Source organism: Oryza glaberrima, chromosome 11, assembly GCF_000147395.1.
Source record: "Oryza glaberrima chromosome 11, OglaRS2, whole genome shotgun sequence".
NCBI classification, from domain to species: Eukaryota; Viridiplantae; Streptophyta; class Magnoliopsida; order Poales; family Poaceae; genus Oryza; species Oryza glaberrima.
The window spans coordinates 2809791-2879170 of record NC_068336.1 but is presented as its reverse complement, the minus strand read 5'-3'; the positions used below and the strand labels follow the sequence as shown (position 1 = coordinate 2879170).

The 69380-nt window shown below is 42.7% G+C and overlaps 9 protein-coding genes and 1 long non-coding RNA gene across 18 annotated transcripts; 3 read left to right on the top strand and 7 right to left on the bottom strand.

The window, feature by feature from the left end:
• Positions 1-15431: 15431 nt before the first annotated feature.
• Positions 15432-17660, bottom strand: LOC127753763 (uncharacterized). The gene is made up of 3 exons (XR_008012694.1): positions 17491-17660; positions 16311-16395; positions 15432-15494 (listed from the first exon to the last, which is right to left on the bottom strand). It is a non-coding gene; the product is annotated as an uncharacterized LOC127753763 (long non-coding RNA).
• Positions 17661-17874: 214 nt separating this feature from the next.
• On the top strand, positions 17875-20100 carry LOC127755582 (uncharacterized). 2 transcript variants are annotated; one of them, XM_052281261.1, is made up of 2 exons: positions 17875-19020; positions 19824-20100. In XM_052281261.1, the coding sequence occupies exons 1-2, from the start codon at positions 17978-17980 to the stop codon at positions 19843-19845; spliced, it is 1065 nt and encodes a 354-aa protein (XP_052137221.1). In that variant the 5' UTR covers positions 17875-17977; the 3' UTR covers positions 19846-20100. The 2 variants fall into 2 exon arrangements, with proteins under 2 accessions (XP_052137221.1, XP_052137222.1); XM_052281262.1 differs by lacking the exon at positions 19824-20100 and having other exon boundaries at positions 17875-19024.
• A 3150-nt stretch (positions 20101-23250) lies between these two features.
• LOC127754392 (autophagy-related protein 13b) lies at positions 23251-27534 on the top strand. 3 transcript variants are annotated; one of them, XM_052279899.1, is made up of 4 exons: positions 23251-23711; positions 23842-25152; positions 25296-25447; positions 26795-27534. In XM_052279899.1, exons 2-4 carry the CDS (start codon positions 23854-23856, stop codon positions 27147-27149), a joined length of 1806 nt encoding a protein of 601 aa, XP_052135859.1. In that variant the 5' UTR covers positions 23251-23711; positions 23842-23853; the 3' UTR covers positions 27150-27534. The 3 variants fall into 3 exon arrangements, with proteins under 3 accessions (XP_052135859.1, XP_052135861.1, XP_052135860.1); XM_052279901.1 differs by having other exon boundaries at positions 23827-25152; XM_052279900.1 differs by having other exon boundaries at positions 23804-25152.
• A 223-nt stretch (positions 27535-27757) lies between these two features.
• Positions 27758-28408, bottom strand: LOC127754625 (vacuolar iron transporter homolog 4). The gene has a single exon (XM_052280199.1). It carries the CDS (start codon positions 28406-28408, stop codon positions 27758-27760), a length of 651 nt encoding a protein of 216 aa, XP_052136159.1.
• A 711-nt stretch (positions 28409-29119) lies between these two features.
• Positions 29120-35545, bottom strand: LOC127754394 (uncharacterized). 5 transcript variants are annotated; one of them, XR_008012819.1, is made up of 3 exons: positions 32938-35259; positions 32295-32478; positions 31271-31398 (listed from the first exon to the last, which is right to left on the bottom strand). XR_008012819.1 is itself a non-coding variant. In XM_052279903.1 (2 exons), exons 1-2 carry the CDS (start codon positions 32340-32342, stop codon positions 29993-29995), a joined length of 1458 nt encoding a protein of 485 aa, XP_052135863.1. In that variant the 5' UTR covers positions 32343-32478; the 3' UTR covers positions 29120-29992. The 5 variants fall into 5 exon arrangements, 2 of the variants coding, with proteins under 2 accessions (XP_052135863.1, XP_052135864.1); XR_008012817.1 differs by having other exon boundaries at positions 31276-31398; positions 32291-32478; XR_008012818.1 differs by having other exon boundaries at positions 31316-31433; positions 32291-32478.
• Positions 35546-37406: 1861 nt separating this feature from the next.
• Positions 37407-38856, top strand: LOC127754589 (uncharacterized). Its single transcript, XM_052280165.1, has 3 exons — positions 37407-37549; positions 38278-38376; positions 38455-38856. The coding sequence occupies exons 2-3, from the start codon at positions 38283-38285 to the stop codon at positions 38595-38597; spliced, it is 237 nt and encodes a 78-aa protein (XP_052136125.1). The 5' UTR covers positions 37407-37549; positions 38278-38282; the 3' UTR covers positions 38598-38856.
• Positions 38857-40306: 1450 nt separating this feature from the next.
• Positions 40307-57812, bottom strand: LOC127754588 (disease resistance protein RGA2-like). Of its 2 annotated transcripts, none has more exons than XM_052280164.1 (2): positions 57501-57812; positions 40307-42219 (listed from the first exon to the last, which is right to left on the bottom strand). In XM_052280164.1, the coding sequence occupies exon 2, from the start codon at positions 42204-42206 to the stop codon at positions 40746-40748; it is 1461 nt and encodes a 486-aa protein (XP_052136124.1). In that variant the 5' UTR covers positions 42207-42219; positions 57501-57812; the 3' UTR covers positions 40307-40745. The 2 variants fall into 2 exon arrangements, with proteins under 2 accessions (XP_052136124.1, XP_052136123.1); XM_052280163.1 differs by lacking the exon at positions 57501-57812 and adding an exon at positions 46686-47100 and having other exon boundaries at positions 40307-43675.
• LOC127754587 (uncharacterized) lies at positions 43691-46692 on the bottom strand. The gene has a single exon (XM_052280162.1). It carries the CDS (start codon positions 45722-45724, stop codon positions 44249-44251), a length of 1476 nt encoding a protein of 491 aa, XP_052136122.1. The 5' UTR covers positions 45725-46692; the 3' UTR covers positions 43691-44248.
• LOC127754586 (uncharacterized) lies at positions 52846-57507 on the bottom strand. Its single transcript, XM_052280161.1, has 3 exons — positions 56067-57507; positions 54258-54401; positions 52846-53456 (listed from the first exon to the last, which is right to left on the bottom strand). The coding sequence occupies exons 1-3, from the start codon at positions 56349-56351 to the stop codon at positions 53376-53378; spliced, it is 510 nt and encodes a 169-aa protein (XP_052136121.1). The 5' UTR covers positions 56352-57507; the 3' UTR covers positions 52846-53375.
• Positions 57813-66132: 8320 nt separating the features above from the next.
• LOC127754332 (disease resistance protein RGA2-like) lies at positions 66133-67886 on the bottom strand. The gene has a single exon (XM_052279819.1). The coding sequence runs from the start codon at positions 67813-67815 to the stop codon at positions 66334-66336; it is 1482 nt and encodes a 493-aa protein (XP_052135779.1). The 5' UTR covers positions 67816-67886; the 3' UTR covers positions 66133-66333.
• Positions 67887-69380: the final 1494 nt, after the last annotated feature.

The following is a 69380-nucleotide window of genomic DNA, read 5'->3' as shown; positions in this document are numbered from 1 at the left end:
GCACCGTATGCACAGCAAGAAAATTAGATGGATCAACTGAACTAGGCCCACCTGCTGACTCCAGCCTCTAAACGGGTTTTGGGTTTTGAGGGAAAAAAAAAAAGGTTAATTGGATTCATGCTATCGTAAATATGCATACTTAGATAAATGCCATTACAATTCACCTATTCGTAGCTATACTATTGAAATTTTATAAAATTAGGATACAAGCCACTGCCCGTCATGTTTCCATCCATCTCCTTCTTTTTTTCCGTTTTCTCCCGGCCGGCGACACGAGTTGAGCTGTCCCCCGGCGTGCATTAGCCGGCGACGCGCCATGGTCGCGAGCCCGCGCATGCGACACCACGGACGAGAGTCCACGCTGGTAACGCATAAGTCACGCCACACCGAGCGCCGACAAGGCTGCAGCGCCAAGGTGCCGCCCGCCGTGCCTGCGTCACGCTGTCGCACGGCCTCGCCGAGCAGCGCCATCGTTGCAGAGCTGCTGCGGCTGCCAAGCCACTGGGTTGCGGCGCACCGCCCCACGGCGACTGGCACCATCAAAGAAGAAAAGAAAACGAAAAAAGAAAAAGAAAAAAAAACTGAGAGCAGCACCGGATGACCGAGCTACTAGCCTGGTGCGCGTCGCCGTTGCTCGCGTTGTGCCCCGGCCGCCGCAGCCGCACAGCCACGCCAGCGCCGTCGATCCGGGCGTTCCCCGGCCGCTGCAGATGGCAGAGTCATCAGGGGAGAAGAAGGAAAAGGAAAGAGAAGGGGAACGCGGGAGGCAGTGTCGATGGCGACGCCGTTCACCGTCGCCCACGCTGCGCCAGCACGGAGGCCACTGCACCCGCGCCGAGGCCGCCGCCCCCCGAGCTCGCGCTGAAACGTAGGCATCGATGCAGGCGTACTCGACCTTCGCCGCGTCGAGATCCCGTTTCTCCTAGTTGCTTATGGTGACGCTTGGCTTCTCCGTGAGTCCGTGTCGAGGCCGAGCCAGTGGTTGCAGGCATCCTCCAGGTCCACCGGCCGGCGCGGCGCACGAGACACCGTAGTCGGCGTCCAGCTTCGCCGCGTCCTCTCCAACGCCAATGCTTGCGTCGGGGCGCTGCACGCCATGCTTTCTTGTGCCATGCCATTGTAAATCGGTAGCTCAGGAAGAAGACGGGAGAAAAAAAATGGAAGAAAACGGAAGAAGATGGTTGGAACAAGACGGAAGTGGTATGATTCTAATTTTGTAAAATTTCAATGGCACGGTTATAAATAGACAAATTGTAATGACATTTATCTAAATACGCATATTTACAATGGCATGGATCCAATTAACAAAAAAAAAGAAAAAAAGAGGTCCAACGTACAGGGTCCCTACTACTAGAGCCCTAGGAATATATAGGAAGGCCCTCAAGTCATACTCCCGCCGCATCCCCTAATCCCCATCAACGGTTTGTATGCGCAGAAGGGAAAAATTCTGGTCCCATGCTCCTTCGAGCCTGCCGCACACACGAGCTTACTGGATCCCTAGCTACGGCATCTAGGGGCTGTTTTGTTTGGTGCCACACATTGCCACACCACATGTTAGGCATGCCACAGATTGTTAGCTTAGCGTTTGGTTGCTTGTTTCAGTTGTGGCAAGCCACACTTTCTTGTTTCATGAGCCTATATGTCATATACTCATTTTCTAGCTAAATATTACCACACTTGTGGCCACACTTTGTTTGTCATGCCACATCTATGGCAAATTGAGTTATGGCAATGTTAGATAACAACCAAACAGACCCCTAGTTTCGCCGTTTGTGGTTGTTGGATCCACCTGCATCTAGTTTCGCCGTTTGTGGTTGTTGGATACAGTGGTGAATCCAGAAAGAAATAGGTTGGTTCTTAGCAAACTAGATAGTGTTACATTCCCCCTCCTATCTACATATGGTAAAAAAAATTAGTGGGCTCTTCGTGGGGCTCTCATAGTCTTCACGGCAGTAGTGGGGGCTCGAGAGTCGAGACCCCGCCGCCCCCATGCTGGATCCGCCCCTGGTTGGATCCTCGCCTGCTCTGGCCACTGCCCTCCCTCGCGACAAGCTATCGATGAATGACAAGGTCTACTTCAGGAGCTTCTGCAACTACCGGACTGTTTAGTTGGCAAAAAATTTTGCCACACATATTACATCAGATATACTGACATACATTTAAAGTAACCGTAGTATAATAACAAAACAAATTATAGATTTCGCCAAGAAACTGCACTACACCAGATTCTCACACCTGTGACGGTATATCTGTGACGGACATAAGTGTTGGTCAGTGATAAGGGTCACCTTTGACGGGTCCTACGGAATGCCGTCATCGATGAGCCATCCGGCGGCAACCCGTCACAGGTAACTAGTCACCTGTGACGGTCCAAAAATAGAACCCGTCAAAGGTGAGGTAAAGTCACCTGTGACGGGCCAAAAATATTTAGCCCGTCACAAGTAACTAGTCACCTGTGACGGTCTAAAAATTAAACCCGTCAAAGGTGAGGTAAAGTCACCTGTGACGGGTCAAATTTTTTGTGTCGGTCAAAGATGATAAAAAAAAAAGCTCTCATAACCCTGCCCTCTTCCCGTGCAACTGTATCGATCCATCCTTATCCTCTCCCAAACACACACAGCCACACAGGGATCCTTATCCTCTTCTCTTTCAATTACTCCCCCTCTCTCTCCCTCTCTCATCATCCTCCCTCTCTCTCTTATCCTCTTACCCTTTCTCTCTTCATCGGCGCCGGTGGGTGCGCGGGCCGGAGGGGAAGGTGGCACCGGCGGGTGCGAGGGCCAGAGGGGGAGGCGGCACGGGCAGGTGCGCGGGCGGGAGGGGGAGGCAGCACCGACGGGTGCTGGGCCGGAGGGGGAGGCGGCACGGGCGGGTGCAAGGGCGGAGGCAGCACCGGCGTCGGCGCCAGTTGGAGGCCAGGAGCTCGGGGTCGCCGCCTCCATCGCCCACCGCCCAAAGTCGCCTCCTTCACAGCCATCGGCCTCCAGGAGCTTGGGGTCGCCGGCGCCTTCCCCCGCTTTCCGGCCGCTGACGCCGTCGCTTCGACCGCCGCCTTCATCACCGACGCTACCGCCGTCTCCCGACCACCGGTCGCTAGATCTGGCCGCCGGGAAGCCGGATCTGGCCGCCGGTGCCTTCCCCCGCCTCCCGACCGCCGACGCCGCCAAGTCTAGCCTCCGAGACGCGGATCTGGCCGCTAGCCGCCGGATCTGGCCTCCGGGATGCGAATCCGGCCGTCGACGCCTCCCCTACCTCCCGACCGTCGTACGTGATCGCTGCGGCCTCTCCATCGATTGCCGGACGTTGCTTCCTCTTCCACCGACAGCTGACCGCCTCCTCCTCCCGACTGTCCTCCTCCACCGACGCCTCCTCCTCCGCCACCGACCGTCGGCCACCGGATTTGTTTGTGCTTGATTTCGTTTGTGCTTGATTTTGTATGTTCATTGCCAAATTTCAAATTGGGGCTTTTGTTGCTTGTGTGGAGATCGATACTTGTGTGATGTATATTGTTAGATGTATCCTGCATTTTTTTGCTTCATGTGTAATTGTTTGTTGGATGTTGGATGCTATCAGATATTTAATTAAAATGCAAAGTTGTTGTATCGTGTGGATATTGAGATATATTTGGTTTTTCTTCATTTCGTACGTTCGGGGCTGAGGCATTTCTTTTTTGTTTGGGACAGCTTATTATCTGTGACGGGCCGAATGTAAGGTACCCGTCAAAGGTAAGTCACCTGTGACGGGTTGTAACCACGTGACTGACCTGTGGAGACCTCACCTGTGACGGGCTGGAAAATACAGGCTCGTCACAGGTGACTGTCACCTATGACGGGTGACCAGGTGACTGGGACTCAATAGTGACCACTAATCTGTGACCATGCCCAAATCCGTCAAAGGTGATAGTTAGGGCCCGTCACAGGTGATGTGATCCGGTGTAGTGCTGCTAGACGAATTTATTAAGCCTAATTAATCTGTCATTAGCAAATATTTACTGTAGCACTATATTATCAAATCATGGCGGCTTAAAAGATTCATCTCGCAATTTCCTGGTGAACTGTGTAATTGGTTTTTTCTACATTTACTACTCCATACATGTGCCTAAATATTTGATGTGACAGCGTGAAAAATTTTAAACAGGCCCTATGTCCTTTCGTCATAAGGTCGTCATAAAACACGGCTTATTATGATGTTATCTCATTGGTTCTTGATGAAAGTGCCTCGTCAATAAAGGTTAGAACTACTCTCTCCATCTACTTTTGATAGTCATATTTCATCTTGGCACACAGACCAAGGATAAGTAATTCTATTTATCATCTATTTAAACATGGTACTAGTCATTCCTCGTAAACAAGCGATTCATTAATATTTACTTTTCTCGATGCACATGTAGCCAATCTTGTGTGGAAGAATGGAGAGTCACGCATTAAATCTGAGTAAGTCATTAAGATGATAGGTTGTTGATTGAAATATGCCTATTAAAAATAAAATTTTTAGATATGAAAATATGACTATCAAAATTAGATGAAGGGAGTATTACGGTGCACCTACCTACCCGCCAAGGGAGCGAGCAGACTGACCCCTTCCCGGATGCAATGAGTGTGGTGGGCACATCCATCGACATCCCCAACAGCGTCGATGGCGGTGACAACAAGGCAATTAGCGCGAAATCCACACCGCGGAGATTGTTAGAGATGAGGAGGACATCGCCAGAGAGAAGGAGAAGAATCCTCCGCTCACTCCCTCAGTGAGTATATTGCATATACACGTAACATCAGATAATTTTAATCCATCTCCAGGTTGAGTCTGCACTAATTCCGCACCATTTCCGACATCCGAAACAATCCACTCTACATTCGCACATGCTCCAAATCCATTATGGTGTAGGATATGGTATGACCACTATCCATTTGAACACTCGATGTTTTCACCTCTAGATGTGTGACATCTCAAACGAGTACAAAGTTAATCTTGCAAACATCAATTAATCCTCAGCGCTTTTGTGAATTTCAAGTGATTCTCCAACCATGGATATTGTAACAAAGTTATGTTGCTTTGTTCCGGTGAAATACTCGTGCGTTAGAACACAGACTCATTAAATAAAGTTATTATTATTTAAACTTAGTAGTATGTCCAAAAGAATTTTATTTTGAGTTGGTATATATAATAAAATTATACTCCCTCCCTCCCATAATATAATGGATTTTGGAGGGATGTGCCACTTCCTAATACTATATGTCTAGATCAATTTGTAGTACTAGGAAGTGGCACATCCCCTCCACAATCCCTTAGGCAATGTTTGGCTAATGGGAAATGGAAATGATTTCCAACCCACCAAAAGGTATCTTTAAATCCTAACCATTCATTCTCCCTCTTCCATTTAATCATAACCCTTCATTCATTTCCCAATCCCAATCCCACCCCCCATTTCCCATTATCCAAACACACCCTTATATTATGGGAACGAAAGGAGTAGTTATCAATCGTTAAGTTTTTCTTCACATGTTACAAAGCACAACCATTTTGCTAGAAAGAAAAAGTTAGACAACGCAACTTGAGCCTGATGTGGTTTTGTGCATTAGATTGCATTCGAGATTCATGCAAAGAGAGAAGCTAGCGGGACAGTTCATCTTCCTGCATCGGATCACAGCCAAGTCACCGGCAACTCTATTTTTTATAGTGATTTTAACATATTGTTTCTTTACTTAAATAAGATGTATTTCACATGAAATATGGTGTTTATATCAATAGCCAGTAAAATAATACATTATTTCTTCATTTAATTTTACTATAGGCATTTAAATTTTAAATACGCCCGTATTTGGACATACATGTATGCCGGTGCGCGTATGCGCGAGGGCAAAAAGGCTGAAGCTTTCCACTGATGCATACTGGTCAAGATCATCTCCCATAGGAGTCAGCAGAGGTATGGGGAACAAGTCTCTCACTTCCTTTCGCAAAGGGTGCACCGTGCACAACAGCAGAGGGTGAAACAAGTTTCGATTCAAGGGAACAACACAAGTGTGTCCTCCCTCCATCCCAAAATAAACGTAGTCATGAGCCAATTCCGTGTCCAACTTTGATTATTCGTTTTTTTAGAAAGCTAAAAAAACATAAGTCACGCATAAAATACTATTCATGTTTTATAATCTAATAACAATAGAAATACTAATTATAAAAAAATTAAATAAGACGAACGATTAAAGTTGGACACGGAAATTTAGGTTGTATTTATTTTGGGACGGAGAGAGTACAAAGGAAGCTATACTGCATGTCTAACTTCCTTTCGCACCAGCAAAAGTTGTGTGTTTTGCAAAGTTGGCTGTGTAGCCTCTCAGCATGCAAGTTGTTTCTTTTAATTTGTGTCACTATAAGTAGTCCATGCCCCCAGCCCAGAACTATTTTTGTACTGTACATAAGTAGTGTATTTTGGTAAGTTTGTTTCATATGTAGTGAACTTTCATCGATGGGATTAAGCCTGTCGTTTTATTTTATCTAAATCGTCGTCTTTATAAATTGTTGTCTCTGAAACGTTAGATTTATTTAATTAAGTATTTAACTAATTTGCCTCTCAGAAAATCTGACATATTATAACATGTGAATAATACAGATAAAGTTAGTCGACACAACCAAACCAGCCAGTATATTCGTTTGAAAATCGATCGTTAGCACATAATTAATTGAGTTTTAATTATTTTAAAATTAGAAAAAATGGATTTATCTAATATTTTAAAGCAACTTATATATAAAAAATCTACGTCTAATAAAATCAGAAACTAACGAAACTAAGGGCCTGTTTGCATTGGTTGGTAACTAAATTTGCTACATCTAACCTTAGGCAAGCCACAATTTTAGTAGACAGTGTTTGGTTCTTGCCACAAGTTTATTTTTTCCTAACTCTTAGCCACCTGGTCCACACACCGGTGGAGAAACCCTTTTTACTCCCGGTTGGTAACCCTCCCCGGTTTTCCAACCGGGAGTAAGAATCCGGGACTAAAGACCGCTATATTTATTCCCGGTTCAAATACCCACCAACTTCTAGTCCCGGTTGGTACACCAATCGGGACTAAAGATCTAAATTTTTTTTTAACCAGAACTAAAAATGATCTTTAGTCTTGGTTTTTATTGCGACCGGGACTACTGTGGAATTTGGTTGATCGACTAAAGATGATTTCTCCAGTAGTGACATGTCATACACTCCATTTTCTTGCCAAACATTATCCAAGTTTAGTTTGTCATTTTACAAAAAGTGTGGCAAGATTAAGATTAGCTACCTTAGTAAAAAAAAAAATGACAATATTAGTCCCCAACCAAACAGGTGACTCTAAGATTCACAATGTCAACCACCTGCTGCTAGCTAGGTATGCAGACGATGAGCCCATGCTCTCCCCGTGCAGGCCGGGTGCAGCCTCGTTGGACTCCTGCAGATCATAGATCGAGGCTGCCTGCAGCATGCGTATACGCTGGTTAGTTCATTTTGGCCAATGGTCCATACAGCGTGCCTCTCCCTCATTGCTTCGTCGCATGATCAGCTAGCTACTGTCCGTTGGTCGTCCTAGCCTAGCTCGCCATACATGGACGACGATGGTCGGTCGACATCTCTAATCGGAGAGGGGCAATCGTACTGTCCATGAGTACTACTCCTGTTTTACACACTGTATATACAATGTACGTTTGACCATAAATCTTATTCAACGATTTTGATGTAAATATGCAAAAATGTACTCCCACGTTAAAAGATGTTTTCACTTTAGTCAAAGTCAAACTGCTTCAAGTTTGACCAAATTTATAGAAAAAACATAGTAATACTTTCGATCCAAGATAAATTTATTATAAAAATACATTTAATTGTTAATTTAATAAAACTAATTTGGTAATGTGAATATTACTATATATCTATAAGCTTAGTCAAACTTGAAGCAGTTTGACTTTAACCAAAGTCGAAACATTTTTTAACTTGAAACGGAGGGAGTTCACTAAGCCATGCGTGTTTAAAGTACTTCTGAGATGGTAAAACATCTCACAATAAAATGATAAATGGTACTCTCCGGTTTTATGTTCGACTTGGCTGGTTTTTTAAATATATTTATCATTCGTTTTATTAAAATAAATACACAATTAATTATCATTTGTATATATTGTTGTTATCTGTTTTATTAATAAAGGTAATTTGAGCATGATTTTTTGCTTCTTGTTGTTATATTTGCGCAAAGTTTTTAAATATGATGAATGGGCAAACATATGTAATTATGTACAACATTAAAGACTAAAGGAGTAATTATGTAATTTATTCCGAATGAGACGAATGGTTAAGTTGTATATTCAAAAGTCAAAGACGTTGAGCTGAATATATACGTGCATAACTGGGTATCCACAAGGTTATTTGTTAAAAAAATGCATGTGCAAAAGAGAGGCAGACATCGCAAGTATGTATATATGTCTTGTGCCGTAGTTGTAGGATGGTAACGCTGTCAAACTCTAACATTTCTGATGTCTTCTTCCTTTTTCAGGAAAAAAAAAGCATGTGCACTTAATTTGGAGTGGCATTTAGTAAGGAAAAACTTAATTTATACCGGCAGATTTCTAATTAAAGCAAATCTCTCACAATCATATTACTACTAATATATGGAAGGAAATCAAGGAAGTTCGATTGAAGACATTAATTAATTATTGCCCGATGCATGCATGCATGCTCCTGCATGCGTACGTACGTGCATGCGTGCGTGACGGTCACATGTAATAACGGGATCAAATCTTAATTTCTTAGTTCTAAAAAAAAAATCTTAATTTCTTTGTTGTATATAATGGCTGATCAGACGAATTACTAGATGCATCGTAAAGTTTATTAAGATGTACACATGCCTATCCTTAATTATGAATGGTTAATTTGGAAGTGCACCTAGGTATCTAGCTCCTTAATTCGATTGATCGATCGATTGTGTCCATAGCTAGCTGCGCATGTGATTGATGCAAAGGAGGAACGGCTGGTCCAATGCTGCCTGCCTCTGAACTCTCTGGTAGCCATGGTGACAACATCAATCGACTGATCAGCAAGCACAGGCATACTCCTGCATACACCCCCTCCTCCTCTCACATACACTGATACACACACATACACGAAAAAGAGTAGCCGCTAGCCTGCAATCCCCGAAAGGTGCACACCTTTTGCCAAAGAACCACTACTACCTTTTGCCCAAGAACAAACAAGACTAGTATTGCTCTAGCTAGCTGCTCAGATGAATAAATTAATATATACTGTACTACTATGTAATATGTACCTAGCTAGGCGTATATATGTATAGATATAGCGTATATAATACGTTAATGTTACACTAATAATACAGTTAATATAGGCAAAAATTAACTAAAAATTCAAATTCGTTGATCCCAGGTAGTATAATTATCTTGAATACTTGATTTTAATATTTTATGGACATGCATTTTAATTTCAGGAATGACGGAACACCACCTCGCCCACCCTCCGGTATATATTGAAACTATTTCACCGAACAAACAAAAAATCAAATTCGGTCAAACTTTGTTTACATTTCAAATAACTTGGTTTCGAGCAGCGAATGGCCAAAGCTAAGCGAGAGCAGGTGAGAGATGGCTAAAGCGAGCAGGTGATGGCTTTGGCGTACTAGACGACAAAACACGAAGGCCAGCAGCTAAACCCTTCTTGCGCCCTCCTCCTCCTCCTCCTCCTTCTCCTCTTCCTCTCCCGCAGCGGCGTGCGAGGCGGCGGCGGCGGGCGGGTGGAGGCCGGCGGCCGGCGGCGCGGAGGTGCTAGAGGCGATGGGGATCCTAGCATATCTGTTCCTACTGGTGGTCGCCATCATCGGTGTGTTCGCCGTTCTCGCGTCCCTGCTCGACCCCATCCACGGCTTCTACCTGCGATCGATCAAGGAAGCACTCGAGTGGGCCGAGTTCATATTCACTTGGACAAGCTCGCTGTACTTTATACTGCCCATGTATGTAGTACTATATATTATCCTTCTCTGATATATATCGATCGATCCAGATGCACTGGGATGGGATGGTTTAAATATATTCCTGATAAAGCTTTGGCCTTGCATGATGCACTGGGATGGTTTAAATTCCTGATAAAGTTTTGGCCTTGCATGATTGAATGTTCAAAACCCCAATCCCTAGCTAGTTGCATGGCTGATATGTATCTTGTGTTGTTTTCCCCTGCCTCAAGAACACGCGCGCGCGTTGTTGGTTTGTTGTTATTATTGCTCCTGTTTGATTGATTTATAGCGGGTTCAAACTAGGAGTGCAGAGTAGTACGGTTATATATAATCAGCGGGCCCATACGGAAAGAAAATAGGTAGAGAAATGGGGAGGGAGAAATAGAACTGTATAACAAACCATCTAAAGTTGATAGGAAATTCGATTCTTTTTTCGCTCTTAGATCATTTCGCAACATAATATGATGCTAGCCCGTGTAATACACACACCTTGTTTGAAGTGAGAGTAACATTAATTATATTGTGTTTTTATTTGATATGGACTTCTGGACTACATTCTTTTTCTTACATGATTGTTTGATTATATTTTTACACATGTCATGCCATTTTTTTCTTGTGAGACCTCTATCCAAATCTGATGTAGTACGACTTGTTGTTTACTTTCCACTGATTTCTTCTCTGGATTACCTATTTTATTCTTCGTGTGTGTTTAGTTCACGCCAAAATTTGAAGTTTAGTTGAAATTGGAACGATGTGATGGAAAAGTTGTAAGTTTGTGTGTGTAGGAAAGTTTTGATGTGATGGAAAAGTTGGAAGTCTGAAGAAAAAGTTTGGAACTAAACTCGGCCTTCATTCTTTCATTACTAACTTAGTCATGCACGTGCAATACACGTTTTCCACAAAATATATCAGTGCATTGAAATTTTGAAAATTATTATCTGCTAAAATTAACCTCTTTAACCCAAATTTATAAAATATATACCCCTATGTAACTGGAAAAACAAAATTAACCAACATTATCGGTACTTGGTATTCACTTAGGACTTCATCAACATAAACTTCCATGTACTGATCTTAGGCATATTACTAGTATACGAACCACAGCCAATTGAAGTAAAATATTCACATTTGCTGGACCTTGAAATGGGAGAAGCACATAGATTATACATACTTCAAATTTTTTTGTGTGGTTGTATATGCCATCCTAACAAATTCAGGTTTGAATCAATTAAATAGCATGATATCTTTGCTTCTTATTGTTGCATAGCTTGAATAGATTAAATAACACAATATCTTTGCTGAGAGACATTCTATAACTAAACTAAAAAACAATCTCTGCTTTTTTTTCCGTGCTACAAATAACGTGCAAAATAAAGCCCTATGAATAAACAATGTGCAATTATTGGAGCGGAGAACAGTGAGGATGGATGGCCTAGGCGGCGAGTAGGGCAACAGCGGGCAACGAGGAGGATAGTTGTGTGGGCTGGCGGACGGGGTTGCATGGCGACGATCTCTTGGTCGTCAAGAGAGCGTGTCGAGGGAGCCAAGGGAACTTGGAGGAGGAGGGAGCTTGGAGGGCGTGATGATGGCGGGGTAAAACAGTCTTAGGGTCTGTTTGGTAGAACTCCAACGCCTGGATCCTAACTCCTAACTCCAACTCTAGTAGGAGCTAACTCCTATAGGATCTGAGAATGATCTAAAAGTGTTTGGTTAGATTGATCAGTTCCAAAACTCTTAAAAGAGATAAGGGAGGAAAGATGGACAATACTGCCCATGGCTTCTTATATCTGATAATTTCATGTTTATTTATATATGATAATTCATGTTTGTGATAGAATCACCCACATGTATGCAAAATCACTATTTCTCTTCCAGATCTGAAATTGAAAAAAAAAGGAAAAAATGCAAAAACACCGGCCGTGCGCCGCCCGCGCTTCGCCCACTCGTGTCGAAGGGCCGCCGTCTGCTCGTTCCAGAGGTTCACGGCCTGCACGCCACCCGCCTGCGTGTCGTCAGCCCACTCGCGCCGGAGGTCCTGTTGTCTGCCCGTGTGCGCCGGAGGGCCGCCGCCGTCGCCCTCGTGCCGCCTACCCGCACCGGATTTGGGAGAGGTGAGGGTTACAGGAAAGAGAGAGAGGGGTAAGGAGGTGGGTTTGAGGTCGTTCAATGACATTTTTTTGCGTAAATACCTTAAAAATTAAAGGGTAATGTGTGTTTTGGGGTGGAGTGGAGAGATGGAGCAGCAAAAACCCAGCTCCACCCCCATAGTACAATTTTGTGGAGCAACTCTGCTAGCTCCGCTCCAAAAAATGAAGGATCTAGACCGTTTGACACGGCTTCTTCTCTAGGTAAGTTGGAGTTGGGAGCTAGAGCTGTGCCAAACAGGTCCTTATAATGTGTTTGCGAGGGTCCAGGGGATAGGATCGGATCGAGTGAGTTCACTTGTTGGATTGCATGGCACATGGTGGAGCTTGAAATCTGGACCATTGGATGACATGGTTGAAAATGACTAAGGATAGCATGTATACACTTCTCCTGGGTGAAGCTAGCAAAGAGTATGACTGGTGCTTTTCATATTGGAATAGAAATAGAAAAATACAAATAAATAGCTGGTTTTTAATGTTTGACTTATTTTGTATCTCAATGTTATATACTTATATCTACCATTAGTTCCTTAAAATTGTTTGGTTAGGCAGTTAAGGCTTGTTACGCTACCTTTTCAATCTACCATACTCTGTTTATTGATGGACTAAACTGCTATTTATATGTGCATCATCAATTAGGAACTCTTTTAATTGCCATTTTTAAATTTTTATGTTTAACTATTTGCCATCCATATGTCAATTACATGTGGGCCCTCGTATATCTGACACGTGGGTCTAGCTAGTGGCTAATAGTTAAATATCTCTAGTATGATGTACTCTGTGATGCATGCCCCTTTTTTTACTTCTTTTGTATCCATTCATGTATAATTGGTGAATTTGTGAATACAGGGTCTTCTTCTCGAATGCCACAAATTGGGCTTCAACTTTCTATGATTGCTTTACCCCGCTAACACTGTGGTTAGAGGGGATTTACTCTGGAATCGTTCTGCTCCTCTTCGTGCTCTTTATTGGAAATCTGGATGAAAACTGGGGCCGCATAATGATAGAGTTTTCTGGGGTGGCCATACAGATGGCTGGAATATTTTGCTTTGTGATGATAAAGGTGTCACGTGATGACAATTACACGATGAAAGAAGCTCAAAAACAGGTATGGATAAGGGTTCAAGAATTCTGTTATTTCACACTTATAAGAAACATGAGATTCATTGAAAAAAAATCTCCTATGCAGAGTATCATGGCCCTTGTCATCTTCAAGATTTTCTCTTTTATTATCCTTACGTTCATCAAGGCTAAGTTGGTGCCCACAGAAGATAACGTCGTGATCCCAAGAGCATTTGCTGCCATAGGTTGTCTGATCCAATTTGTGCTAATGTTGAGTTCGCCTATCGGCCGTTGGGTAGGTGATGGCTTTCTCTCATTTAAACTCTATATGTGGTTGTTGAATAAGCTTTGTTCTTATTTAGTCTTTCTTCCTTTTCAGTTGGACAACAATTTTAATGATGATGAGCCTACCACCCGCAAGATCAAGTTGTCGGCAGCTCTGATCAGGCTAATCACGCTATCATTCGACTGCTGGCTTTTCACTGTAAGAGGATACTGGAGCTCGCCACTGAAGAAGCCATTGGCGGTAAGTGATTCAAGGTTTTAACCCCTCTAGATTCTGCCAAGAATGGTTCAAGTTATTATTTGTTCAAGTTTAAAAGTTAGGGTGAAAAACAATTAGTTTTGTCGTTGAGGGTGAAAATGGACTTCCAGCAATTCAAGGGAGATAATGGAATCTACTAAAAGAATGGATAAGTCCTTTTTTTACTAGTTCTATTGTTACCACTTCAACTTTACTCGATGTCTATTTGTCACCTACACTTATAAAACTAGACAAACTTCATCTTAATTATGATTGTTTCTATTGTTAGCTTTTGCCCTATAAAGAATCACACTATTATTTTTATGCTATATATGTTGCTAACTTGCATTTTTCCCGCACATCATGTGCTTAACATATCTTTACTCCTCACATCCCTTCACTGTATTATGCGATAGAATGATGGGAGAAATGTGTGGCATGTAGAGTCACTGCCATTTTTCTAATGTTTGGGGTGAAAATTTTACTTGGAACAAAATTAAGGGTCATATATAAATGTATTTATCCTAGTATTTCTAATGTGTGCATGCAGGAAATGACAGCAACCAACTTGGTCTTTACCAGCATTGTGGTGGTCTGTCGTTACATAGGCCCCAACAAGCTCAGGAACTTTTGTGTTGATATTTGGAATTGGCTTCGGGCTGTCCCGGAAAAGCTTCAAGGCAAGTGGAATAGCTTCATACAGTGGAAGACCGACAACTGGACTCCATTCACAAATACAGTGAAGGTAGCATTACAGAGTTTCTGCACTGGCTGTTGCACTATGTTTCAAACTGGGTGGAATGCATTGAAGAACAGGGTGAGTCAATGCATTGAGGACATGTGGAATATACTGGCTGGTCCGGGTGGAATGCATTGAACATCAAGATGAGTCAATGGGTTGAGCTGTGTTACTTGAGCAGTAAAGCAGAGTACAATATGCACGATTTTGTTAATTGATCTTTACTTATACAAAGTTTGTTGATCTTTACTTACTAGCTGGGTTACTTCAGCAGCCGGAGGCTGTGTTCGGACTTTTTTTTGTTGAGTGATTAGATTTTGTTGAATGTATTCTCTTCCACTATGACTTCCCCGGCTGTATTCATATAGCGTTTATGCCAACTGTATATAGTCACTAGGTCAGATATATTAATATATAGTGACACGTTTGAGTGGGGACGTATCTAATGTAATTTCTGTTTCCATTTTCCCGAACTATAGAAAGCATGTTTCTACTTACTACTTCCAATATTCTGATATTGTTCTTGTTTCCGGCATCAGAATGATTCTGGTTTGAAAAGGTTTAAGAAATGCTTGGAACAGTTTTCTTTCTTTTATCGATGCTGGTCGATTACATGCCAAAACAGAAATGACGATCCATGTCCACAATGCTCAGACCGAATAAATCCACATGCTTTGATATGGGAAATGGTGGCTTTTATTACAAGTCATGAAACCCAAACAGTCACAATAGACACAATTAACTCATTCAGTTTCAAGTGCGAACAAGGTTACGCAAATAGAACAAGTCACTGATCCAAAAGTAGCAGCCGGTCATCATTTGAGCTTCTCAAGGAGTTTCGGTGCTACCTGCAGATGCACCCCACAGAAAATATGTTATTAACCTAGCTTATATATGCAGAGCTTCTCCATAAATCATTTGTTTGGTTCCAGATATGCGATATTGCACACACACATGCAGATACTTACACATTTGTCAATGCATGACCAATAGTCGAAATATTGCCCAGTGCAGTGTTTATGCCCAGTATCATCCTTCTCCACTCTCTTGACGCACTTCTGCAAACCATACAAACACCATTAGGATTTAAGCGTTGAATTCATCATAGCGCATATCATTGCTAAGTCGTCGCGAAATTATGAGCCTAGGGTGAAAGGGAACATCATGATGGCTGGCAACTCGAAATTTAGCATAGAAGATTACTACAACACAATATCAAAGAAAATTGAACATATATCTGGTTTTAAGCTTGTACATCATAAGGGTATTTGTGAATCGTGACATTCAGTTAAACCTATAAGAGTTATGTTTGGACATCACTAATGTCGAAATCGCAAAAAAAAAATATTGTAAATTTTAAGAACCTACAGTCTACTTATTAAACTTACATAAATATTAGAACATTTGACCAGAAAATGGTATGCGGATCAATGTAAAGAACAGTAAAGCCTCCTCGGCTGTTCCCACCAAGGATAAGTCTAATGTTACTATGTTATCCAATGTGGTGTTGCATATATGGGGGAAACCTTTGAATTGTCTTAGAAGTCATGTGTTCCCAATTCCCATTGAGAAGTGATGAAAAACATTTTTGTCCCCATAGCTTGGGTATTTTTTTAAGATAAATGGAAGCAAAGAAGTAATCCATGTTTAAGCTTGGTCAGTTACACTATCACAATGTCATTACTGTTGAGCATTGCATCAGATAAAAGCTTTTCTATAGTCCTGCCAACTTACATGAGCTAAACTTAATCAACCATACAGCAAATAGTGATGCCATAATGAACACTTCCATCAAGTGAAGCATGTGCCCACTGCCCAAAAGAAACTCATGATAATAAAGCCCCAAAGAAGAAAATTAGCAAGCACAGACGCACCTCATACTCATAGAGTGGCTTTACACACTGGGGCTTGCAGCGCTCCTCAAGGTACTTCTTTGGATCAACAGGTTCTTCATCCGCCCTAAGGTAAAACAACATTAGAAAACCATAGAAGTTGAGAACTTAAGGTTAAAAACAGACATTTGCATAACATTTTGAGAACATTAGATCTTTCTGGTATAAATAGCATTTCAATTCAGACTTTGTAATTTCAGAGAATTCCACATTAGCTGGTAAGCAGGTTGATACTCCAAACTGGAGGATCTCTACGGGGCATGCCAAAAGCAAACAGGAGATGCAGATTTAAAATGAACCCCCCAGCTACCAATTAAAGCTAATCTGAACTTTACAAATAATGCCTCACAATGAGATGCAGATGGATATAATACAGTGCCATCTCAGAGTCAGATGGCTAGTAAACGGAGTGTTGCATTTTGTCTCATTCCAGATTAGTTCTTATCTCCTGACTATCTCTAGAACTTTGGAACAGCATTCTTCGATCAGTCTCCAAGGATTGAACGCACAGCAGGTGTTATGCGGTTGAAAGAAAAGAAACTAAGACCCTCCCAACTAAATATAAGATGAAGTTTAAGACAAAAGCTTCTTAATCCTTTAGTCAAATAGAGCGCCTCGCATCAAGATTTCACACAAGCATACAGGGTATGCATCGCAATGCATCATCGTTAAGCAAATGTGATTGGAGCATGCCACTCTGTAAATGTGATCGGAGCAAGTTGAACAGCACATCTACACTAGCAAAATACCAGCTTCCAATTTCCAAAGAGAAACTAAGCATCATTGCGTCTACCATAAACCAAGAACTGGAAATCTATATGCTCCGCAATCTCATTCATGTCTAACCAAGCAAGAACATGACCCATTCTACCATAACCAAGCAACGCATTTTTCCCTCTTGCCATTTCTCGATTTAAGGCGTAGCCAACCAGCTCCACAGACCAAATAGGCCATGCCCGACCTCGCTAAAATCCTAGTAAGAAACCCAGATCTACAGCTATCTCAGTGTAGCTCGTACCAACAAGCAAAAATCGAACCTACCCCGAGATAGACAACACAGACAGATATACATTCACACGGATGGCAAGAAACAGCGCGCAACGAGATCGAGAAGCTGCTCGAGCGAAGAGGAGGCAGAGAAGAAGGCGCGGAGGAGGAGTACCCACATGGCGATCGACGGATCCGGGGTGGCTGGCGGGCGGGGTCTCCTCCTCCTCGCGATCGAGAATGGGAGGAGGAATGGATCTGACTCCGATGGTAGCAGAGTCCGTGTGGGAATTGGATGATTAGGGTTGCGAGTTGCGACTTTTGCGAGTGGAAATTTGGGGGAAGACGAGGACTTTAGGCACGTGGTGTTTCTAGATGGGCTGAATTGGGCTCCACGTTTTTTGGGCTTTTGGCCCATGAGAATGTGAACTCGGGAGGCTGGGCCGCTCGGCCTTTTTTTTTTTTTTACTTAAAATCTGCCTAATAATGGCAATTAGCAAAATCGATTAAACACCGTCGATGAAACAGCGCCGCCCCCAGCTACTTCCTTCCCGTCGCCGCCGCCTCCGCCGCCGCCGCCGCATATCGCCATCCAAACCCTAATCCAAGCTCGCCTCTCGATCGTCAGTGGGAGCGAGCAGGGCAGGCCGACCCCCGCCGACATGGGAATCGACGACGAGATGAGCCTAGCGGATGACACACCCACCGACATGGACATCGACGGCGTCGAAGAAGACGTCGTCCGCAAGACAGTTGACGCTGACATCCCCGCCATGGAGATCCTCGGAGACACCGCCGGAGAGGTGAAGGAGAAGGTCCTATCAACCGAGAGCGAGAAACCAGCTCCCCCTCTCTCTCGGAGGGAGCGGATAGCCCTCCTCCCTCCCAACCACCCCTACCACTACACCTGCGGCCTTCCAAACTTCGTCTTCTTCGCCATGGCCATGGTTTCTTTCCTCTACGCGGTGATCGTCCCATTTCTGCTGTGGCGTGCCGCCGCCGACAAGCCAACATCGCTCATCTGGACATGGTCGATTCTCGCGTGCTCGTACGGGATATTCTGGATCATCTCCCTGTCAGAGGTTCTAGGTGTAATTGTTGTCTTCTTCCGCGTTTCCTATGTCGCCTTGGTGGCCGCCGCCTCCACCCAGCTGGTTGGTTCCATCACCGGCGTCTCGATCGTGTACCTCGACACCTTCTACGTCGCCGGGATGGTCGGCTACGCCGTCGCGGAGTACCGGATGCGCCGTGGCATCGAGGAGTGTCCCAGTGCTGTTGCTGCGATGCCTCCGTTGATCAGCCAAGAGCAGGAGCGCAACCGCGAGGTCAATGTGTTCTACGCCGCGTTCATGTTCGGCTTGGTGTCTCTGGTCACCGTCGGGCGGATGGCGTGGCTCGTCTTCTTCTCCAACGCCGGCGGCGGCGGCGGCGGAAGGATCTCCTCCGTGCTCGAGGAGCTCTCGGTGGAGACATGCTTCGTCTCCTTCCAGTGGACTGCATTCGTGGCGCTCCCTCTGTCGCTGGTGTCCTTCAACGCCTTGTTCTGCTGGGTGCCCATTTGCTATGTCGCATGGCATGTTCTGGGCGCGATTCTTGGCGCGCTCGTGGGATCAGTCGACATTGAGGTGCTCTTCTTCTGGCTCGCTGCTGTCGCCATGGCTGGATTCTTCGGCTACTGTCTCGCTGTCCACGCACGCTGCAAAAGGTAATTAACACTCGTAATTTGTTCATCGCTTGCAAGATGATTTTGATTTCTATACACGCTCAACCTGTTCTTGGCAAGATGAATTTTACTTTCATGTACGTTCACAAAGTTCACTAGTATGTACGGGCTGTTTCTGGCAAGCCCAATGTATTAAGTGCCATTTTGGTTTTTAGTAGCGTAGAGTTGTTCATATATTTGGTTATTACAAGCTATCAATTAGGTGCCAAATTCATGTAGGGTAATAGAAATGTTTTGGATGGTTACAAAATTTAACTTGGACATATATAGCCAATGATTTGGCTGGAACAAAAACATGTATATATAGTTTATCTGGAAACCGATGCGGCAATGGTAAAATTAACAAGCAGCGATTTCTATAGATTATGATCTCTTCATCTGTGGCTGCTTAGCACTGGAACTGAAACATTTGTTGGCGTCGAACTTTATCAATTTTCAGGTTATTAGCCATATGCCTAGAGAATGTAATAGAGTTGCTCATGTGTTAGCTCAGCTTAATTGGGTCTGTTTGCTCGGTGCAGTCTGAACCTGTACTACTGGTTGATAGTCCAGTTTGTATCAATCGTTTCGAATATCTTGGATCATGAGTAATTAATTTTCCGGTTTAAAAGAAAGTCATTTGGCAGCTCACATTTTGATATAAAATCAAAACGCCCCTAATTTAAGCATTAAACCAATCTAGTTGTGATCTCCTATGGAGTTAATTACTATGTGAATAAATATTGTAGATTGCATTCTTTTTGTTCTTTGAAACATTGATATAATGCTCTCTACCATCAAAACAGGAATCAGAAGACACCAGCCTAGAGCATGTCGCCGTGGGAGCATGAGAGGAGACAGGCCAGGCTTACAACACTAGTACCAGTACTCTTCTTCGGAGTTCAGACTTCATCCTGATGAGTTGGCATATGTCCCAAACTTAGCGATATCTTCTGTTCTACTTATGATTATTATAGCCTTAAATTCCAGTACCTGTCATATTCTGCAAGTAAGATCTGAAGTTTGTCCATGCCTGCCTCAACAATACCTTTCAAATTCCTTGATAAGTGACTCGATTTGTGATCTGGCATCCCTCTTCTTCCTCAACGGTATGGTGCATTAATTCTTGTGAACTGGTGATAGAATTGAGGAGCTGTGATGTCTAATGGACTCCTTGTGAACTGGTGATAGAATGCTGATGTTTAGTGGTTTCCTTTTAAACTAGTTAATTTTTGATCAACTGGTTCTAGAATGCTGGTATGACTAATTAAGTAGCTGGGCCTTATGTGTTAGTGTGTGTATTTATGCTTCCTTGCGTATGACATTGAAGTGACTGGATCATGTTATTACACGGGAAGTTATGCTTGAATATACTTATGTTAATGAAATATGGCGCCCCGTTCCTACATGGAGCTACCCGGTGCACCGGACACCATGTAGCTTGTCCATTTCTACATGTATTGGGCTATGTTAATTATGGTTTTACTCATTAGTTAGCTTATTAAGTACGTAATGGAACCTTGGTAATTAATACTCCCTCCGTTTCAAAATGTTTGACACCGTTGACTTTTTAGCACATGTTTGACCGTTCGTCTTATTCAAAAAATTTGTGAAATATGTAAAACTATATGTGTACATGAACAATGAATCAAATGATATGAAAAAAAATAAATAATTACTTAAATTTTTTTAAATAAAACGAATGGTCAAACACGTACTAAAAAGTCAACGGTGTCAAACATTTTGAAACAGAGGGAGTATTTGTTTTGGGTTCGCTATCGAAGAGGATATTGACTTGTATCGGGTGGATCAATATGAATTTGTGTTGCTCTGTTTCTTGATGTTTAGTGGCTACCGTGATCGAGGCATCAACCTTTATTTTAGAATTTTCAAGAACTGAAAAACATGAGATATCATTGCATTATGAAGGAATGTGTTTACTAAGCATGTGCACGACCACAGTTTTTACCATGGATTTTTACCCTTTTTGTCTATCATGCATATTGTGTGATGTCTTGATGTAAACTCGAGAAGCACCCGTCTGTCTCACATCAATTTGGATAATTTTCATTCATGTTCTGTACAAATTGTGTTATATATGCTCGTGTTGCGAGTCATTGTTAACCAATGTGCTCGCTTCCGTGAAATTCAAAGTTGTATCCATCAGATTCAGAAAATAATCAACTCGGTCGCTGTTGCCAATGACCAGAACAACTTTCAGAATCTGGCTTGAACTCGGATCAGAATTGTAACATGTATTTCTCTTGTTTTTTAGATAATGGACATAAATCCGGCTTCTATATCTATGAATGGATATACACAGCAACGTATTTCTCTTGTTATACTCGTAACTCGTTGAATATATTGGCATATATATGGTAACCTTTGATGGCATGCACTGAAGGTACATGCATCTTGATAGGATCAGTGTTTAGTGGTAGCAAAGGTAAACACGCACCTAACAAAAGGGCTTGTGCAGATGCAAGTACAAGTGAAATCACAAAACCAACACAACTTATTCTCATATATCATTAGCCACCGACAATAATAAACAGGGCTGTAAAGTAACCCGGTAACAATCTACGAGGAAACATCAAACATATGTATATATACTCCATTTGTACCAAATTATAAGCATTTTTAGATTCTGATATGTCTCCGAAATGCTACTTTAACCAACAATATCTATAAAATAAGATTTTTAAATAAAATGAGTTACATATTATGATAGGTTGTTTAATGTTAAATATCAATTTTACATGATTTATATTTTTTCTATTAATAGTTAAAGTTGAAAATATTTAACTTGTCATTATGCTAAAAATGTTTATATTTTGGAACGGAGGGGGAGTACTGAATATTATCGTGGTATCTACTCCGCTAGGATGATCCTTGGCAACACGTCATGCTTTGTTCAAGTCCCTGCCAGGGAACCATTGGTTAGTGGTACCTGCACCAGCAAATGAACAAGCTAAACGCAAGAAGACTATATATATTTTTAGCTCAGTATTGACGATAAAAATTGGCACGAGATTAAATTCAAAATAAATTTATTTTGAACTTAGGAAAGATCGTAGCCGCTGTGTAAAGATCGGCAAGACCACTATTCATGTTACGGTCCTATTGGATATTAGATGATCTAATTGTGCTTTATTGGCCGGTCTGATCAGAGACAAATGTTAATTTGGCCGACGACTATCGAAAATTGGTTATATTTTCTCTTGCTTGGGCCAGGTTTCTAAGTCTAATAGAATATGAAAAAGGCTCTATTTCTGTAAGACTAGCTCCTCATTCCTTCGTACTCCCTGAACTTGCATGAATGTGTCATTTATATTCCTAAACTCTTAAAAATTTTTGGGTCCTCAAACTTGTCATGTGTATCATATAGGACAAACGGATTCCAACCTGCTCCATAAGATAACGTGGCATGCCACGATAACGCTTACATGTCAGCGAGATTCACATGTCAGTCATATAGGAGATAATTAAATTTAAAAAGAGAGGGGAGCGGGGGGAGGGGAGAAAATGATGTTTTTAATTTTGAAAAAATAAATGAAAAAAGAGAGGAGAAAAATTATATTCTTAATTTTTTTCTATATGTGCAGGCATATGTGTTCTACTGACACGTAGGCGCCATCATGACATGCCACGTCAGCACATGGAGCGGGTTGAAACCTGTTTGGATCTATATGACACCCGAGACAAGTTGAGGGATCCAAAAATTCATTTCGAAAGTTAAAAGGACCTCGGTGACACACCCACACAATTTTAGAGACCACCTCGTGCACTTTCCTCTTGATTTAATTGAGACATGACATATCAACATTGATCAATCTATCATTACCTTCTGTTTAGATGTAGTCCAATAATGTACTAGATCTTTCATCAGTTTTGTCAGTTTACGCTGTATTTTGTATATCCATACTACAAGACTTGGTCAAAAATTGAAACCTTAACCGGATTTTATCCTAAACATCAAAAATCAAGTTTAGTTTTTCCCTCTAGTTCAAATGGGCTTACTTATAATCAAAGGTTTTACGCTTCAAGAAAAAAATAATCGAGGGTTTATAGTGGTTTAGGCGGTTTGAACTCCAAGATCAAATCAGTGTAAAAACCCGAGAAAAAGTCAGACGTGTGCACCACCCATCTATCCACCGTCCAAGCCAGATCCAACGGCCCACATCCGATCCCCTCCTCCTCCTCCTCCTCCCCCCCCCACCGTGTGCGCGCAACTGCGCAAGGGCGCACAAGCCCCTCTCCTTCCTTCCTCCTCCCCCCCTCTCGCCGGAGCTCCTCCGCCGTCTCCGCCGCCCCGCCCTCCTCCTCGCCGGCGGCGCTGCTCCCGCGCCCGTTCCAGCTCGCCCGCTCTAGCTTCGCGACCTAGGGCTTGCCTCCCCCAAGTGAAGGGCAGCATCGCCGCGGCCGCGTGGAGGGAGGGAGGAGGGGGGCGCGCGGAGGCGGAGGGGATCTTCGGGGGGTGGGGGAGGGGCGGCGTTGGTGTTGGGTTGGGGTGGAGCGGAATCCTGTGCTGAGTGGATTGATGGAGGAGAGGAGGAGATTGGGAGGGGGACGAGCGGTGCGAACTAGATAAGTGGTTCGGAATCGGATCCTCCTCCTCGCTGAGTGTGGGCGCAAGTCTACGAGTTCCCCGATCTCACCACGCGACGGCAACCGCGAGATTGGCTCCGGATAAGGTATTACTCGTTCTTCTTCTCCCTCCGCCACCGGCGTGGCGAAGATTGGAGACGCAGCTCGAATTAATAGCATAGTTTTTTTTTTCCCAAAGAAAGCAAAATTAGCTGAACCCAGATGCACCCACACTAGGTGTTTGATACCATGGCTGCTGCCGCGGAGCCACCCATGGTGGAGCAAGTGATCACCGAGTTTTTCGCCAAGAGCCTCCACATCATACTGGAGTCGCGCTCTCCGTACGAGTCGTCGCGCAACTTCACGCTGCCCTCGCCACCGTCCTCGCCGCTGTCCGGGAGCCAGCCACGCGACCGGTGGTTCAACCTTGCGCTCCGGGACTGCCCGGCTGCGCTCGAGAACTTTGACCTGTGGCGGCAGAGCAACCTTGAGCCGTTGGTCATTGACATTGTCCTCTTATGCCGGGACAGCACCAGCAACACAGCTGCTGGGAGTGGGAAGATAATAGAGAGGTGGGTGATACAGTATGAAGCTCGCAAGTCTGGCGGTGGCAATGGTAATGGCAGCAAGAACAATGGCAGGAAGTCTAGGAACAGCTCGGCTGAGGATCATAGCTTGTACAGGGCTACCTACCAGGGATCGACAGTGTTACTCCGGTCATTGCATCTGCTCGTCAGGCTCTTGCCAGCATACAGTCTCTTCAGGGAACTGAACTCATCTGGGAGAATCCGTCCTCTCAACCTGTCACACAAGATATCTTCATTTGTTGAGCCATTCACCCGGGCAGAGGATGCAGAGATGAAACACTATGCATTTGCTCCAATTGAAACTCTGTTTGGCCGATTGAGCTTGTCAGTTTCTTATGTGCCAGTGTTGGAGGTGGTGGCAGCTTCAGAACCTACATCACCAATGCCACCAGAGATCATAACGGATTACGTTGGGAGCCCCACAACTGACTTTCTAAAGAAATTCAATTCCCTCCCTTCAGCTGGCATTGCACCTGCATGTGCTGCAATGACCAGGAGGCACAGTTGGAGTATTGAGCATGGAGCTGGAACGTCAGCGTCGCCATCTCCTTCTCCCACTAAGGCACAATCCCGTGGAAGCCCACAGCTAGGCGTTCCTCTGCATGTTTCTCTAAAAACATGCTCACATCCACAAAATGCATCATCCTCTGGGCAGAAGAAATATACACCATTTGAAGAATGCTATCCATCACCACCATTGTCACCATCACCATCCCAATCCCCTTCAGCTAACTACCCTAAAAACCCTTTGTTCCGATATGAGAGCGCACCAGTTACTATTCCCACATTGAAGTCAGGCGGAGGAGGAGGTAGCGGGTTGCCTCCTTCTCCATGTTCGAAGGGTAAGCACCAGTTCTCATCTCACAATGACAACCTGGCACATTCCCCTGATCATAACTCAAATGTAAGGAAGGATCTAGTCAGGTTGGGTGAATTTGAAAAGGACATGGCCTTGCAAAAGGTAATTGATATCTGTTATTTGTTCAAGCAACATGTGAAATTTGCAATGAGCCAATAACAATAATTTTATTATGAGATTCCTACCCTAGGATAATTGGATCTGATTTTTGGCTGATGATTTTCTTGTTCTGCTTTCTGCCCTAGGTATTATCTTACAGTAAATATGATTTGGGATACTTTCATGGACTGAAATTGACTCGGACATCAAGTAAACTTTTTATTATGGATGAACTGGATGAACATGAATTGGTTTTTGCATGGGAAGATAGAGACACCATAATTGATCAGCTTAACAGGTATTCTTTCCTAGTCACCTAATTGAAATAGTATGTAGTTTGTGAGACTATGCCTGACACCTGAGTATTTCCAGAATGATGCCCTTAATATGCACATGCTCCAAGAAAGGGTTATTTAATTTCAGGCAATGCAGAAATGTGTTCTATGTAGTTTTCTTCAAATTAAAGACGGTTATGCTATATTTTTGTAATGCTCATTAAGGCCTGTGAACCTTATTGTTGCATTTGATTATAGTTAAAAATTTGTTCATTAATTCAAAGTGGGCTCTTCTTAATGAGAACTGAAGAGGCACTATGCTTGCTTCAAGATTCTAGATTAGATGCTCAATAGTCACATAATTTCTTGTCTCAATGTTACCTGAACCAGAAAAAAAAAATCTATTTCTCGTACTAATTGGCAATATAATGTTTCTTCCTTTATTGTACTCTTGAACTACTATTCATTAATTTATGTTATTCCTTAGTTTCTTATTTCCGACATTTGCTTAATTTTATATTTTTCCTGTTCACGTGTATGTTCTGGTGACTAATGAGAATAGTAATTTACATTGAAAAATTAATATAAGAATATGAATTGCATTACAGGCTAGATTTCAATGTACAGTGCAAACTATGAACTGGAACCCAAACCAGAGTGGTTTTTTTAGGAAAGATAATTGATAGAAATATACATCAATTTTAATATTTAGGCATGGAACTGAGATGATTTTGTAGATATAAATCAAATATTCAAAATGAAGGTCAGTTGTCTTAAAATCCTCTACTTGTTTCCTGCACCTAACTTATTTGCAGCTTACGGTCTTAATTCTACTAAACTGATATAGCTTCAACTGAGGAGCTGACAATCTCTAGCCTGTTACTTTATAATGTCACTGCACAAATTATCCTTTTATCATGTAATAATTATCTTAGCCCACCCTCCATTTACCCTGTACAGGACAATCTGTGTCTATTAACTACTTTTAGCTTTTTTTTATAACTATTTATCTACAATGTTCCAGAAATTGCAACTTATTCTAACTGAACAATCTAAAACAGGTCATCATAGCTTACCTCTTGAACCAGATACTTCAATATTCCTGTGCTAGCCTACTAATGTTAGGAATAAATTTATCAAATTACATATTTGATTGTATCCCATTATATCCAGCTATTATAAGGCTTAGCAATGAGCAAGATGGTGTTATCTTTTTTAAAGAAGAGCATAATGGCCAGTACATGCTCAAAGAAATTTGGTAGTGAAAGAGTCTATATTGTGGATTTACTGCTTGTCTGATTTTTCAATTACCTTTTGGGGTCTATATAAGTCTTCGTATAAGCAAAACTGGAACCTCCTCAATTTTCCAGGGCTGATATCTCAGACAGGGAGGAACAGAAGAACCAAGATGCTGGTGGCTCGTCCACAAGGTCTCCAGCTGCAGCCATTGGTGCTCTTGTGCATCTGCTGAAGACTGCACCAAGCCTCAGAGAAGGCCTACAGTCAGATGCAGCTGCTGTGGTTCCTCAAGAACCTTCGTCAGTTCAGAAGGTCGTGACTGAGGAACATGGCAGCATCGCATCAAGTTCTACACCGGTGACGGCAACTGACGCCCTTGAGGAGCTGAAGAAATACAGGGAGGTTAAAGAATCGATACTGAATCGCGGCAAAACACAGGTCAGCGGCACCAATCTAGGAGAGAAGCTCACAGATGGAGAACCTTAGCATATATAGTATGATGACGAAAGTTTTCGTTTTGTATATATTATATATGTAGCGCGCGTTAGCTGACTATCTATACCTTAAGCAAGCTAGTAGCTACTAGGATGTTACCAACTCTATATATATTTACGGGATGACATATATATCCATCCATGCAGCTGCTCTGAGATGATCTGAGGCTGTGGGATTTTGTAAAGCTGAAATGATTATCTGCAGCGCATGCAGGCAGTGAGATGCAATCAAATGGTTCAGTTCAACCATGTTGGTTCAGTAGAATTTCGTTGTTTCCATTCTGGTACAGTCTGACGTTTCCTTTTTTTCTGGCAAGAAATGAGATTATGGTGTGGAACAGTGGAAAATGTATGAATTTGCAATCTTCCTCTGTTTATTGGGGAGCATTCAGATCCATGGACAAACTTGGTAACCAGTTCATATCTGGTCTTCTTATGCAGAAGCAATTTTTACCTGTGAAATGCAAGAACGCATGTTGCATCACTAATCGGTAAGTCTCACCATGTTTAGCCGAAGCTTTTTTTTTTAAAAAAAAAAACCGTGTCTCTATGCATTTGGATAATTTTACATCATGTCAACTTAATCATGATTCAGCTTCATCAAACGCCATGTGTTCTGAAGAGCTTCATGACGCCATAGGTGGCGGCCATAGCCAGCAACCCTCCGACCACGGCCCTAAGCCCGGCCCGGCCACCGGGAGCCCGGCCCAGCCGCGCCCCTGCCGCGCCGAACGCCGCCAGCGCGAGGCTCGCCGTCGCGACGACCACCACCACCCTCACCCTGTAGGCGCCGGCGACGAACCACGCCGCGAGCAGCGGGAGCGCGGCGCCGGCGGCGAAGGACAGCGCCGAGGCGGCCGCGGCCTGGCCGGGGCGCGACACCGCCGCCGCCGCCGCGTGCAGTCCCAGGCCAGCCGGAGCCGGGCCGCCGCGGCGGCGCCGGCGTTCGAGGTCGGCGAGCTCGACGTCGAGTTGCACGTGGACGGAGACGTACTCGCCGATGGCCATGCTGCAGGCGCCGGCGACGAGGCCGGCCAGCCCGGACAGGAGGACGGCGCGCGCGTCGGCGGGGCGCGCCGCGCCGATGCCGAGCATGAGCGCCGCGGTGGAGACGAGGCCGTCGCTGGCGCCCAGCACCGCGGCGCGCAGCCACTGGGAGCTCACTCCGCCGCTGCCGTCGTCGGTGGCTTCCTCCTCCTCCTTTGCCTCCTCCGCCACGGTGAGCTCGGCATCGCCGTTGGTGGCAGCCATGCTCGTGCTCGTCGAGGCGCCAAGTCGAGGAGCGCGTGGAGAACACGAGGCCTACACATCTCAGGTGATTTCTGCGGCTATTTTTATATATGGAGTACAAACAAAGATGAAGCTTAACAAGTTGGATACCTTTTGTCGTTGTTTCTTACTCCCTCTCTTCTGAATTAAACAAATCTAATATGTGGTGTAATATGTGAGGTAACATTTGATATATGATATATCCAGCGAAGTGACCGTAACTCAACAAGTTAGATTCTTATTGGTGGAACTAGCATTTATGGCTAATTATTCTTTCAATGTTAGAACAATGAGGTGTCCGTGGTGACTTCGTTAACCTCAATATACGTTGGTCTAGTCTTTCGGAGGTGCTCATAGAAGTAGGGTGTGCGTGTGTTTATAGGAATGAGAGTGCACGTGTTGTGAGCGTCTGCATTTGTACTGTGTTACTATAAAAAAAAATATGTTCTATCCAGATTTGTAGATTTGTAATACTAAGATATATGTTATGTTCTATATTAGGTTTGTTTATTTTGTAGCGAGAAGTCATCAGAAGGGTGTGATTTGTCAATGATGCTCCCTAGGAAGCTGAGAAGAGGGCACAGGCTGCTAGTGCTTGCAACCAGGTTGGTAAGAACATCTCTATTATTATGTTTAAAAAGATAATAATAATAATAATAATAATAATAATAATAATAATAATCAACATTTGTGTGTTGTACACTTCTGTGGCTTTCCTTTTTTACACATCGAGATAGCCAATCGACAGTCATTATCAAAACTACAGCGATGTGAACACCTATGTAGGGTGCAGTAATGTGGTTAGTCGATTAAGAATTTTTAAGATGATCCCAAATGTAGAGCATTTTACAAGTACAACAGATTAAGTAGCAGGTTTACAGGTCAGCTACAAGCATATTAATCTATTTCACGGCCCTCAAATTTCGCAGAATTAGCATCGTATTCGAGTTCACAACAATATGAAACACGACACCAATGAATATATGCTAACTGTAATAATATGAATGACGCTTACTCACTAAATTACTCTATAATATTATATGCTCCGTTCTGAGCAAGACGACGGCGAATTCTCATTCAAAATTTTCACAAATCCAACAGCAACCCGCAAGCTAAACATGCAGCCATGCAGGTCATTCCAATTTCCTCCATGTAAGAAAATAAGGCTAAGAAGTTAACAAGAAAGAGAAATTGGACCCAACATACTCAGGATCTTATGTGCTACTTAGGTCACTGCAACCACTAGGCTACATGCCCTTTCACAAGAAGTAATTAAATGATAGAACATGGGGCAAAAGAAACGAGGAAATAATTGTTATTTTTTAAAACCCACATCAATTCCTTACTACCTTAAACTACACACATCCAAACCAGCAAAAAAAAAAAGAAAAAAAGAAAAGAAAAAAGAAGAAGAAGCGGATGTACAGGTACACTAGTATCTGGAACAAGTTACAGGTTACTGTGATTGTTATGCATATAGATTCTTTACCATCCCAATCGATCTTGACCATCCGAATTCTGATCAGATCGACCAGAAATTGGAGGGCATATGTCCTTCATACAAGATCATGATTGATAAGTAATACTAACTGCCAGGGGATTCTTGTTCCTTCTGACAATGCGCCGGGGCTTTGGCTGCAAAAATGTAGCTATGTAGTTGCAGAATGGCGGGATTTGAGATCTCCATACCAGCACATCAAACCCCAAATCACAAGGAATTTTGCCTTCTAGCTCTACTCCTGCTGGTGTTAATCTGGGAATATCACTCTGGAAATGGCCAGCCTCCCTAAGATCATACAACATACAACCTCGATAATTCATGAACGCTACTTCAGCTGTATGAGAAGGGTGGTTCTTCTCAGGAGGATGCTCCTCGAAGATGGATAAGCGCTTTCGTGACATCCTCCTTAAGCTCATCAAGAACCCACTCCAGATTTCAGCACTTGGATTACCCCTTAGTATGTGGCCAAGTATGTTTGCACCAAGAAATGATCCCTGTAGTTCTGTTGCCAGTTGCATTCCTAGAGAAGCCAGCTTTGGATGGTCGTCAGGGTTCATGCTTCCAAAAGAAAGTGCCTTGAAGTAGTACCAGTACATTTCTGGTGACAATCTGTTCAACCTGATTGCTGGTGTTGTTCCCCACTTGGCAATCTCATCTGTTCTTCCTATGATAATGACTTTACTGCCACTTATAGCTGCCTTCTTCATAGATGATCGAAAGATCTTCCATGCTTCCGCATCGACATCCCAACTGAACTCAACTATGCACAAGTATTTCGTTGAAGGCATTAATGAAATGTTTCCAAGATCATCACCATGGAAGAAAACAATATTCAGGAAGCGACCACGAACCCGTTCATCTTGACAAGCATGATGGACAAGGGTTCTCTTCCCAATTCTGTGAGGCCCAATGATAGGAAGGACAGCCAGGTTCTGATCATCATGTAGTATAAAGTCGATTACTTGCTCTTTCTCGACATGGCGACCAAACAAACTCTTTTCCATGAACAGATATGTGCAATAGGGTTGCTGAGGAAGACGAGGGCAACTGGCTAGCAGCACAACAAGCTCCCTCACATCACAAATTTTGGTCTCCAAACTTTCAATAACATTCTTAAGCACAGGTGTGTTCTCTGTACCGAGTGATAACAATGAAGTGCTCCTTGTGCAGGTACTGAACCGAAGGCGCTTGCAACTGACCTGGTGATCTTCATCTACACCCTCCTCTTCAACACACTGGAACTGGAAGGAGTCAAGAACATAATACCCAAGAAACATACCTTCCATGAGACCCTTGAGTTGAAGGATCATTCCTCTGTTCCTGATTTGTCGTGCCTCCGCCTCCTCAACTATGGTGTAGATCCTTAGGAGAACACTCTTCAGCCTCTCCAGGTCCTGCTCTGTTGTCGTGTGCTGCTTCTCAGATTTATGGACCAGGTAGGAGATGAACCGGCTCACAAGATCACTTGCAACTGCAGAGATGAGCATGTCCATTGTGAGCCTAACCCTGGAGGAAATTGTGTAAGCAGAAGTTTGTTACGAAATACTACTATTAAGGTGTTAGGAAGTTGGAAAGTCAAGCAAGGCAGCTGCTGGGACTACGATGAAAGTGATTGAAATTAGTTAGGCACTATTTAACAGTCGTTGTAAGCTCTTTAATTGTAATGTACCCTTCCTTTCTTCATGAAATTGGTTGACCGAATCTTTCGGCCGACCCGGCAAAATATATAACAGATATATTGGTGCATTGAATTGGTCATATGAGGACACAACAGTCAGAAGCATAAAGTACTTCCTCCGTTTCACGATGTAAGACTTTGTAGCATTGCTCACATACATATATATATGTTAATGAATCTAAACACATACATGTCTAGATTTATTAACATCTAAATGAATGTGGGTAATGCTAGAAAGTCTTACATTGTGAAACGGAGGGAGTAGTTTCTTTTCAAAAGGTATACGTAATGTTCATAGTACTAATAGCAATAGTGACTGACTGCATTTACATGTTCAGACTAGTAAGAGCATATACATCATTATTTTCTCTTCTTCTTTTTTTTTAAAAAAGAAACATCTGTTAGCTACAGTAGCTACTCATGCCTCTATGCCCTGAACTGTCTGAATAACTACAGTAAAGGTGGATAATTGGTGAAAGGTACATACAGCCTATATAACCTAGGAAAGCTATCAGCACTAATTTGCTTCCCTATCTTTTTTTACACCTAAAACAAAATTTTTTTTCTTCATAGCTTATTGTTCTGACCATAAACAGAGGCGTTTTGAGAATGATCTTCAAGTACTACCTCCTCACCAACAGTCTGCAACTTGACGTGCCAAAAAAATACTAATCAAATAACGTACCTACCATAGGCGCCAAAACTGGAGGATCATTCCTCAGGTTGTGATCTGCCATGAGACCTCAACGATGGTGTGGATCTTTAGAAGGATGCTGTTCAGCCTATCAAGATTCCTTCCCCTCCACTGTTGTGTGCCGCTTCTCAAATTTCTGGATCCAAAAGGAGATGAAATGGCTGAAAGATCACTTGCAACTGCAGAGATGAACATATCCTTTGTGATTTGCAAGAGAAAATCAGGAAGAAATTATCTAAACAGAGGTCTATAAAGAAATGCACCATTAGGGTAATTGGAATTTAGAAAGTCAAGCAAGGCAGGCTCTGACCATGATGGAATTGATGAAAGGGACTGAAACTAACTATGCCCAAACAGATATTGTGTAAATTAAATTGTTCATACATAGGTCACATAGTCAGAAACATGAAGTAGTTTCTTTACAAAAGGTTTCCGTCATACATGCAAATACAAGTCAGGGTAACAACTGTAACTGACTGAATTTCACATATCCAAACTAATAGGAACAGATACAACAGAGTTTTTCTTAATAAAAATATACACATTTTAACCTACAGTAGAGACACAAGTGCTACATTGATCTGAACTGTACAAATTATTCCAATAGTAGTCAGAGCAAGCCTTTTAAATTACATTACCGACGATATAATTTCTTAATTTGTAGAGTTCTCCCCCAAATTAAGATTTGAGCTTGTGTTTTCTCAGTGGTAGATGGTATTCCTCTTCCCAACCACGCGCCGTGGTTTCTGTTTCTCAAAAGTAGCTATGTAATCACAGTATGGTGGAATGCGAGATTTCCATACCAGCACATCAAACTTCTGTTCGACGGGAATATTACCTCCCAATAACACTTCTCTTGACGTTAGTTTTGGTAGCTGACTTTGTGCAGGGCCAGCGACCCTAAGATCATAAACCAGGCAACCATGAACTTGAGCACCAAGAAAGGCCATCCTGGTGAAATCAACAGGGGTATTTCTTTCAAGAAGATCTTCAGGGTGTACACCAAAGCAACACAAGTTCTTTTGTACAAACCCTCTTAAGCTTAATAAGATACTCTGCCATAATTGAGTGTTAGGATTAGCTCTTAAGAGTTCACCTAGTATATTTGCACCAAGAAATGATCCATTCATCTCAGTAGCTAACTGCATGCCCAGAGATGCTAGCTTTGGATGCTCATCAGGATTCATGCTTCCAAAAGAAAGTGCCTTGAAGTAGTACCAGTACTCTTCTTCAGACAGCCTCTTCATCCTGATGGGTTGGGTTGTCCCAAACTTAGTAACATCCTCTGTTCTACCAATGATTACAACCTTAATTTCAGTACTGGGCATATTCTGCAAATATGATTGGAATTTGGTCCATGCTGCCTCATTCACATCACAAATGAACTCAATAACAAACAAATACTTCCCTGGAGAAGCCTTGGAGTTAAGCAACAGCTCTCCCATCTTCAGATCATCTTCTTTAAAGAAAAATATATGGGAGAAGCAGCTCTTCACCCTGTCATCCTGGCAAGCATGCTGCACAAGAGTTTTCTTTCCAATTCTGTGTGGACCAATAATTGGAAGAATGCTGACATATGTATCAGGAAGATCACTGCAAAGCAAGAAGTCGATGACTTTCTCTTTCTCAACACGGCGACCAAACATACACTTATCCATGAACAGATATGTACTGTAAGGCTGGCGAGGTAGGCGAGGGTAGCTGCCTAGGAGCATGACAAACTCTCTCATATCCGCGATCTTAGTTTCTAAATCTTCAACAACACCTTTCAGGTTTGTTGTGCTCCTGCTAGCAAAGGAAATTGGTGTGTGTTTCCTTAGAGCATCAGCAAAACGAAACCGCTTGGCCGAATTCGAAGTAATCAAGGCAGATGAATTTATCTCGTGAATCACCTCATCTTTGATGCTCTCTTCTTCAGGGGGTTGGAAGGTGACCTTGTCGAGAATGTGGTAACCATGGTAGAATCCCTCGATAAGTCCCCTTAGCTGTAGGAGCATCCCCTGGTTTGTGATGTGGCGTCCTTCTGCCTCCTCAACAACAGAGTGCATCCTGAGCAAGATCCGCTGCAACCTTGTACGATCATCTTCCTCGCTTGTGTGGTTGCTGTAATATTGTTGTAGCGAAGAGATGAACCGGCTGATAAGTTCACCTGCCACAGCAGAAATCAGAATCTCCATACCAAGCCAAGCTCTATCAGGACTCAGGAGCAAGTGGTCAAGATGGGATTTTGCATAGTGAGCCAGGATTCTAGAGATGATAAAGAAGGAACGAAGCAGAGAGAAACACGTCTACAAGAAATTTGTGCAGGTATTGAAAGCAATTTACATGAATTTTCTGATCTAGTATTGAAAGCGATTTACATGAATTTACATGAGCAGAGAGAAAGACGTCTACATGAGGTAACTCTTCCTAAACCAGAATTTTCTTCTCAAAAAGTAAGACGAAGGATTCCCACGTTTATGTGTTTCTACCTTCATTACTTTCTACAGAGCCAAAGCCGATTAGTCAACATCAGAAAGCACATAAGATTATCAGACATGAACTTGTAATCACCATGTGAACCATGTGAACTCAAAGTAGATGCACCAATGGATTTTCATGTGAACTCAAAAGTAGATGCACCAATGGGTTTTGGGCAGCAGTCCAGATACGAGTGGAATGAAGCTTGAGACTGATTTGACTTGGGGGGCTAGCTGGCACACGCTCCAGTATGCAGTCAAAATTATCACAATAATCTTCAGACAATAAAATTTTAGCAGGTCAAATTTATGCCAGTCACCTAAAACACCATATTTTGTCCGGTCAATTTGATTAGTAAGAATGGAACGGAGAATATTTTACGAGCAATCAACAACGATGGAACTGATGAAAGGGACTGAAATTAAATTAGGCACTAACAGATCGCACTCCTCCTAGTGCTTGCGCAAATAAACACAAGCACAAATTTGTATATGAGAGAGAAAGGAGCGAACCTTGAAGCGAGTGGCCTCCGCCGCCGCAGCAAGCTCACACCACCAACCACCTTCCTCTCCGGTCATCTTCTCCTCCTCCCCACACCACCGACGATCTATCACACTTCCATCTGATTTTTGCGTCGATTTCCTCTTGCTCTATCACACTACTGACACTACTGAGATTGTAAGCGAGCAGTAGAGAAAATTTCGCCTCCGCCTCCGCCTCCGCCGCTGCCCGCGCAGCTGCGGCCGCCGTTCGGCGACCGGCGGCGGCGTGACAGGGCTGACGGGAAACGCATCGCCATCTAAGGTAGGGCCAATTTGTAAAAAAATTAGGGGTTTATATGTAAAACCGAATCAACGTCGCACTATCGCAGTGTTGCGTAATGCTTTTTTGGGGGAATACGGTAGATGCGTATTTTTTATTAACCGGAGAAAAACAGTTCTTTACATCGAAAAACAAAGAGCAACAGGGGATAGGAGAACCGAAGAAAGGAGCTAAAGCCTAATCTAGCCACGAAACCTGTGATCTAAGAGCATCTTCAACACTCTCTCTAAATTCGACTCTCCAAATATATATTTGGCCAACTCTCCATTTCATTTGTCAAATCAAATTCGTTGTTTACTCCAATAGCCTCTCCATCCATCCATCCTATCTACTTTGAGTCTATGACAGCGGGACCTATGCGTCAGCCTCTGTACCCATTCTTCTTCCTCTTTCTCTCACTCCTCCTCTCCCGAATCCACGCCGCCCGGTCAAATCCACGCGGGGACGGAAGCGGATGGCGGCGGCTAGGGATGGCGCAGACGACGTCGGCGGTCGCAGCTGGCTCAGCGACCGGCGTGGACGGCGACGGCTGTTGCGGCCGGCTCAGGAGACGGTGTGGACGGCGACGGTGGTCGCGGCTGGGGACAGCGCGGACGACGATTGCGGTCGCGGCTGGCTCCAGTGCCTCTCTCCTTCGTGCCGTCACCATTCACGAGCGGCGCCATCGACGCCTTCTCGCTCTAGCCGGGAGAGAGAGATGGGGTGGGGGGAGTGGTGGGGCCCACGAATAGCCAGGCAGAGAAACTCTCCAAGTTTGACCAGTGAGAGGTGCAATTTGGCCATTCGGATGGCTTGGCTAACCAGATGGAGAGGCTATTGGAGGATATTTTTTTCTCATATTTGCTAAAATTTAGCTTGGCCAGCCATTTAACCATTCTATTGAAGTTGCTCTAAGGGAGCCTAGCACCGCGAGGTTGGCCAAACGCCAAAGCATCATTTCCTCGGCCATTCCCCTAGCTGTCTAGCTCCTGACCTTCTGGTTGAACACTATGTTGTTGTGTTCTTTCCAAATCGACCACGCCGCCAACGCAATGATGGTGTCATAGCCTCGCCAAAGCAGCCTTGCGAGGGCTGGTAGCAGCGGAGGGTGGAGCACCCCTCAGCCAATCACTGCGGCGGGAGAGGGGGATGCACGGGCGCTGGAGTCGACGGAGAGCGAGACGAGGGCAAGAGAGAAGCCGTTGTCGGTGGCGCCGCCGCCGCCACGTCCATCTCCACCTCCGCTCCTCTCCCCGCCCATCGTTAGCCCAGCCCCATTCCTCATCCGCCGCCGGTTGCCAAGAGAGAGGAAAGGGAGTAGTCGCTGACATGTGGGACCCACGTGGGTTCCACGCTGTCTCAGCTACCACGTCGGATAAAATCAGGGATAAAACCGCCCAAGAACCTATGATGACCGGTTTTGTATGTTAAGGGAACTAGGCTGTGTTCGCCATTGTATGTTCCCAACCGGAACAGTATGCGTGGAAAACGGAGCGGTCCATTAGCGTGTGATTAATTAAGTATTAGCTATTTTTTTTAAAAAAATGGATTACATTTGATTTTTAAGTAACTTTCGTATAGAAACTTTGAAAATTTTTGCAAAAAAAAACATATTGTTTAGCAGTTTGAAAAGCCTGCGCGTGGAAAACGAGGAAGAGGGGCCGGAAAAGGGTGCCGAACACAGCCCTAATATATCTGGTTTTTTTTTGGTGACAGACGATTTTGTAATTCGGTAACAAGACGAGGTACCTCCAGTGTACTTTTTTAAAAAAAAAATCATCCCATCGGACGGCATACAGTTACATCCGCATCGCAGCCCATATTGGGCCGAAATGGGCCGGCCCATATTACGCCGTGAACTCCGCATCGCGTCGCTCCGCCTCCCCCTCGTCTCGTTCCCCACTTCCCCTCGGCCTTCCCTCGTCTAGGGCTTCTCGTCCTCCTCCGACGACGACGCGAGCACGGCGATCGGTGGTCCGGCGCGGCAAGGTTCGACCACCGCCTCCTGCCCCCTACCTCCCTACCTTCTCCGTTCTGGTTTTGATTTTTCTGCTATCTCTCGTCTGCGCGCCCTGTGTGAATTGGCTAGATCTAGTGAAAATGGCTCGCTCGGTTGAATCGAGTTAGAACGGCCAGATTTGTTGGTGAGTATGCACTGCGGGTTGAAAATACTGGTAATTTTTCGTTAGAAATTTTGCCCAACCATCCCTTCCTTGGATCAACCTGCTACTCGAACCCAAACCCTTGAGGTACAGTTTGTTCTTTCATTTCGGACTTCTCCATCTACATTCACTAATTTGTTATGAGCTTTATGATCATTGCGGTAAATAGCAATAGGAAGATACATAACGTCACATGTTTTACGAGGGCAAGTAGTAGATTTAGCACTAATAATGTGAGCTTATGACTAGACATTCATCCGCATATTTCTGCGTCACAGATAACTGCCTGCACCGAATATTTCCACTTCAGCTCTCTTCCTTTTTTGATATTGATTGAGTTTCTCTGTTCTGGAGTTTATCTTGTTTATCTGTATAGTTGCGTTCATGTGAATCTGATGTTATAGGGTGAGGCAATGGTTTCTGCAATTAGTGGGGGACTTATTTTCTATTTAGCCTGCCATGTTATTCAATCTTTTGTTCAAATGAGAAACTTTCTGTAACACTTGGGAGTATTTATCAGTCTTGATGAATTTGTTCCATTTCATGGTTGTGCAGCAACAATGACGGCTGGATACATTGCCGGTTCCCTGGTTGGATCATTTGCCATTGCTTACCTGTGTGACACATTTGTTTCGGACAAGAAGGCATTTGGAGGTGACTGTCCTCTTATGGAAATGCCTGTGCTTAACCTCTTGTCTGTATCTAAAGCTGCATTATTTTTTTTGTAAACAGGTAGCATTCCAAAGACTGTTTCTGAGAAGGAGTGGTGGCTAGCCACCGACACCAAGTTCCAGGCCTGGCCTCGGACCGCTGGACCACCGGTCGTCATGAATCCCATCAGCCGCCAGAACTTCATCGTCAAGTCCGCTGAATAGGCGAAACTGTGAGAGAAGCTGGTTCAGCGTCTTGTTTCCATCACGGAGCTGAAGGTTATTTTCTAGGTCTTAAAACTGTAATAAGACATTTTTGCAGTTTCGGTCATATCGGTGAGCAAATTTTGGGGCTTACAGCTTACTTAACATTTGATGAGTTCTGTTCGTTTGTGAAAATTACCTCCTAGGAGCAAAGAATTGTATTGTTCTCCTATTTTGCTGTGTTCTTTTGCCAATCTGCTGCTTAAGCTCATTTTGTGGCGTTTCCTTGCCTTCTGTTTCCGCACTTTGGACCAGTGTTTGTGCATGATTTATGCTTGAACCAGTATTGGTGAAACCGTGAAAGCGATTTTGTCAGACCCTGTAATAATGTCATATATCCTGTTGTGCAAGGGTCTCACAATGCTTCGATGCTCACTGAAGACTTTGATGAAAACCTCATTTTCACCCGTATGCTTGCATATGCATATGATCTGATCAGTTGGTTGCGAGAACTCTATGCCATAAAAATGTTACTACAAAAATGTTCTGCATCTGCTAGCTTCTCTGCCCGTTTCTACAACAAGCTGTGGCTCAGGAGGAAAACAAACCAAAACAATTCAACAAGCTGTGGCTCAGGAAAACACAAGGCTATGTTTTCGTCAAGACCAAACTTCATTTGATGGATACTTATATTCTCTATTATAACCAGAGAACTGTTGTACATGTTCAGTCCATATTCTACCAAAGTCTTCTCTCTCCATCGTCCTGGCTTAGCACCAAATATTTCATTTACAGTTTGTTCTAAAAGCCAGCTCCCCATGGAAGTATTTCTTTGTTTATCTCCTTTTCTCCAAAATAAACCAGTTTATTTTGCAGACAGCAGGTAAACACCATCCTACAAATTTTGCCGCTAAGCGGGTAAAAGGAGAAGACTGGCCAATGCTTTCATCAAGAACCCCATCATCCACTCATCCACCCAAGAGCAAAGTTAGTATTGTCCTTACCTCCTACCGGATAAAATAGGCACATGCGAAAAGAACTTGCAAGCAATAATTGGATACATTATGTGAGGAAAATCCACACGATCCAGAATTTGTGTGAACATGTCAGGCTTTGGAATAAAATACAAAAGCAATATTCCACAAAAGTCATTCTTCCTTGTGGAATTCAAAGGTTGCCTCAGAAATCTCAACACGTCTGAAGAAAATATAAACTATTTGCTTGGATTTCAAATCAAAACAAGATCTTAATAGCCGATAATTTTGGCTAAGCGAGGATTGTCATACCACGTGACCTCGCTCTAAGCTTTGCAAACAACAAGAGAGATCCCCAGTTTGGCCGCTGTGGGTTTGGTTTTGGCCTTCTGTGGGTAATACGCCTTGTAACCACATTAAGTCTTTGCCACTTGTGACAGTGATTTTCAACTACAGCCTCTTCAACAAGCTGCAACATGATGTGTAAGAAATAATACCCAGGGAACATACATACCATAGGCCCCTTCAACTGGAGGAACATTCCTCAGTTTGTGATGGTGTGGATCTTTAGGACACTCATCAGCTTCTCAAGGTCCTCCTTTATTGTCTGAACTCTGCAAGGAGATGAAATGGCTGACATGATCACTATTGCAACTACAGAGATGAGCATGTCCTCTTCGAATTTGCGAGACCAAACCAGGAAGAAATTAATCTAAAGGAATGTCTGTAAACAAACATATCATTAAAGTAGTTGGAATATACAAAGGAAGGAGCAGTGACTGTGATGGAACCAACCGATGGAAGGCACTGAAACTAAACGACAGATATTGTTGTACATTAAATTGGTCATACACAGGACATCATAGTCAGAATTCAGGAACAGAAAGTTAGCTTCTTTTGTGAACTATATTCTGTCACACACATGACGCTAGTAGGGTAGCAATAGTAACTAACAGAATTTTACATACTCAAACTAGTAAAAACAGATACAATAGCAGTTCCCTAAGAAAGAAGACATCCATGAACCTGCAATAGCATGACATATGCTCCTTTCACCTAAACTAACTGAATAATAGTAGTAGCTAGAATCTGTGAAAGGCATACCCAGCCTTCTAAACTATATTGTCGAAGCGTAGACAATGTAATTTCTTTGTAGAAAATTTTCCCCCAGATTAATATTTGTGTCTGTGTATTCTCAGAGGTAGACCATGTTCCTCTTACGAACCATGCACCGCGGTTTTCGTTTTTCATACGTAACTATGTAGTTACAGTAGGGTGGAATGCGAGATCTCCAGACCAGCACATCAAACTTATCTTCAACAGGAATATCACCACCCAGTAGCATGTCTCGTGACGTCAGCTTTGGTAGTTCACCTTCTGCAGGGCCAGCCACCCTAAGATCATAAACCAGGCAACATTGAACTTGACCATCCACAACAGCTAGCCTGCTCATATCAACAGGGATATTTCTTTCGAAAAGATCCTCAGGGTGTAGACCAGAGGAAGTCAATTGCTTCCGTGCCAGCTCTCTTAAGAATAATAAGATTCTATTCCAGAATTGAGTGTTAGGATTAGCTCTTAATAGTTCACCATATATAGTTGCACCAAGAAATCCTCCCCTCATCTCAGTAGCCAACTGCATACCCAGAGATGCTAGCTTTGGATGCTCATCAGGGTCCATACTTCCAAAGGCAAGCGCCTTGAAGTAGTACCAGTACTCATCTTCAGACAGCCTCTTCAACCTGATGGGTTGGGCTGTCCCAAACTTAAGAATGTCCTCTGTTGTACCTATCACTACAACCTTAATTCCAATACCGGTCATATTCTGCAAATATGATTGGAATTTTGTCCAAGCTGCCTCATCCACATCCCAAATGAACTCAATAACAAACAAATATTTCCCTTCAGAAGCCTTGGAGTTAAGCGAGAGCTCTCCGGTCTTCAGATCGTCTTCTTTAAAGAAAAATATATGGGAGAAGCAGTTGCGCACCCTCTCATCCAGGCAAGCATGTTGCACAAGAGTTTTCTTTCCCATCCTTGGTGGGCCAAGAATAGGAAGAATGCTAACAGATGGATCATCAGGATCATTGCAAAGCAAGAAATTGATGACTTGCTCCTTCTCAATACGTCGACCGAACATACAGTTATCTATGTATAGATATGTACTGTAAGGCTGGCGTGGTAGACGAGGGTGGCTACCAAGGAGAATGACAAATTCCCTCATATCTGCAATCTTAGTTTCTAAACCATCAACAACATCTTTCAGGTTTGTTCTGCTCCTGCTACCAAAGGCTACTGGTGTGCGTTTGCTTATGGCATCAGCAAAACGAAAGCGCTTGGCATAGTTACGGGCAGACAAGGCAAATGACTGAATCTCATGACTCACCTCATATTCAGGGGGTTGGAACTTGATTTTGTCGAGCATGTAGCATCCGAGGTAGAATCCCTCAACAAGTCCCTTTAGCTGCAGGATCATTCCTTGATTTGTGATATGGCGTCCCCCTGCTTCCTCAACAACAGAGTGCATCCTCAGCAAGATGCGTTCCAGCCTCCTACGATCATCCTCCTTATGTATATGGCTTCTGTAATTTTGTGTTACCGAAGAGATGAACCGGCTGATAAGATCACTTGCCACAGCAGAAATCAGAATCTCCATGCTCACCAGAGCTCTGCTTGGAAGCAAATGGTCAAAATGGGAGTTTGCAAAGTGACCAGGCTTCTAGAATCTAGAAGGTTACAAAGAAGTAGGCAAAGAGACTAAGACAAGTCAACAAGAAATTAAAGTCGATTATTATCACCAGAGAAGGATTCTACATGTTCAGTCTATCTCCTACCAAAGTAGCTTCTCCCTCCATCATCCTCGTTTAGCATCAAAGCTTTCATTTACAATTTGTTCTAGTAGCCAGGGCCCCATGAAAGTATTTCTTTGTTTGTCCCCTTTTCTGCAAAATAAACCAATTCTGCAAAAGGAGACGACAGGTCAATGCTTTTATCATGAACCCCATCATCCATTTATCCACCCAGAACAAAGTTATTGTTCTTACCGGCTACCAGATAAAATAGAGTAATAGGCCCATGCGGAAAGAACTTGCAAACAATAATTGGATACATTATGTGAGGAAAATCCGCACGACCCAGAATTTGTGTGAACAAGGAGTATGTAGTGTGGCTTTGGAATAAAATACAAAACCATTTGCCTTCAGCCTGTCAACAAGGAGTACAGTACTACAGTGTGGCAATATTGCACAAAAGTCAGTCTTCCTTGTGGAATTCAAAGGTTACCTCAGAAATCTCAACACAACATCTATTTGGAAGACGTCTGAAAACAAATGTAAATTATTTGCTTGGAATTCAAATCAAAACAAGATCTTAAAAGCCGATAATCTTGGCTAAACGAGGATGGTCATACCATGTGATCTCTAAGCTTTGCAACCAACATGGAAGGCTAACGTGCATTTTCTTATTCTTTGTCCTTATGCCAAGGAAGTTTGGACATTGTTCTAAGGTGGTAAATTGCAAAAACATGGAGAGAGCCCAGCCAAAACTTTTTGACAGTTTTGCGAGCTGGTGGCATGAAAGCAAAAAAGAGATGGGAGAGGAAGTTCAACAGCCCTGGTGGTGTACACATGTTGGAATATTTGAAAGGAGAGGAAATAAATGAGCCTCCAAAATGAACACCGGATTTTGCGAGATGTCCACTTCAAGATCTAGGAGATCAAGCAAAAAAGAGAGATCCCCAGTTTCTTAGTTTCTTGGTTGCTGGCCTTAGGGGCTGCTGTGGGTTTGGTTTTGGCCTTTGTCCATCGAGTTTATCAAACCTCGGCATGTAGTGTGCCTTGTAACCACATTTAGTCTTTGCTATCTTTCTTCTATAATGCATCACGGCAGAGCTCCTGCCCTTTTCTCTAAAGAAGAATTGATCTCACTGAGAACAAAGTCACTTGTGACAATGATTTTCAACTACAGCCTCTTCAACAGGCTGCAACTTTGATGTGTAAGAATAATACCCAGGGTACATACCTACCATAGGCCTCTTGAACTGGAAAAACATTCCTCAGTTTGTGATGGTGGTGGATCTTTAGAACACTCATCATCTTCTCAAGGTCCTCCTTTATTGTCTGAACTCTGCAAGGAGATGAAATGGCTGACATGATCAATTTTGCAACTACAGAGATGAGCATGTCCTCTTTGAATTTGCGAGACCAAACCAGGAAGAAATTAATCTAAACGAATTCCTGTAAACAAACATATCATTAAAGTAGTTGGAATATAGAAAGGAAGGAGCAGTGACTATGATGGAACCAACCAATCGAAGGCACTGAAACTATATATATTGTTGTACATTAAATTCGTCATACACAGGACATCAAAGTCAGAATTCAGAAACAGAAAGTAGCTTCTTTTGTGAACTATTCTGTCACACACATGACGCTAGCAGGGTAGCAATAGTAACTAACTGAATTTTACATATCCAAACTAGTAAGAACAGATACGATAGCAGTTCTCTAAGAAAGAAGACATCCATGAACCTACAATAGTATGACATATGCTCCTTTCACCTAAACTGTCTGAATAATCAATAGTAGCTAGAATCTGTGAAGGCATACCCAGCCTTCTAAACTATATTGTCGAAGCGTAGACAATGTAATTTCTTTGTAGAAAATTTTCCCCCAGATTAAGATTTGTGTCTGTGTATTCTCAGAGGTAGATCTTGTTCCTCTTACCAACCATGCGCCGCGGTTTTCGTTTCTCATACGTAACTATGTAGTTACAGTAGGGTGGAATGCGAGATCTCCAGACCAGCACATCAAACTTATCTTCAACAGGAATATCACCACCCAGTAGCATGTCTCGTGATGTCAGTTTTGGTAGCTCACCTTCTGCAGGGCCAGCGACCCTAACATCATAGAGCAGGCAACCTTGAAATTGACCATCCACAACGGCTATCCTGCTCATATCAACAGGGATATTTCTTTCGAAAAGATCGTCAGGGTGTAGACCAGAGGAAGTCAAGTGCTTCTGTGCTAGCTCTCTTACGAATAATAAGATTCTCTTCCAGAATTGAGTGTCAGGGTTAGCTCTTAATAGTTCACCATATATAGTTGCAGAAAGAAATGATCCATTCATCTCAGTAGCTAGCTGCATGGCCAGAGATGCTAGTTTTGGATGTTCATCAGGATCCATACTTCCAAAAGCAAGTGCCTTGAAGTAGTACCAAAACTCTTCTTCAGATGGCCTCTTCACCCTGATGGGTTGGGTTGTCCCAAACTTAGCAATGTCCTCTGTTGTACCTATCACTACAACCTTAATTCCAGTTCCGGGCATATTCTGCAAATATGAATGGAATTTTGTCCAAGCTGCCTCATCTACATCCCAAATGAACTCAATAACAAACAAATATTTCCCTTGAGAAGCCTTGGAGTTAAGCGAGAGCTCTCCGGTCTTCAGATCGTCTTCTTTAAAGAAAAATATATGGGAGAAGCAGTTGCGCACCCTCTCATCCAGGCAAGCATGTTGCACAAGAGTTTTCTTTCCAATCCTTGGTGGGCCAATAATAGGAAGAATGCTAACATACGGATCATAAGGATCATTGCAAAGCAAGAAATTGATGACTTGCTCCTTCTCAATACGGCGGCCAAACATACAATTCTCTATGTATAGATATGTACTGTAAGGCTGACGTGGTAGACGAGCGTGGCTACCAAGGAGAATGACAAATTCCCTCATATCTGCAATCTTAGTTTCTAAACCATCAACAACATCTTTCAGGTTTGTTCTGCTCCTGCTACCAAAGGCTGTTGGTGTGTGTTTTCTTATGGCATCAGCAAAACGAAAGCGCTTGCGAGAGTTACAGGCAGACAAGTCAAATGACTGAATCTCATGACTCACCTCATCTTCGATGCTTTCTTCTTCAGGGGGTTGGAACTTGATCTTGTCGAGCACGTAGTATCCGAGGTAGAATCCCTGAATAAATCCCTTTAGCTGCAGGAGCATTCCTTGATTTGTGATGTGGCGCCCCTCTGCTTCCTCAACAACACAGTGCATCCTCAGCAAGATGCGTTCCAGCCTCCTACGATCATCCTCCTTACGTATATGGTTTCTGTAATTTTGTGTTACCGAAGAGATGAACCGGCTGATAAGATCACCTGCCACAGCAGAAATCATAATCTCCATGCTAACCAGAGCTCTCTTGGAGGTCAAAATGGGAGTTTGCAAAGTGATCAGGCTTCTAGAGGTTACAAAGAAGTAGGCAAAGAGAACAAGACAAGTCTACAAGAAATTAGTAACAAGTACTGGAAGCAGTTCACACGAGATGGCTCTTCCTGAGCCAGAATTTTCTCTTCAAAAAGTAAGACAATGCATTTTCAGGTTTACATTAGGCACTAACAGATATCATTGTACGTTGAATTGTTCGTATGAGGACACCACTGTCAGAACTCAGAAGCATAAAGTAGTTTCTTTTCAAATGGTTTTTTTCATGAATATAGTGCTAGTCAGAGCAGCAATAGTAACTGACTGTTTTTAACTATCCAAATTAATAAGAGCAGATACAACAGAACTTTTTTTCAAAAATCAAACACTTATTAGATACAGACATAGAGGACAGACACATATACCAGTTTGACCTGAACTATCTGAATAGCTTGCAGTAGTGGTGAGAATTGGTGAATAGGTTATCTCAGAGAGAGAGAGAGAGAGAGAGAGAGAGAGAGAGAGAGAGAATTGGTGAAAGGCACATCCAGCCTTTTGCAGTATGAGGTCAATTGTCAAAGCTGTAATTCCTTCATTTACGAAAAGGTAAATTTGATATGATTTAACAGCTATGTTCCTTACTTTCCTGTGAAATAGACATGAATTTACATGCATTCAGGTGTAAAATAGTTTTTGCTCAACCTTCCAAGAGGAAGATATTTTTCAATGTGCTTACAAACAGTACCATTTGTAGTGAGGTTCAAAGTGCTTACACCTTGAGTAAATTCCTTAATTTTGTAACAGAGTAAATGGTAATAACTCCTTAAGTTGTTCAAGCCACCTTATCAAGAACGAAGGAATAATGGAATAATGCGTTTAAATCCTGATCCAGCCAAAGAAGATGAACAGAGCGAGATCCAAAGCTCCAGAGGTGTCGACTCACCGGGGGGCGCGGCGGCGATTGACCGGAGCGAACACTGAATCCCGCGGCCTCCGATGAGAATCCCAGGGAACGCCGAGAAATCCAGCCACCGTGCTCGCCTCCGTCAAACCACCTTCTTCCTCTCCGGCCATCCATCTCTCTCTACGTTCTCCACTGATTTTTTTCTTACGCCGGTTTCTTCTTGATCCAGCACTCTATTAAAATTCTGGGGCGGCCAGTGGAGAAAACCTCGCCTCCGCCGCCGCCGCCGGCGACCGGCGGGATGAAGGGCAGCGAGGGCTAAACGCACGAAAAGCGCCATCTATAGGGACCTTTCCGCAAAACTCCGGATCGGTGCCATAGCGAATTAGCGATCGTAAAAGGGATCATTTTGTGTAATTCCATCAAGAGGGGTATATTTGTAAAATTACTGAGGTGCCATTGGTAGACGGTTAGCAATATGACCGCCTCATCGTTTGCCTTGTATGAAATCAGCAACTGTCAAACTTTAAATTTTAAAACATAGGGCTGATTTGGTTTGAGGCCCTACCAAAATATTGGTAGAGCCAAAACTTAGACAAAGTTTTAGCACTACCAAATTTGATAGAGTAGATTATTACTAGCTAGGCAAAAATTGGTCACAATCCAAATGCTATCAAAGTACTATTTGGAGCTACCAAAATATTGGCATGGCACAAATTGGCACCAATCCAAACATGCCCATATTTTTTTCTAACATAGTTTTATTTTCACCATTGGTTTTAAGTTACTAAGTACACATATATAAATGTTTTAGGTGGTATTTGAATGGGAGGGACTAATTTTAGTCCCTAGCTCCCATCCCAAACAGCCCCTTACTCCTAATACCGAGCTAACTAATCGATGTGGATCCTTATAGATCTGTCAGAAAAAAATCTATTTACGTAGGTCATATCATTGGATTCAAATGGACTGGACTCTTTTAGACAACTAGTTATAGACCTACGCATTATAACGTCTTTTTATTTAGTTTAGTGGAAAGGGTTGGATCCAGTGGGATATTTGTTTTTTATAAGATGGTTAGTTTTTTAGGTGAAAATTTTTCGTGGGAGGAAGAGATTTTCAAGTGGAAGTGGAGGACAGATGGGACCAAAGGATAACTTCTCCCTTTATTAAGAGCAAGATCAATAGTACAGCCTACTAACAGTGATAAATATCATGCACATCAGCTATAGTCTTTACAATAATTGACTCTAACACGTTTCTCAACTCTGAAAGTTCATTAATTGGCTAACTGCCTCTTCTCTATCTTTGTCATATTTCTCTCCGAGACTCCCATCTACTGTAAACAAACCAATAAAATCTTTCCTGTAAAAAAAAACCAATAAAATCTTCTTTGTACCCAATTTTTCCTTGGGAACATCAAGGCTGACCCACAACGCTGTGCTCATAGGCCCCCATCGTTTTCTCTATTCAACATCAACTAATGCCAAAATTCAAATTTTAAAACTTAATTTTGAAGTTTTTTCATCAAAGTTTATTTTTCAACTTGGTGTTTAAGTTGCTAAAAACATATATAAAAAAAGTTTTATCTACATATTATTATTATTATTTTGCTAATACGCCATATGGCATATTATCTGAATTTGGCCAAACGATGGGGGCAAGCGTGCAGCTCAATGATTAATCTATCACCGACTTCTCTCTGTTCATGTTCTCTCTCCTCCAACCCTGCTTTAATGTGGTATGGATTTTGGTGTATCATGTTCTCTCTCTTCCAACCCTGCTTTAATCTGGTATTGATTTCGGTGTAGCCTACTGACTAGATTTATTGTACTTGCTCTAAGTAGTGGAGATATAAGTATCCTCCATATCTCCACTACACATCACCACCATGGCCTCCGCTGACTTACCTATAATTGGTGTCAACAACGTAAACATATACTCCATCCGTTTCACAATGTAAGTCATTCTAATATTTCCTACATTCATATTGATCAATATAAATGTGGGAAATGCTAGAATGACTTACATCGTGAAACGGAAGGAGTGTTTATGTTTTTAGCATGGATGATTATAAACGTGCCATAAGGCTAAAGTGGCAACTTTGATATGAAATTAAGTTAGTTCACAATCTTATTTCAATATACACATTGTTTACAGTTCATTTACACGTGTAATTAATTGTGCTTTGCGTTCTCTGTCCGATAAATTAATGATTTGATCACGGTACATATCCTTCTTATGATTCTTATCATTTGGATAATACATGTAGTGTGTTCATGATTCATGAATAGATTTGTGCAATACAATGACAAACTTTGTTCACATCATAAATTTGTAATCACTTATTTGAGAGGATTTCATATGTGCCTATGAGAATTCGCGCAATTCCTTATGTGCCACTGAATTTTGCCTCATCCTCTTTGCATGTCCCTGAGTTTTTATTTTGATATCCTCTATACATGTTTCGTCAGTTGACCATGAGTTGACCATTATATATTTTTCAAATTGATTATACTGCCCTCTCTCATCTTAGAAAAAGATTTATTTGTAAAAAGCAATGGGAATATAATTATTTGATCATGATTTTTTTTAAATAATTAAGATTTCTAAATAAATTTCAAATTAACTTTATGAAATCTGTATAGATTTTCACCAAAATTTAAACCCAAAAGATAAATAATTTTGGTTCTTAATTTTTGACTTAACTCTTATATGGATTTAATAAAAAAAATCAAAAACTTAAATTTTGTTTTTCAAATTTTACATCAAATAATTATGTCCCGTTGATTTTGTTGTATCTTACAATTTTTCACATTGTGATTTATGAAGTAGGTAGCATGTAAGTACGAGAAAGGGGGCAATATAGTTATTTTTTTAAAAAAAAGAAGTCTATTAGTCAACTCACAGCCAACTAATGGAACGAAGGTAGAGGAGATCAAGATGAAAACTCGGGGATACATATAGGATAAGGCAAAACTTAAGGATATGTAGGGAATTTTCTCTTTACTTGATTAGGCCAAAAGGGCCTTCCCATAATCTCGTATGTGAGTGCATGCATTTTGTTCTACATGTTTAGTTCAACTTCTACCAAAGTTTTCTTCCATCAATCCATCATCATCTTCCATCAAAGTTTCCTCCCTCCATCTCCCACTAAGGACTTTTTGTTAGACATCCTACCAGCATGTGAGAAGTTTTCATTTATCATCAAAGGTTTCAATTTTATGACTTGGTCTAGTAGAATGAAAGTGTTTCTTTGTCTAACTATCTCCTTATCTGCAAATAGAACAATAATTGAGTCAGCAACATATTTTATAAACCAGTCCAGTCATTCCTAGTTATGTACTACTACATTGACCACAGCATGATTGTCAAACAAGGCATCTCGCATGACATATGGAGAATCCAGCCAGACATTAAAAAAGTTGATCACTGTGAGTTGGGGTGGAAGAGAAATTACAAGCCACACTAACCATCCTCCATGCAATTTTTGCCAGAGAACAGGTAAAGCAGACAGCCATTGATTTCATCTGCACCACAAATTTGACACCTGACACGTTTCCAACCTCTGGTCAGCAGAACAACCTGAGGAAAGTTTTGTTTTCATAATGATTTGAAATCCACCCAAATTCTTGTGAGGGAAAAGGTTCTCACAATAGAGATTTGACCCCTCCCAGGTTTCAAAGTTATTTTTTTCTCGAAAACTCTGGAGTACTGCGCTTCATCTCATTAAGGAGAATTTACACTGGAGAGACCAAAAGGACTCCCCCGCAAACATGTCACACAGGAGAGACCGAAATGGTTACAAATGGCTTGTTCACTTTGATACAATTTTCAACTATACCATTTTTTTTGATAAAGTTACCCAAAAAAATATCTATGTTTAGTTTGTTGCTAAATTTGGTAAATACATAAGAAATCCTGCCAAAATTTTAGCAATATTGTCCTGCCAAAATTTGGTAAGGTTTATTTTGGCTACAATTTGACCAGGCCTAAAGTAAGAAGTCCTCTTTTTCTGACAAGTTGTATGAGAAAAAAGTTTTGATCAAATCAATCGACATTTTCTGCGTTTCTGCTACAAGAGTTTTTAGTAAGCTTCATACTTCCAAGAATTATTATTCATCACCTCTGCCACCTAGGTCTTTTTGTTGAAAGTCATGTTATACAACCTAGGAAAGCTAACAGGCATCAGCAGGAATTTGCCTCCCTATCCATATACCCACCCAGAACAAAGTTCTTTAACCATTGTTACTTTTCTTACAGGCTACCAGAAAAAAATATATAACCATGCAAAAAGAACAAGAAAACAATTATTGGATACATTCTGTGAGGAAAAATTCACACAATCCAGCAATTCTTTGAACATGACAAGCTTTGGATTGAAAAAAAAAGCATTTGTATTCAGCCTGACAACGACGACAATGTAGCGTGTTGTGGATGTGTGAGGGGCAATCAGGGTTTCCCAAACCGCCTGCCGGGGCCGAGATTACCATGCCCCGGCAGTAAGCACGGTTACCGCGCGGTAACTGTGAAAAACCGTACGAAACCGTACAAAATTTATCAAAAATTCAAATTATTTTTTAAATTTATTTGAATTTAAGGAGGTCATCGCAGTTTTTCTATTACCATACCCCTACTGTAAGGCCGGTAACCGCGCCGTTACCGACGGTTACCATGATTATCGGGCAATATACCATACAGTCAGTCTACCTTGTGGAATCCCAAGGTAGCCTCACAAGTCTATTTCAAAGACTCAAACTGAAAACGAATAGTATGGGACAAAATCTTAACAGACCATAATAATTTGGCTAAGCGAAGAAGATCACACGATCTGATCTGCAACTAACATGCATCTTTTTCGCTAACAAGTTTGGGAACAGAATTTAAGGTGAGTAAATTGCCAAATCATATGAAGAAAATCCAACCAAAACTTATTGATAGTTGAGTAAATTGCATTGGCGGTACACGAACTTGTCAGGTGAGTGCAATCAAGTGCATAAACTTGTAAAATACTCGTTTTGGTGTACGGACTTGCCTAGTAGTTGTGAACCAAGACCAAAATAACATAGCATGGCTAATTTTACCAAGTTGGATGTAGATTAGGACGTGATATGCACATATGAGATGGGCATGAGATATGCTATATTTATAAACTCGGTTCTTACATTAACCTTCTTTTTCTTTCCACCCTTACATCATTAATCAGGTTTTTTATGTCTTTCTTTGACAACAATCATGCCTTATTTTACCTTTTATTGAACATATATATATATATATATATATATATATATATATATATATATATATATATATATATATATATGGCGTCTTCTCACTTGCATGTTTACATCGCATCCTAATCAGCACTTAAATCGATGAGATTATCCTGGCTGTGTCCTTTTGGCCTTGGTTTGCACGCACCAGACAAATTCATGCACCAACACAAACAGTTTACAAGTTTATGCACTAGATTGCACCCACCTGACAAGTTTGTGTACCACCAATGTAATTTACTCTTGATAGTTTTACAAGCCGGTGGCAGCATGTCCTAGCATACCAAAAGGAGGGGTTGTTCAGATTGATGTCATTTTAAACCATACTATGTTTTGGTAAAGTCGCTAAAGATATACATCCATTTAGTTTTTTTATCAAACTTTGATAAATATATAAGAAATCTTGCTAAAACTTGACAATATTGACAAAGGTTTATTTTTGCTATAATCTGAATAGCCTTGAGATGAGGAAGAAGTTCAACAGCCTAGTAATTTACAAATGTTGGGAGAGGAACAGATAATCTTGCAAAAATAAAGCTGTATTTATCAGTACCGCCTCGTCAACAGCAAAGAGGAGATCGAGGCATCGAGCAGCATGAAAGACCAAACCAAGAAATTAATCTAAACGAATGTCTGTAAAAAAAAATATTAGTGAGGTAGTTGTATAGAAAGTCAAACAAGTCAGCAGCTGTGACTATTATGGAACTAATTGAGAAGTACACTAAATTGGTCATACACAGGGCATCATAATCAGAACATTAAGGTTGTTTGTTCTGAAAACGTTTCTGACACCAACACACAATACTAGTCAGGATAGCAATAGGAGTTAAGGCCGTGTTTACTTCTAAAGTTTTTCTTCAAACTTCCAACTTTTCAATCACATCAAAACTTTTCTACACACACAAATTTCTAACTTTTCCGTCACATCGTTCCAATTTTAACCAAACTTCCAATTTTTGTGTGCACTAAACACAGCCTAAATGCATCTTGCATATATCCAAACTAATAAGAACAGATACAACAGCAGTTCTTTAAAAAAAAAAACAAAAAGAGAAAAACATCTACAAACAATACATATGCTACTTCGACCTGAATTGTTTGGATAATTTCAATAGCAGTTCGAATCTGTAAAGGCATACCCAGCCTTTCGAACTATACCATCAACAATATAATTCCTTCGTAGAAATTTTCAATCAAATTAAAATTTGTGCTTATATTTTCTCTTCCTGCAGCTGCCAACCATGCCCCATGGTTTTTGTTTCTCTTAAGTACTTATGTAGTTAGAGTAAGGTGGAATCCGGGATTTCCATACCAGCACATCAAACTTGTCTTCAGCAGGAATATCAGCATTCCATCATCCATTTATCCACCCAAGAACAAAGTTAGTATTGTTCTTACCGGCTACCAGATAAAATAGACCCATGCGAAAAGAACTTGCAAACAATAATTGGATACATTATGTGAGGAAAATCTGACCCAGAATTTGTGTGAACATCTCAAGCTTTTTGGAATAAAATAAAAGGCATTTCCCTTCAGCCTGTCAACAAGAACTACAAGTCAGTCTTCCTTGTGGAATTCAAAGGTAACCTCACAAGTCTCAACACAACATCTATTTGGAAGAGGTCTGAAAAAAATATAAATTATTTGCTTGGATTTCAAAATCAAAACAAGATCTTAATAGTCGATAATTTTGGCTAAGCGAGGATGGTCATACCACGTGACCTCTAAGCTTTGCAACCAACATGAAAGACTACTGTGCATCTTCTTATTCTTTGCCCTTATGCCCCGGAAGTTTGGACATTGTTTTAAGGTGGTAAATTGCAAAATCATGTAGAGAGCAAGCCCAGCCAAAACTTTTTGACAGTTTTGTGAGCTATTGGCATTAAGCATGTCCTAGAACACCAAAAAGAGATGGGAGAGGAAGTTCAACAGTTGGAACATTTGGAAGGAGAGGAAATAAACGAGTCTTCCAAAATGAACACCGGGTTTTTAAAATTTTTGTGTGATATCCACTTCAAGATCTAGGAGATCAAGCAACAAGAGAGATCCCCAGTTTCTTGGTTGCTGGCCTTACGGCCTTACGGGCCGCTGTGGGTAAATACGCCATGTAACCACGTTAAGTCTTTGCTACTTTTCTACTATAGTGCGTCAAGGCAGAGCACCTGCCCTTTTCGCTAAAGAAGAATTGTTCTCACTGAGAACAAAGCCACTTGTGACAATGATTTTCAACTACAGCCTCTTCAACAGGCTGCAACTTTGATGTGTAAGAAATAATACCCAGGGAACATACCTACCATAGGCCCCTTCAACTGGAGGATCATTAAGTCAGGACACTCACCAGCTTCTCAAGGTACTCCTTTATTGTCTGAACTCTGGAAGGAGATGAAATGGTTGACATGATCACTTTTGCAACTACAGAGATGAGCATGTCCTCTTCGAACTTGCGAGACCAAACCAGGAAGAAATTAATCTGAAGGAATATCTGTATATAAACATATCATTAAAGTAGTTGGAATATACAAAGGAAGGAGCAGTGACTATGATGGAACCAACCGATGGAAGGCACTGAAAGTCTGAAACTACATATATTGTTGTACATTAAATTGGACATACACAGGACATCAAAGTCAGAAATCAGAAACAGAAAGTAGCTTCTTTTGTGAACTATATTCTGTCACACACATGATGCTAGTAGGGTAGCAATATTAACTAACTGAATTTTACATACCCAAACTAGTAAGAACAGATACACTAGCAGTTCTCTAAGAAAGAAGACATCTGTGAACCTACAATAGCACGACATGTGCTCCTTTTACCTAAACAGTCTAAACAATCAGTAGTAGTTAGAATCTGTGAAAGGCATATGCAGCCTTCTAAACTATATTGTCGCAGCGTAGACAATGTAATTTCTTTGTAGAAAATTTTCCCCCAGATTAAGATTTGTGTCTGTGTATTCTCAGAGGTAGACCATGTTCCTCTTACGAACCATGCGTCGCGGTTTTCGTTTCTCATACGTAACTATGTAGTTACAGTAGGGTGGAATGCGAGATCTCCAGGCCAGCACATCAAACTTATCTTCAACAGGAATATGACGACCCAGTAGCATGTCTCGTGACGTCAGCTTTGGTAGCTCACCATCTGCAGGGCCAGCCACCCTAACATCATAAACCAGGCAACCTTGAACTTGACCATCCACAACGGCTATCCTGCTCATATCAACAGGGATATTTCTTTCGAAAAGATCGTCAGGGTGTAGACCAGAGGAAGTCAAGTGCTTCCGTGCCAGCTCTCTTAAGAATAATAAGATTCTCTTCCAGAATTGAGTGTTAGGATTAGCTCTTAGTAGTTCACAATATACAGTTGCAGAAAGAAATGATCCATTCATCTCAGTAGCTAGCTGCATGGCCAGAGATGCTAGTTTTGGATGCTCATCAGGATCCATACTTCCAAAAGCAAGTGCCTTGAAATAGTACCAATACTCTTCTTCAGATGGCCTCTTCACCCTGATGGGTTGGGTTGTCCCAAACTTAGCAATGTCCTCTGTTGTACCTATCAATACAACCTTAATTCCAGTACCAGGCATATTCTGCAAATATGATTGGAATTTTGTCCAAGCTGCCTCATCCACATCCCAAATGAACTCAATGACAAACAAATATTTCCCTTGAGAAGCCTTGGAGTTAAGCGAGAGTTCTCCGGTCTTCAGATCGTCTTCTTTAAAGAAAAATATATGGGAGAAGCAGTTGCGCACCCTCTCATCCAGGCAAGCATGTTGCACAAGAGTTTTCTTTCCAATCCTTGGTGGGCCAAGAATAGGAAGAATGCTAACATATGGATCATCAGGATCATTGGAAAGCAAAAAATTGATGACTTGCTCCTTCTCAATACGGCGACCAAACATAAAGTTATCTATGTATAGATATGTATTGTACGGCTCACGTGGTAGACGAGGGTGGCTACCAAGGAGAATGACAAATTCCCTCATATCTGCAATCTTAGTTTCTAAACCATCAACAACATCTTTCAGGTTTGTTCTTCTCCTGCTACCAAAGGCTACTAGTGTGCGTTTGCTTATGGCATCAGCAAAACGAAAGCGCTTGGCAGAGTTACAGGCAGACAAGGCAAATGATTGAATCTCATGACTCACCTCATATTCGATGCTCTCTTCTTCGGGGGGTTGGAACTTGATTTTGTCGAGCATGTAGTATCCGAGGTAGAATCCCTCAACAAGTCCCTTTAGTTGCAGGATCATTCCTTGATTTGTGATATGGCGCCCCCCTGCTTCCTCAACAACAGAGTGCATCCTCAGCAAGATGCGTTCCAGCCTCCTACGATCATCCTCCTTATGTATATGGTTTCTGTAATTTTGTGTTACCGAAGAGATGAACCGACTGATAAGATCACTTGCCACAGCAGAAATCAGAATCTCCATGCTCACCAGAGCTCTGCTTGGAAGCAAATGGTCAAAACGGGAGTTTGCAAAGTGACCCAGGCTTCTAGAATCTAGAAGGTTACAAAGAAGTAGGCAAACAGACCAAGACAAGTCTACAAGAAATTAGTAACAGGTACTTGAAGCATTTAACACGAGATGGCTCTTCCTGAGCCAGAATTTTCTCTTCCAAAAGTAAGACAAAGAAAGAACTCAGAACTATAAAGTATTTAGTTTCTTTTCGAAAGGTTCCTTTCATGAATATGGTACTAGACAAAGCAGCAATAGTAACTGTCTAACTGACTGCTTTCAAATATTCAAATTAACAAGAGCAGATACAAAATAATTTTTTTTTCAAAAGAAACACTTATTCTATATAGAGATAGTGTAGAGACATATACCAGTTTGACATGAATATAACATGAAAAGAAGTCAAAACGACTTATAATATGAAACGGAGGGAGTAGCTTGCAGTAGTTGTGAGAATTGGTGAATAGGTCACAGCCTTTTGAAGTATGAGGTCAATTGTCAAAGTTGTAATTCCTTCCTTTACGAAGAGGTAATTAGATATGATTTAACAACTATGTTCCTTACTTTCCTGTGCAATAGACATGAATTTACATGCATTCAGGTGTAAAATAGTTTGTGCTAAACCTTCCAAGAGGAAGATATTTTCAAATTTCAATGTGCTTACAAATAGTACCATTTATAGTGAGGTTGACAGTGTTTACGCCTCGAGTAAATTCCTTAAATTGAAACAGAGTAGGTTCCACTCATTAAGTTGTTCTCGCCGGCTCGCCGCCTTATCAAGAGCGAAGGACTAATGGAATGATGGGTTTAAATCATTCAATTAAGCAAAAGTGGCTACTGTACCATACTACTATCCATCCAAAGAAGATGAACATAGGGGAAAAAAAAACTTTGACAAATCCTGACTCAATTGTATGGTTTTTAGAGGGGTTAGTTCAATCAGATTAAACCATAATGACCAGCATCATCGTAGCCAAAGAAGATGAACATTGCCAATCAGATTAGTTGTAGATCTCGCACGGAACTGTACACAAGCTATCTGTCGATACTATCATCAGATTAGTTGCAAAATCCCGATGCATGCACACAGCCAGATCCAAAGCTCCAATGGTGTCAACTCACCGGGGCGCGCGGCGGCGAGTGACCGGAGCAAACCTCGAATCCGGTGGCCTCCGACGAGAATCCCAGGCCACGCACGCCTCCGTCAATAACCACCTTCCTCTCTATGCTTTCCTCTGATGTTTTACGCCGATTTCCTCTCGTTCCAGCGCTCTATTGAAATTCTGGGGCGGCCAATGGCGAAAACCTCACCTCCGCCTCCGCCGCCGCCGCCGCCCGCGCTGCATCCCGGCGACCGGAGGCGGCGGCGGCGGGATGATTTGCAAAAACGGTAGGGACCTTTCCGCAAAACTCCGTTTCGCTGCCATTGTGATTGTAGAAAGGGGTCATTTTGTGTAATTCCATCCATTCCATAGGGGTATATTTATAAAAATACTGATAGCTACCAGTAGCGAACTAGCTAGCGATCACACATTGTGTTCAAATGGGCTGGGCTCCTTCAGACGATATGGGCCGTCCGCCGTCGTTTTCTTCTGTTTGCTCCATATCGCCGTCACGGGTTGCTGTCTACTTCTTCCGTCCCATAAAAAAACCAACTAGTACTGGATGTGACACATGCTAATACTACGAATCTAGGTATACCTCTGTCCAAATTTGTTGTACCAGAATGTGTCACATCCAGTTCTAGATTTGTTTTTTTCGGACGGAGGGAATACTTATAAGATGTGTAAGTGGTAAACCTGCGAACCAGGGGTGCCTTCAAAATATGTACAAAGTAATCATCATGTAATTTTAGAGAAAAACCAACAACTTAATAGTTGAGCCCTAGTTAGCCCTACTCTTTAGTAATTTCTGGCCCCGCCACTGCTACGAACCTATTTATAGGACTTACCTAACAAGGTAAAATTAAAACTTTTGTTTTTAACATTGATGATGGTAAACGCACCATAATGCTGAAGTTGACAACTTTGATATGAAAGTTAATTTACATTTTTTTTCAATATGTATATACACACAAATTGCTCACAATTTATTTGCACGTCTGTGCGATAAACTAATGATTTGATCATCCTACATATCCTTCTATGATTCTTATCATTTGGATCAGACATGCACATGATTCATAAACAGATTTGATCTACATGTTTAGTTCATCTTCTACCAAAGTATTCTCCTTCCATCATCATCTTCCACCAAAGTCTTCCTCCTTCCATCATCTCACACTAATTAAAGACATTTTTGTTAGATATTCTACAGCATGTGAATTGTTGATCTCCAATTATCCATCATCTTCACTTACCATCAAAGAATTCGTTTTTACGACTTGGTCTAGTAGAATGAAAGTGTTTCTGACTATCTCCTTATCTGCAGATGGAATAATAAATGAGTAATCAACATATTTTATAAAGAGTAAATTGCACCCATGATACAAGAATTTTGATAGGTGGGTGTGATCTAGTGTAAGAACTTGAAAAATGAGTAGACTGGTACATGAATTTGGCAATCACGGAATTTTAGTTTAAAAACACCGATACATACCTTTGATTAATCATGATATTTTAAGGTTAATTGCTAGATCGTTGGCTCATGGATTCAATTTTGTGTTTTGCCATTTTCATCACCCGTGACAATGAATAATTAGTCGAATCGCTTGAAAATTATGTTAGTTTGCATGCACTTACTTTTGATATCATATATTTTTCAGTTTCAAATCGATAGATTATTTTATTATTATAACTAAGCAATTAAAAGCAATACATAATACATGTAGATCCTTGTGGAGATGGCCTGAGTGGGTGGTTTTTTGTATGACATAAAAAGTATGGTGTGGAATATTTATATTTTAACCAAAATGCACGCACCAGCCAAGTTATTGCATCTATATGTTTATTTTTCAAGTTATTGCATTAGACCGTCCTCACCTACTGTCACGCCCCAAACTAGTCCCGAGCGGAACTAGCCCGTGACGCTCCAAATTAACCTGTTAATCGATACCGGTCCCAGGAAACAATGCTGGTATCACAGGAAGACAGTATAACACAGCAACAGAGGTCTCTTTATTATAGAGTAGGAGTACAGTCATGTTGGGCTGCGGACAGATCCCGAGCTCACAACTGCATTACAAAAGGGAAGCGGAAGCCAAGACTTGGACCAAACATCACAGGCGCGACTTGGGAACTAGGCCAAAATCCTAAAACTCATCGTAGCCGGCTTGCTCCTGGAAGAACTCCTCGTCAGCGGGATCCGCTTTATCTTCTTCAGCAACTGGGGGGGGGGGGGGGATTATTTATATAGAGCAAGGGTGAGTACGGGAGTACTCAGCAAGCCATGGAAAATAGGTGTTTAATGCAGGCTTCAAGGAAAGGCTGTTGTTTTTGCAATTCATTTTATTTGAACTCCTTTCTGAAACAACTAAGTGAGTGCTTCTCAAACGACACGGATGAGACAGTGCGCCTCGTCCGGTCGGAGTATGTGCAATGTATCAGTATTTTGAATTGATCAAGATTGGCACCCGGCCAACAGCTTTCAAACGGCCACCCGGGCCTGGCTGATCCCATCAGCCACAGATTTTCCAAACATCAAACCCATTCCACAACAGCAAATTTCACAAGGCAGTAGTCAAACAAAACTACGCTAGGAATCACCTCACATCCGCCCATGACCGTGGGCACGGCTGTTCGAACAGTTTAATAACCTCTGCAGAGGGGGTACACTTTACCCACACGACATTACTAACCCGGATCATCCAGCCCGTGCAGACCGGCCATGACTAGAGACCTTAAAGGCTTTCATGACAAGGCATTTCGAAAGCCGACACAGGTTCACCTTATGCCAACGAGAGGGGTCCCAGACCAACACCAGATTAGGTCCCAGACCATACTGTGCCAGGAAGCCCAGGGGTCCTCCCCGACACCACCCCGGTGAATCCACATGTCTCTTGGCATCAAGGCTCCCCCGATTAGCTAGTTACTCAGCCAGGGCTGTCCCATTCCACCCATGTGATCGTACTTGTCTTATGTTCGGATGAAATTCCAAGGAAACGGTCCTTAAGTGCAAGAGCGGAAAACCGTACACCCGGTACGTTCCCCGGTCCGCGATTTTGGAAATTCATTTAGGTTCGCGAGCACCGACCCAGGTGTCGGGTTTTCCAAGTGTTTTGTAAAACCCAAGTTTTACCCAAGATGTTTCTCAGATTTTAAGTTTGAAGGCGACCGTCGATACTTGTGCAGTGGGCACGATTACCGAGGCGCAACTAGGTGGTTACAAGGAAACATGGTATAACAATTACAATGGAAAGGGTCAAATGCAGCAAGTTAGGTAGGTCCGCCAATCTGCTTTGCAGACGGGACAAGCAGATTAAGTGCAATCCTATTAATGCATAATATTTTTCAAGCAACATAATTAAGTTCAAATATAGGCTCAAGATGTTCAAGGGTGGCTTGCCTTGCTCGAGATCTTGAGCTTGATCCTCGAAATCCTCGTACTGCGGGTCTTCGGGCTCCGAAACTACACGCGAAACGGGACAACTCAACAAACGGCGAAAATAAAGCCCTATTATTGACCTCTAAGCGTGCCATTAGATAGATCTCGAGATTTGAGGAATTTTGGAAGTTGAACGGAGTCAAACGGACTTATGGTTGGGAAGATATTGAATTTCTAAGATTATTGGATTTTTGGTCTAAAGGAAAAGGATTTATTTAAATCCTTTTTGAAAAAGAAAAGAAAAGAAAAGAATGAGGGAGGGAAATTAGACTTTCCTCGGGCGGCTAGGGCGCGGCCCGAGAGAAAGGGGCGGCTCGGCCGAGCTTAATGGGCCGGCCGGCCCAATAAGGCAGCCCAAGGCGCAAGCGGGCGGGGAGGAGAGAGAGAGTGAGCCGGTGGGCCGGGTCCACCTTGCGTGGTCCCGGGTGGGACCCGCTTGTCAGCGACTCGGCTCACCATGAGCGAGGTGCACGCGGGGCGTGCTAGAGTTTGGGGAGGGAGGCGAGGCGCATGCGCGCGGTTCGCGGAGGGCGCAGTGCGGCGGGCCCACGCGCAGCCTCATGGCTCGCGGTGGACCGCGCGCGCGAAGGGGCAGAGGGAAGCGGCGGACCGGGGTCTGCTTGACCCGGTCGCGGCTGAGGTGGCGCCGACGTGGCGCCTACGTGGCTGCCACGCGGGCCGGCGGGAGGTAGACGACGACGCCGGCCGGAACGGACGGCGGACGACAGCGGCGAGCGGCGGAGCGAACCATGGCGATACAGGCGAAGGCGAGCACACCGGGATGTTGCACAGGACGAGGGGAGACGAGCCAACGGCTTGGATTCGTCGGGGGATGCTCGACGGCGGCGGATTGCGGCGGCGGCAACCGGCGGCGGGAGATGGGGGAAACGGCGATGAGGTCACGAGGGGTCGATTCCCGGCGGTGAGAGCATCTACGCGGCTACGGGAATCCGTTGCTAGCGTCGGATTAGGAGGAAACGCATCGAGGGAGGCCGGCGACGAGAGGCGCTTCCGAGCTCGGGCGGCGACGGCGGCGAGCACACGGCGAGCGACGGCAGCAGTCGGGGCGGCGCCGGCTAGCCACGGGGGGGCTACACATGCTACTACCGAAAACTAAGGGGAAGAGATGGATCGAGGAGGGAGAACGGGGGGAGGCACTACCGTGCGGGGAAGGGGCGCAGTGACGAGAAACCGACAGCACGGGAGTGATCTCTCCGGCCTCGGGCCGGGGAAGAGGAAGAAGACGAGCGCCCGGAGTCCTCTTCCACGTCCTAGCGCGCACCGGCTCCTCCGGCACACGCGACGGCGGCGGTCGGCGAGAGGGACGGAGGGACGGCAATGGCGCGGGCGAAAACGGGGAAGATTTGGGAGGGGAAAAAGGAAGGGAGGCGCTTGGGTTTATAAGGCGGTGATGTCGGTTTGGAAACCGACCTTGGGCGGTCAAGGGAGCGAGGTGGCGCTCGGCGCTCGCGGCCAAAACGGCGACAGGAGGTGACGCCGGCGATGAGAGGAAAAAGAAGAAAAGAAGAGGGAAAGGGGGCTTGCCTCCTTGCCATCTCGGGAAAAGGAGGAGGGAGAGAGGGCGACGCGGCAGAGGGGGCGGAGGGCTCTGCCTCCGTCCCATGGAGGCACGCGCGGGGAGTGGTGGGGCCGAGTCGATGACGACGGCGATGACGGCGGACCGATTTGGAGTGGAGCGGCGACACGGGCGGCAGACGCGGGGTAGGCGCGGCAGGCGCTGACGGCGGCGGCGACTGGCCGGTCGGCCACCACGGCGCGCGCGCGCGCGGGCGGCGCGGTGATTTGGGCGGCATCGGCGGGAACGGCAGCGAGAGCGAGAGGGAGGGCTCGGCACGGCTCACGGCAGAGCGGGGAGAGAGAGAGAGAGAGAGAGAGAGAGAGAGAGCCGGGGAGGGAGGGGAAGATGGGCCAAGAGGGATTCGGCCCATCGAACCCGAGGGAGGCAAAATAGACTTTTGCGAAGGGATTTGAATTCGGGAAGGATTTGGATTCGGGATTGAACTCGACGATAGATCGGGGATTTGAGATTTGAGATGGCACGGACACTAGACAACAAGCAAAGAAACAGATTTTGCAATTAGGATTTTTAAGAGATAGTTTTCCCGCTAGGCGCCACGACGGAACGGGCGCTACAGCTACTAAGCTTATGTACTTTAGATGCAATTTACTCTTTTATAAACCAGTCCAGTCATCCGTTGGGTTTACTAATCAACTTGTTTATGATGCATTATTCCTGGTTTTGTACATTGAATACAGCGTGATTGTCAAACAAGGCATCTGGCATGATATGGTGAATCCTGCAAGACAATAAAAAAAGTTGATCAGTGTGTGTTGGGTGGAAGAGAACATCCTCCATACAAATTTTGCCATAGAACAGGTAAAAGGAAACAGTCAACGATTTCATCTTCACACCACAAATTTGACACCTGAGACCTTTCCAACCTCTGTTCAGCAGAACAAGCTGAGGAAATTTTTATTTTTCATAAGGATTTGAACTCCACACAAATTCTTGTGTGGGAAAAGAGTATAGCCAGCTTTCAGAATCTGGTACAAAATCCCACCTTTTGGCCAACCCGGAAAAAAATAATCTAGTAAAAGCTTCTCACACTAAAGAATTCGACCTCTCCCAGGTTTCAAAGTATTTTTTTTTCTTAAGGGTGTGTTTAGTTCTAAAATTGGAAGTTTGGTTTAAATTGGAACGATGTGATGGAAGAGTTGAAAGTTTATGTGTGTAAGAAAATTTTGATGTGATGAAAAAATTAGAAGTTTGAAGAAAAACTTTGGATCTAAACTCCGCCCAAAAGCGCAAGAAGGCTGCGCTTCATTTTATTAAGGAGAATTTACACAGGAGATACCGAAAGGACTATCCCCCAGGACTATCCCCCAGACACGTCACACAGGAGAGACTGAAATGGTTACACAGGAGACCTTTTTTTTTTAGGGAAAACAGGAGACCCTTAAAAGTGAGGATTCCTCTTCTTCTGACAATTTGTATGAGAAAAAAGATTTGATCAAATCAATCGACATTTTCCTGGTTTCCCTACAAAAGAGTTCGTCTAAACTTCGTGGTTCCAAAAATTACTATTCATCACCTCTGTCACTTAGGTCTTTTTATTAAAAGTCATGTTATATACTCCCTCCGTTTCACAATGTAAGTCATTGTAGCATTTCCCACATTCATATTGATGTTAATGAATCTAGACATATATATCTATCTGGATCTATTAACATGAATATAAATGTGGGAAATGCTAGAATGACTTACATTGTGAAAAGGAGGAAGTATGTTGGAATTAATACATGGGCCTTAGCCCATTCGAAGATTATCTTTTAAAAAATCACAAAAGGCCACCTCATGGGATGGCATGTATGAGGAGTTTAGTACCACCTTGCTCTTAGCCACTTGAAGCTTGTAAGGTGGAGAGAAGAGGCGGAACACACATTTGCGCTCACTTGCCTGGCCTGGCAGCACGCGTGCATGATGTACGCGTCGAATGGTCCGCCAAAATTGGCTCCTCACCATCAAATTTGTTTTGCTGTGGAAAATTCGGACTTTTTTGTTTTGGAAACACTCCGAAAAACCCGGTGTGTGAAACGGCGTGGAGTCCGGATAAGTTACGCACGACTTATACGGTTCGGTTACGCGGAGCGGAGATCATGCAGGCATCCTGATCAAGCGTCCTGATATCTCTATATAAGTTGAGCCGCCGCCTCCACGCAACATATTCAAAATCAATCTAGGGTTTGCCTACTCCTTTGCAATGCGCTGTTGCTCGTGTCTACTCCATCCCGCTCATCGGCGTGCACCAGCGATTGGGAGAGTAGGTCTCCGGAACCTCCGCCTTCGACATCCGACACCGGGAGAAGGCGGCGATAAGGTTTTGGGAAGCGTTTCGTGCGACTACTCCCTGTTCATCCACAACGGCTCGTCTTCCTCTTCGCTCGGGTGCTGCGCGCCGTCGTCAACGCCCACAACCGCGAGTAATTTCTGCCGAGCAACCAATCTTTCAATATCCTCGGTACGTGTTCAGCATGTTGCGCATATTCGATCTATTCGTGTTTTACTGTCTAGTTTAGATGTGTGAATCTTATTATGCGTTTATGCTAGTTTACATTTGTAATGTCATGATTTATTTATGGAATAAATTAAATCATTATGTGCTTTTAAATTCAACAATATAACCTACGGAAGTTATCAGGCGTCAGCAGTAGTTTGCCTCCCTATCCATTTATCCACCCAGAACAAAGTTCTTTAACCATGGCCAACTGTTCTTACCGGAACCATGCAAAAAGAAAAAGGGAACAAATAAACAATCATTTGATACATTCTGTGAGGAAAAATTCAGACAACCCAACAATTCTTTCAACATGTCAGGCTTTGGATTGAAATAAAAGGCATTTATCTTCAGCCTGACAATGATGACAATGTAGTGTGTTGTGGTTGTGGATGTCCAAATATTCCACAAAGTCAGTCTACCTTGTGGAATTCCAAGGTAGCCTCATAACTCTATTTCGAAGACCCAAACTGAAAACAAATGCAGATTCTTCACTGGGATTGCAAATCATAACAAGATCTTAACAGCCGATAATAATTTGGCTACGCGAGCAACGGAGCAAGGCCACACCATCCGATCATCTGCAACAAACATGCAAGACTGCCATGCATCTTCTTCACCCTAATGATCAGGAAGTTTGGGACCCTGTTTTGAGGTGAGTAAATTGCAAAAACATGGATAAAATCCGACCAAAACTTGTTGATAGTTTTACAAGCTGGTGGCAGCATGTCCTAGCATACCAAAAAGAGATGAAGAGGAAGTTTAATAGCCTGGTAATTTACAAATATTGGAAGGAGAGGAATAGAAGAATCTTCCAAAAAGAAATCTGGATTTCTCAACATCCAAGAGGAGATCGAGCAGCATGAAAGACTAAACCAAGAAGAAATTAATCTAAACGAATATCTGTAAAAAAAACATATTAGTAAGGTAGTTGAAGTATATAAAGTCAGCTGTGACTACGATGGAACTGATGAAAGGGGCTGAAACTAATTGAGAAGAACACTAAATTGGCCATACATAGGGCATCATAGTCAGAACATTGAAGTACAATATTTTGAAAACATTTCTGTCACACACATATATAATACTAGTCAGATAGCAATAGGAATTAACTGCATCTTGCATATCCAAACTGATAAGAGAAGAAACAGAGTTTTCTTTAGAAAAGAAAAACGTTTATGACCAATACATGTGCTACTTAGACCTGAACTGTTTGAACAATTTCAATAGTAGTTCGAATCTGTCAATGGCATATAGTTCAATATCTCTTCGAACTATACCATCGACAATATAATTAATTCCTTCGTAGAAAGTTTCCATCAGCTTAAGGGTTATGCTTATATTTCTCTCAATGCTTGATGGTTCCTCCTGCCAACCTTGTACCGTCGTTTTTGTTTCTCATAAGTAACTATGTAGTTAGAGTACGGTGGGATGCGGGATTTCCATACCAGCACATCAAACTTGTCTTCAGCAGGAATATCAGCACCCAGTTTCAAATCTTGTGATGTTAGTTTTGGTAGCTCACTTCCAGGGCCAGCCACCCTAACATCGTAAACCAGGCAGCCTTGAACTTGAGCACCCACAAAGGCTACCCTGGTGAAATCAAGAGGGGCATTTCTTTCAAGAAGATCTTCAGGGTGTACACCAAAGGAAGACAAGTGCTTTTGTGCCACCTCTCTTATGCATAATAACATGCTCTGCCAGAACTGAGTGCTGGGATTAGCTCTTAATAGTCCACCTACTACGGTCGCACCAAGAAATCCTCCCCTCATCTCAGTAGCCAACTGCATACCCAGAGATGCTAGCTTTGGATGCTCATCAGGGTCCATACTTCCAAAGGCAAGCGCCTTGAAGTAGTACCAGTACTCTTCTTCAGACAGCCTCTTCAGCCTGATGGGTTGGGCTGTCCCAAACTTAAGAATGTCCTCTGTTGTACCTATCACTACAACCTTAATTCCAGTACCGGGCATATTCTGCAAATATGATTGAAATTTTGTCCAAGCTGCCTCATCCACATCCCAAATGAACTCAATAACAAACAAATATTTCCCTTGAGAAGCCTTGGAGTTAAGCGAGAGCTCTCCGGTCTTCAGATTGTCTTCTTTAAAGAAAAATATATGGGAGAAGCAGTCGCGCACCCTCTCATCCAGGCAAGCATGTTGCACAAGAGTTTTTTTCCCAATCCTTTGAGGGCCAATAATAGGAAGAATGCTAACATATGGATCATGAGGATCATTGCAAAGCAAGAAATTGATGACTTGCTCCTTCTCAATACGGCGACCAAACATACAGTTATCTATGTATAGATATGTACTGTAAGGCTGACGTGGTAGACGAGTCTGGCTACCAAGGAGAATGACAAATTCCCTCATATCTGCAATCTTAGTTTCTAAACCATCAACAACATCTTTCAGGTTTGTTTTGCTCTTGCTACCAAAGGCTACTGGTGTGCGTTTTCTTATGGCATCAGCAAAACGAAAGCGCTTGCGAGAGTTACAGGCAGACAAGGCAAATGACTGAATCTCATGACTCACCTCATCTTCGATGCTCTCTTCTTCGGGGGGTTGGAACTTGATCTTGTCGAGCATGTAGTATCCGAGGTAGAATCCCTCAATAAGTCCCTTTAGCTGCAGGAGCATTCCTTGATTTGTGATATGGCGCCTTTCTGCTTCCTCAACAACAGAGTGCATCCTCAGCAAGATGCGCTCCAGCCTTCTACGATCATCCTCCTTACAAGTATGGTTGTTGTAATTTTGCGCTAAAGAAGAGATGAACCGGCCGATAAGATCACTTGCCACAGCAGAAACCAGAAACTCCATGCTTACCAAGCTAAAGCTCTTCTTGAGTTCTTGGGAGCAAGTAGTCAAAATGGGACTTTTCAGAGCGAGAGAAGATCATAGAGGTGAAAAAGAAGCTAGCTATAAGAGTCAATGACAACTCAACAAAAAATTAGTAACAAGTGCTGAAGGCAGTTCACGCAAGCTGGCTCTATCTGAACCAGAATTTTCTCTTCAAAAATAAAGACTAAGCATTTCCAGATTTGCATGTTTATACTTTTCATTACTGGCTATAAAGCACATGCCGATTAGTAACAATTAGGAAGTATAGTATCATCACTTATGACAAATCATAATATATATATATATATATATATATATATATATAAACAAAACACATACAAACTATCCATATTTAATTTCAGCATATTTCTTAAATATACCATATTGCAAAAGTATGCTGCATGTAAAATAAAACCAAACAAATTTTGCTCATCAAATCTACTAATTTAAAAGTTACTGGCGATCAAAGTGAAAACAATACCAGTCAATGTTGACAAGTAGTTGGGAGCAGAGTATATGTTCCTTTGTCTATCTGACTATCTCCTTGTCTGCAAATAGAATAATGAGTGAGTCAGCAGCACATCATATAAACCGTTCAGTGCGTTTACAAATCAACTTGGTTCTGAAACCCTGGTCAAAAAAAAAAAAAAACTTGGTTCTGAAACAAGCATTATTCCTGGTTGTGTGCATTGACCACAGCATGGTTGTCACTCCAAATCTCCAATATAAAAAAGGTATCTGGCATGATTTGGAGAAGAATTCAGCCAAGCATTAAAAAAGTTGATCACTATGAGTAGGGGTGGAAGAGATATTACAAACCACCCTCCACACAAATTCTGCCAAAGAACAGGTAAAGAAGACAGTCAATGATTTCATCTGTCCCATAAATTTGACATCTTTGTCACCTTTCCAACCAGTACTAAGCAGAACAACGAGAGGAAAATTTTGATCAATCCACAATTTCTGACAAGTTTAGATGAGAACAAAGATCTATCAAATCAATCCACATTTTCTGGGTTTCTCCTACAAGAGTTCTTCTAAGCCTTGTACTTCCAAAAGTTACAATTCATCACCTCTGCCATTTAGATCTTTTTGTTAGAAGTTATCTTATATAACCTAGGAAAACTATCAGGCATCAGCAGGAGTTTGCTTCCGTATCCATTTATCCACCCAGAACAAAGTTCTTTACCTGTTGCCTATTGTTCTTACCAGCTATCAGAAAAAAAATAGAGCCATGCGAAAAGAACTAGAAAATAATATTTGGATGCATTCTGTGAGGAGAATTCACATAACCCAGCAAGCGTGTGAACAATTGTCAAGATTTGGATTGAAATACAAAGCATTTATCTTCAGCCTGACGACGAGGCCTATGTAGTGTGTTGTGGATGTCCAATGGGCAATATTCCACAAAATCAGTCTACCTTGTGGAATTCCAAGGTAGACTCAGAAGTCTCACTTGGATTGCAAATCAAAACATGATCTTGAAAAGCCGATAATTTGGGCAACTGCAACTTGGATTGCAACCAACATGCATGGTAGGGCCA

Bases quoted from the DNA above. Each gene is read 5' to 3' on its own strand.
- LOC127755582 (XM_052281261.1), top strand. From the start codon at position 17,978: ATGGGAATCGACGACGAGATGAGCCTAGCGGATGACACACCCACCGAC. The intron at 19,021-19,823 runs GTAATTAACACT...CCATCAAAACAG, and splicing joins GTCCACGCACGCTGCAAAAG to GAATCAGAAGACACCAGCCT.
- LOC127754392 (XM_052279899.1), top strand. From the start codon at position 23,854: ATGGCTGCTGCCGCGGAGCCACCCATGGTGGAGCAAGTGATCACCGAG. The intron at 25,153-25,295 runs GTAATTGATATC...TTTCTGCCCTAG, and splicing joins AGGACATGGCCTTGCAAAAG to GTATTATCTTACAGTAAATA. The intron at 25,448-26,794 runs GTATTCTTTCCT...TCAATTTTCCAG, and splicing joins ATAATTGATCAGCTTAACAG to GGCTGATATCTCAGACAGGG.
- LOC127754625 (XM_052280199.1), bottom strand. From the start codon at position 28,408: ATGGCTGCCACCAACGGCGATGCCGAGCTCACCGTGGCGGAGGAGGCA.
- LOC127754394 (XM_052279903.1), bottom strand. From the start codon at position 32,342: ATGGCAGATCACAACCTGAGGAATGATCCTCCAGTTTTGGCGCCTATG. The intron at 31,399-32,290 runs GTACGTTATTTG...TCATCTCTGCAG, and splicing joins AGTTTTGGCGCCTATGGTAG to TTGCAAGTGATCTTGTGAGC.
- LOC127754589 (XM_052280165.1), top strand. From the start codon at position 38,283: ATGACGGCTGGATACATTGCCGGTTCCCTGGTTGGATCATTTGCCATT. The intron at 38,377-38,454 runs GTGACTGTCCTC...TTTTGTAAACAG, and splicing joins GGACAAGAAGGCATTTGGAG to GTAGCATTCCAAAGACTGTT.
- LOC127754588 (XM_052280164.1), bottom strand. From the start codon at position 42,206: ATGGAGATTCTGATTTCTGCTGTGGCAAGTGATCTTATCAGCCGGTTC.
- LOC127754587 (XM_052280162.1), bottom strand. From the start codon at position 45,724: ATGGAGATTATGATTTCTGCTGTGGCAGGTGATCTTATCAGCCGGTTC.
- LOC127754586 (XM_052280161.1), bottom strand. From the start codon at position 56,351: ATGGAGATTCTGATTTCTGCTGTGGCAAGTGATCTTATCAGTCGGTTC. The intron at 54,402-56,066 runs GTGAGTCATGAG...GTTTATATACAG, and splicing joins AAGAGAGCATCGAATATGAG to ATATTCCTTCAGATTAATTT. The intron at 53,457-54,257 runs GTGAGTGTCCTG...TCTTGTTGACAG, and splicing joins AGGAGTACCTTGAGAAGCTG to GCTGAAGGGAAATGCCTTTT.
- LOC127754332 (XM_052279819.1), bottom strand. From the start codon at position 67,815: ATGGAGTTTCTGGTTTCTGCTGTGGCAAGTGATCTTATCGGCCGGTTC.